Here is a 72,089-nt window from a genome sequence, read left to right as displayed (position 1 = left end):
TTCTATAACATTTTTACAAACTATTGTGGGAGTAAACTTTTATTGGTTTGCATCTGGGTCCATCACTTACATCGCATTTTTAGTTACTAATAACCACTCACCACATTAATAATTTGTAAAAAAAAGTTTGTAATTCTAGCATTTTCCTCCTTTTAAAGACTAGATCTAAAATCTAAAACAAAATGAATAAGCCCAAAAAAATTATTCAACAACAAAAATTACCAATAGTAAAGCTAAAAACAATTAAACTCAATCAACCAATTTTACCTAAAACAAACAACCTAACCATTAAAAAAAATTAAACAAAATAATTTTGTACATACCTGGATGCACACATAAAAAACACAAAAAAAAAAAAAAAAAAAAAAAACTCATTAGCTGTTAAGCAACTAAGCCAGAAGCTAGAGCCACCGCACGCAACTAACAGCAAAACTGCCCCCCTAACTTCAAGTTCTGGCTTCGTCCCTGCTATTGGCAATGGAATTCAATCCATGTTGAAGAGTTGTAATATGAGTTGTGAACAAAACAATAGGAATATAAGAAAACGTGAAAGCAAATTTAAACCAACACAGAGAACCCAACACGCACGAGGCATCCAAAATAGAGGTGATCAAAGATACTTACATTTTGGCTGTTGACTACACTTCAAGTCCAAATTTCAAATAGTCCATTGGAGTTGGAGGACAGAGCATACGAAAATCTTGAAAATCAACACCCTAGTGCACGTTCCTTGAAGAAATATGTGAAAGAAATTAAAGGTGAGATTGAAATATTTGATTTCTTTGTAGAATATAAGAAGTTGTTCATGAATTAAAAAACCAAAATAGAAAAAACCAATGTACATTGATATACACATACCGTTGAGTAGGAGCAAATTTGAGCAGAGCAAATAGAAAAAATGATGATAATGGTGAAAAGAAGATTAACAGAATTGAGAGAATTGGAGAATTGAAGAAGAAACAATTTCAATTTGAAAACCAACGTGAGTGTAGTGGGAGTGTGGTTCTATTTTGTAGATAGTATTTTACGTGGGAGTTAAAGGAGCACTTTTGCCAAATTTTGCCCCTACTTAAACATAGGCTGTAGGGGTATTTTGGAACAAAAGAAAAATCCGGTCCAAACAGGGGAAGCTCTTTAAATAGTAGTATAGATTAAAAAATGTCCGAATTCTAGTTTTTACCAGTTGAACTGTCAGTTTTTTTTTTTTTTAATGATTGAACTACTAGTTTTATGATTTTTACCAAACTATTTGAGGGTTCGATTCCCAGTTGAATTGACCAGTCTGATCCAGTTTTTAAAACCATATACAATTTAAATGTCCTTGTTGGTAGTGATTATTTACTAAGGAATGAAACTATAAGTAATTTTCACCATATAAAGTATAATTTTCGTATCTATTGATTCTTCTTTTTTTGGATTTGAGAAAAAAGATAGCGAATTCATTGATTTAAGGTCACCAAATCAGTTTGAATAACATGATGAATATCTAGTGCTACATCTTTATTAAATTGGGTGAAGTAATTGTCTTTCTAGCAAGAGAATGAGCTACATCATTCCCTTAACCACAAACATGGGAAAAACTTATACGAGAAAAGAGAGGAGAATGAATTTTCACATCCTAAATTAAGGGCCAAAATGGCCCATTAGCATTAATTTTTGAAATATTTAGCAACAGAGCACTGTTTCGAAAATAATTAGGGAAATACCACTTTTTCAGGTACTCGAGCGTGGTGAGCTCGAGTACAATCTTTTCATTGGTCAAACAACTTCTCAAAAAAAAAAAAAAAACGCCGCTATAGGGCCCGAAAACGTCACTATAGGGCTTAAAAACGCCACTATAGGGCCCCTTGAACCTGTTATGGGGTCTTATAAAAAAATTTTGCAGGAAAACGCCGCTATAGGGCCCAAAAACGTCACTATAGGGCTTAAAAACGCCACTATAGGGCCCCTTGAACCTGTTATGGGGACTTATAAAAAAAATTTTGCAGGAAAACGCCGCTATAGGGCCCGAAAACGTCACTATAGGGCCCCTTAACCTAGTGTGGGGGCTTAAAAACGCCGCTATAGGGCCCGAAAACGTCACTATAGGGCTTAAAAACGCCACTATAGGGCTCCTTGAATATATGGGCAACAGTGGATTAAAAAAACATGGTACTCGAGCTCACCAAGTTCGAGTACCAGAAAAAGTGGTATTTCCCTAATTATTTCCGAAACAGTGCTCTGTTGCTAAATATTTCAAAAATTAATGCTAATGGGCCATTTTGGCCCTAAATTAAGTGTCCATGTAAAGCTAAAGATGGTTCTTTGTTCATAAGATCATTAAAAATAATCTCATAATGCCCCGCAAAAATAGCACAGTTGATTCCCACCTCTAGAGCGAAATCTACTGCTTGTCTTGTTGCCAGCGCTGCAGCTTGAGCAACAGTACTGGCTATTCACTATTTTAACAATTTTTTGCCGTCAAAAGATATTTATTTTATTCAATTCTGCCCCTATAATAGAAAAATGTATATTATATTGCTGACCCCACATTGTGAGTAAAAAGTCCATTGGACTGTATCGTGCAGCTTCTATTTATATTTAATTTTATTTTATTACTGTTTATAAGTTTCATTGGACTTTTTAATGCTATTTGTAGTTTTTATTTTGTTATTTTAACTCATTTTTAACTTTATTTACTGTACTTTCAGTAAAAAAATTCAGTTTCAACTAAATAAATTCTTTCTAAACCTACTGTGGTTGCACGATTTTCCTGGCCCAACTTCTGTTGATCAGGCCTTGGCCCAAAGCACAACCCACAATAACTACTTGTAGAGAATGGGTTAAAGAGCTTGGCCTCAATGAAACTAGTAAGTCTAATGCATGTAGTGTACTGTTTGCAGAAAGGAAATAAGAGCGCAAAGAAGGATTCCTCAAGTCTGATTTTATTTCTTTTGTTCCTCTTACAATTCCGCCGCCCCTTCTTTGAGGGACTTCACTACATTATATATTTTTCTTCTTTTCATCCCAGCCTTACACCTGTTAATCATCCAGGCATCCACTTGAGCACCTGTCCCATCAGACGCTCTCATCAGGCCCTTTGTGAGTTGCAGAGGCCAAGGCGGTACTGTTCAGGAGTCTTTTCCTCATTAATGCGGCCAAGAGGGTGGTTGGGACGCAATTAATGTGGTGGTAGCCTTCCGTGAGATATTTTGAATTTAATTCGTTTTATATGTTGGGGAAGGTGAGCTGAAATGGCTGAGCAGAGTTTCTCGTCTGGGCTTCGTGATGTCCGAGGACGAATTACTTCTCGGACGGGTTTCCTTGGAGTTGCTGGGATTGGGTAATGCTGCATACGAGGCTCCTCCTCGGATAGTACGCTCCTCGGACGGGCCTGAGTTTGGAATAGCCCATCATTTTTGGGCCGGCCCCCACAATAGCCCCTCAAAACTGCGGTTTTAACCTCACTCCGAGGAGAAAAGCGGGGTTTTGATATTTGTGAGTGGAGGGAAATAAGAAGATCGTGGGGCGCGCGTGCGGACCGTTACTTTCAACGCGCTACAATTTACGAGACGTGGCCATTAACTTCTGGAGGCGTTATGTTCCCTTCATCCAACGGCTTGGCGTGGATCGAACGGCCATCGTTTCTTCCCGTATTTCTAGGCGAGGATGATCTTTTCTCTCTCCTCCCTGCTATATAAGACGTCAGAGGGGTTCAGTTTCTTTTTTCATCTGCATTTCTCAAACCCCAAAAGGCTCCAGAGAACTCCATCGAATCCTAGAGATATACGAACACCTGCGTCCGTTACGCCGCCGTAGCCGTTCTTGTGAAGCGCTTCGTCCAAGAGAGATTCCCAGGCGTCCCCTTGAGCGTTTTGTGAAGGTACCAGTACATTTCACCTTTCTCTCCGTTTCAATTCCTTCCTCGGACTCTACTTTTCTTTTCAGTCTTTACTTTCATTTCCTCAGTTCAGTTCAGATGGGTAGATTCGAAAAATTAGTAAAAACTCCTGCCGCTATGGAAGCCTTTAGGGCTAAATACCACATTCCCCCGAGGGTTGGGCTGCGGCACTGTCCTCTTGAAGGAGTATTGACCGATAGAGTTGAGGGAGAAGTCGTTATCCCCATGATTGCTTTCATAGAGGGAGGGATGACACTTCCCATGCGCAGGATCACAAGGGAATACCTGTTCAACCATAGGTTGACGCCGTATCAGTGTGCCCCAAATATGTTCAAGATACTAGGCTGTGTAGATGTCTTAAACGAGCGGATGAATCTAGGCCTCACTTGGCATGATGTGGCTTATTTGTACGAATGCCACCGCCTTGGGGATGATGGGTATTATCTTAAATCCTGGAACGAGGTCGTTAGGTTGATCTCTTGTCTTCCAGTTTCCAATAAGACCGTGAAGGATGACTTCCTCATTGCTTCTGGGGAGTGGTTCGACGGTATTCACTGTCCAACTCGGGCGGGAAACCCAGGTGCGGCGCTTTTAGGATAGATCCTTTTTGGGGGAAAGGATTTAGTGTTGAGGGGTTATTTTTTCTGGCTTTCTTTGTAATTGAAAAATTTCATGATCTGACCTCACTTTTCTTGGTTGTTTGCAGACAGAATTCACGTCGCTCCTCGGATAGACCTTACGAATGTGCCAGCGCTGAATTATCTTCTCAGGTCGGAGATTTACGTTACCGGGGACGGACAGTTGCGTGCGGCCCATCTGGTTTTGGGCTATCAACCTCTGAGCAGTGCTTTCCAAGCAATCGGTCACGCTATAAGGGCGGGCAGTCCGAGGTTAGCTAGGATTGACGTGTCCCGAAACGGGTTCCTAGCTCCGCACGATTTGCCGCCAGTAGTGCTGCCTGGGGTCAGGAATCCTTACTTAGCGGAGCAGCTTCCTCCGGTAAATGAGCCTGGCGCGGCTGCTCTGATTGAAGAAGAAACTGAATCTTCCCGTCTTTCTCTTGAGGCAGAAATAGACGAGTTTTACTTCGAGGAGGAAATTCAGCAAAATCCTTTAGGGGAGTCTTCCAATCCTGAAGCCGAGCAAGACCGACATTTTGCAGTTGGTGTTCCCTCAATCGTTATCTGCTCGGACGATACCTCAGACGAAGAGGCCGAGCCCATGGCAGGAAAAGGGAAGTCCTTGAAGGAGTTGATGTCCTCCAGGGGGAAAGGTCAGTCACCAAAGGGTCAATCTTCGAAGGGGCCAACTCCATCTCAGGCCAAGACCCTTCCCCCGGTGGTCCCCCAGGGTGTCTCGGACCCTGGCCTTAAGGTTAATCCGGACCTGAAGAAGAAGAGGCCGGTGGACACACCTGAGGAAGGCGAGGTGGCTGTCCAGCCGGCCAAGCAGCAGAAAACCACGCGGGCACCAAGGAGCAGAAGGGGCACTTCCTCGGACAGTAGGGATGAGGGGAACCTTGCTGAAGTGCGCACTGCCCCTCGTCCATGGGACCCAAAGTTGGAGCTGGATGGGCTCGCCATTCCTTACACAGCTTCGGTCCGAGAGTATAATCGCGGCCGGGCAGGGTACGTGGCAGAGGCCTTAGAGCAGCCCCTACTTCTTCCTCGGGACATGGAGGCCTACAGGCGGTGCACTCAGTCCGAGCTCTTCCTATCCCTTAAAAGGGATCTCGCGCTGGTAAGTAATCCTTTTACTGCTTTGTCCATTTACTTGCTCCTGTTAGATTATATACTTTTTTTTTTAAGGACGCTCTTGTTTTGTCCGCAGATTACTCAGCAGGTCTTTGTGGCTGAGGAGTTTTGCCGTAATAGCCGCAATCTGGCTGAGGCTGAGACCCAGGCTCGGACAGAGGTGGAGAAAGCCTTGGGGTCCCTCAGGCATGATCACACTAAACTCACGGCTGAGTTCAAGGATTCGGAGAACCGTCGTAAAAGTGCAGAGGCTGGCTTGAAGAGTGCTGAGGATCAGGCGGAGGACCAGCGCAAACAACTGTACACGGCTCAGCTTAACCTTAACACCGAAAGGCAGGCGGTGCAGGATCTCAGGACTGCCCTGCAAAAGGTAGAGGATGAGCTGAGGCTGGCAAGGGAGGAGGCCCAGCTGATCCGAGAGGCCACAGAGGCTGAGAAGAATGCTGCTCGCCAGCTTGGGGCCGAAGAGACTGAGGCCAGGCTGTCCGAGGAGATCCCTGAGGTGTGCAGGGAGTACTGCGACATTTCATGGGCTCATGCTCTCGACGCTGCAGGAGTTCCTGCGGATTCGGCCCTAAGGCTGCCCGAGAGCATCTTCTATCCTCCGGAGATCCGAGCTAGTCCTGACGAAGCCCCAGTCGCTTCGGAGCAAGACCTGGCGGTGCCTGATGCCGTCCTTGTGCCTGATGTGGCTAAGGATCCTGCCACAGACTCTACCATTGAGGTTCCTCCTCCTCAGCCCGAGCAGAAAGAAGATTCTCACGCTAAGGCTTAGCCCCTTTTTTTTTTTTTTTTTTTTTTTTTATGAGAGTTGTCTTGTTTTTTCATTCTTTTGTAAGGACCTCTCCTTTTAATGTACTCGGAATATTAATATAAAATGCTCGTTTTGCTTACTAAGAATGTATGTCAATAACGCTCTCTTTTTTTTTAAACATTTGCAACGAGCTAGATACAGGCAAACGGTGAGAATGAAAATGGGTTTTTGGGTTGCTCATTTGAGGGTCGTGATGGTGCTAGACTGTGCGCATGTATTAAAAGTGATTTCCTTTAAGTAACAATCTCTCAATCTATCACAAGTAATAATCTCCCCAAAAGTCTGTGGTCCGAGGAGCCAGGCAGGACTTAGGTTCTACTTAAAACTATGACTTGTCATGAGTAATAATTTCCCCTAGAGTTTGTGGTCCGAGGAGCCATGCAGGACTTAGGTTCTGTTTAAAACTATGAGCTGTCACGAGTAATAATTTCCCCTAGAGTCTGTGGTCCGAGGAGCCATACAGGACTTTGGTTATATTTAGAACTTATAAATAGTTGGCTTAAGTAACCATTTCCCCCAAGTCTGTGGTCCGAGGAGCCATGCAGGACTTGGGTTCTGTTTAAAACTTATAAACAATCGGCTTAAGTGTTAATTTTCCCCCAAGTCTGTGGTCCGAGGAGCCACGCAGGACTTGGGTTCTGTTTAAAACTTATAAATAATTGTAATGTAGACTGGCAAGCGACAAATAGTCATGAAAGAGAACATACGCTAAGCCCTTCTTATTAATAATAATACCTCCTGAGGTTATTTACATTCCATGGTCGAGGTACAGCTTTTTTATCCAAATCTTCTAGGTAGTAGGCGCCTATTCCGGCCACGGATGTGACACGGTATGGTCCCTCCCAATTGGGCCCCAACTTGCCCCAAGAGGGGTTCTTTGCGCTGCCAAGAATCTTCCTCATCACGAGATCACCTGGACCCAGAGGCCGCAGTCTGACGTTAGCATCATACCCTTGTCTTAACTTCTGGTGATAATAGGCCATGTGAATCGTGGCCTTTTCCCTTCTTTCCTCGGCTAGGTCCAGACTTCTCCCTAGCAACTCATCGTTATCACTTGGGGTAAACGAGCTAGACCTCAACGTGGGGAAATTGTTCTCGATCGGGAGTACAGCCTCAGCCCCGTAAGTCATTGAGAAGGGGGTCTCACCGGTGGAACGCCGCGGCGTTGTCCGATAGGTCCATAAGACGTGTGGTAGTTCTTCTACCCATCTCCCCTTTGACTCATCCAATCTTTTCTTCAATCCGTTCACTATGACCTTGTTCACGGCCTCGACTTGCCCATTTCCTTGGGGGTATGCGGGAGTGGAATATCGATTAATGATCCCAAACTCATGGCAATACTCCCTAAAATTCTTGCTGTCAAACTGAAGACCATTGTCGGAGATGAGTGTTCTCGGAGTTCCGAAGCGGGTGATAATGTTCTTCCAGATGAATTTCTGGGCGTCCACGTCCCTGATGTTGGCCAAAGGCTCAGCCTCCACCCATTTAGTGAAGTAATCGGTTCCGACTATTATGTATCGCTTGTTCCCCGCAACCCTGGGGAAAGGTTCGACAATATCAAGACCCCATTGCGCGAACGGCCATGGACTGGAGAGTGGGTTGAGAACCCCTCCGGGTTGGTGGATATTTGGGGCGAATCTTTGGCACTGATCGCACTTCTTAGCGTATTCCTGGGCTTGTCTCTGCATGTTCGGCCACCAGTATCCTTGGGTGAGTGCCCTGTGCGCCAGCGATCTTCCTCCGGTGTGACTTCCACATACTCCCTCATGCAACTCTTCGAGAAGAGACTCGGACTCTTCTGGATGTACGCAAAGCAGGTACGGTCCAGAGTATGAGCGCCGATAAAGTTTGCGGTCCTCTGATAGCCAAAAACGAGGAGCATTTCTACGTATCTTCTCGGCTTCTAGTCTTTCCTCAGGTAAGATCTCATCTTGGAGGAAATTCCTTAGGGGGTCCATCCAACTGGGGCTCTGTCTTATATGATGGACTTGGGTCGGGTTTCCACTGATGGGACTGGCCCTGACTAGATCTTCGACTAGGATTACTCGTGGCAAATTACGTGCCGAGGACGTGGCAAGAGTGGCCAGCGAGTCTGCATGAGTGTTTACGCTCCTGGAGATGTGCGTTAAACTGAAGGATTCAAAGCTTTCCTGTAGCCGTTTGACTTGTCCCAGATACTCTTGCATCCTAGTATCTCGAGCTTCCAGCTCTCCTATCACTTGTCCGACCACCAATCTGGAGTCCGAGAAGGCTTCTATTACTCTTCCACCCAGCCTTTGAATCATTGCCATTCCTTGAAGTAAGGCTTCGTATTCGTCTTCATTGTTCGTAGCCGAGAATCCGAGTCTTAATGACTTTTCAATGACAGCGCCGTCTGGCGATATTAAAACTATCCCAACTCCTGATCCTTTCTGGTTGGCCGCACCATCCACGTAGACCTTCCAATGCATGGTTTCCCGGCCGAAATCGCACCGACCAGTTTTCCGCACAGGTCTTTCTTCTCGGTCACCGTTTCTATAGAGGGCTCAGCGAACTCTGCTACCAAGTCCGCGAGGACCTGTCCTTTGACGGAGGGTCTGGGCATATATTTAATATCAAAAGCCCCTAGGAGAGCACTCCACATGGCGATCCTTCCTGTGTAGTCAGCACTTCGAAGCACGGCTCGAAGTGGAAGCTGAGTCAGGACGATGACCGTGTGCGCCTGAAAGTAATGAGGAAGCTTCCGGGTTGCATGTACTATCGCCAAAATTGCCTTCTCTAAGGGTAGGTACCGCACCTCGGCTTCATGTAGTGACTTGCTCACATAGTACACCGGTCGCTGCACCCTATTATCATCCCGTATTAATACCAGGCTTACGGCGTGGGGAGCTACGGCGATGTAGGCAAACAGCACCTCGTCTGCCTCCGGACTGGACATGATGGGTGGTCGGGACAGGTAGTCCTTAAGCTGCTGGAAAGCCTGAACGCAATCCTCCGACCATTTAAACTCTTTCCACTTGTTTATCAGGAGGTAAAAAGGCCGACATCGATCCGCCGATCGTGATATGAACCGGCTTAATGCCGCAATCATGTCAGTGAGCTTCTGCACTTCTTTCGGGTTCCGAGGAGTCTGTAGACTGTTAATGGCCTTGATTTGGTCTGGACTTACTTCTATCCCTCTATGGGTGACCATGTACCCTAGGAATTTCCCAGACCCGACCCCGAATGAACATTTGGAGGCATTCAGCCGTAACCGGTGCTTCCTTAAGATGGCGAAGACTGTTCCCAGGTCTTGCACGTGCTCGGACACCCTTTTACTCTTCACAACCATATCGTCTATATACACCTCAATAATCTTGCCCAGTTGCGGCTCGAACATCCGAGTCATCATCCTTTGGTAGGTTGAGCCCGCGTTCTTTAGCCCGAATGGCATCACCTTATAATGATAATTTCCGATGGGCGTCATGAAAGCCGTTTTCTCTTGGTCCTCCAGTGCAAGGGGTATCTGGTGATAGCCCTGGAAGGCGTCCAGGAAGCTCATTCGAGGGTGTCCCACGGTTGCATCGACCAATCGATCAATTTTAGGTAGGGGGAATGGGTCCTTGGGGCATGCCTTGTTCAGGTCTGTGAAGTCCACGCAGACCCTCCACTTCCCCGTCTTTTTCTTCACCACCACTGTGTTCGCCAACCATTCGGGATAAAAGACCTCTTTGATAGCCCCTGCTCTTTTCAACTTGGCCACTTCGTCTCTTACGGCACCAGCGTGCTCCTTTGAAGGGCGTCGGGGTGGTTGCTTCCTCGGAGTGGAGGAGGGGTTGACGTTCAGGTGGTGGCAGATGAGGTTGGGATCAACTCCAGGGGCATCGTAGGCGTCCCAAGCGAATACGTCGACATTTTCTCTGAGAAATCTGACCAGTTCCTCCTTTTCCTGAGAGGGCAATTCAGAGCCAACCTGAAAGAACTTCTCCGGGTCACTGCTGACAGTAACCTTATCTAAACCTTCACACCTTATCTCCTCGGCCAGCCCCTCGTCTTGCTTTGCCGAGGAGGTTGGTTGCTATAAGCTCTTTGGGGCCGAGGTCTCGATCAAGGGCCGATGTAAAATGGCGGCCACCACACACTTCCTGGCCACGGCCTGATCTCCTCGGATCTCTTCCACTCGTCCTCTGGATGGGTATTTCACTTTCTGGTGAAGTGTGGAGGTCACGGCCTCTAGGCTGTGGATCCACGGGTTTGCGACTATTGCGGTGTAGGGTGAATAAGCGTCGACCACGATGAAATTCACCTCCACCACTTCCGCCCCAGTCTGTATGGGCAGTCGGATTTGCCCCTTTGGCGTTACAAGCTTCCCCTCGAAGCTGAGGAGGGGGGAGTCATAAGCTGTCAAGTCTTCTGGCTTCAGATTCAGCCCCTTGTATAGGTCGGGGTACATTATCTCCACTGCACTTCCAGAGTCTACTAATACCCTTTTCACATCGAAACCCCCAATCCGCAAGGTGACCACCAAGGCGTCATCGTGAGGTTGAATTGTTCCTTCCTTATCCTCATCCGAGAATCCCAGTATCAAAGAACTTCCCTTTTTTATCCTTTTGGGTTCCCTTTGTCTGCCCTCGGAGGGAAGGTGGTCCACGGCCAATACCCTGGGGATGGGTGGCCCAGTTCTTCCTGGTGCAGCGAGGATGACATGTATTGTCCCGGTGGGGGGTCTTAAAGACACGTCCCTTCGAGGCTCTTGTGTCGCTTGGCCGGGATGGCCGCTCGATGGGTGCAGCAGGTGACGTAGCCTTCCTTCTTGGACCAATTGATCCAAGTGATTCCACAAATTCCTGCAATCTTCAGTAGTATGCCCGTGGTCCTGATGATATTGGCAATACAAGTTCTGATTACGATTGGCAGGGTTTCCAGCCATCTTTCCCGGCCATCTGAAATAGGGTTCATCCCTTACTTTCTCCAGTACTTGTTGTACCGGCTCTCTGAATACGGCATTCACTGTTTGTGGGGTGCTCTGCCCAGCCTGTCGCTGAAAATCTCTCCTCGGCTGACCAGGATTGTGACGTTCCGTCCTGAAATCATTTGCTTTAGGGGGGACAACCTTCTCCTTCCCCTTCCCTTGCAGCTGATCCTCCTCCACCCTTTTGTACTTGTCGATCCTGTCCATTAGCTGTTGGACGTCAGTAACTGGCTTTCCGGTGAGGGATTTCCTCAAGCCATGCCAGGTAGGGAGGCCGCTTTTAAACGTGCTGATAGCAACGTTATCATGGTTGTCGTCTAAATCGTTATACACTTCCCAATACCTATCCGAGTATGCTTTCAGAGTTTCTCCTTCGTGCATGGACAAGGACAGTAGCGAACTGAGCGGTCGAGGGACTCTGGTGTTTGTAATAAAACGGGAGCAAAAAGCTTGAGTGAGCTGCTTGTAGGAGCCTACTGAGTTTGTCCTCAGGCTGTTGAACCACCTCATTGCCATCGATCCCAAGCTGGATGGGAAGATCTTGCACATTAGGGCTTCGTTTTGCGAATAGATCGCCATTTTCTGGTTGAACTGACTCACGTGTTCTACCGGGTTTGTTCTGCCGGTATAGATGACGAATACCGGTTGGTTGAAGCGTCTTGGCAGCTTAGCCCCTTCGATTTTACTCGTGAAAGGTGACCTTGAGAGCTGATCCAACGCCTTCTTCATGGCATCACTCCCCGAGCCTTTGCTGGATGGGCTCTCATACTTCCGTACTGGGCGTGGTTCCTTTACGTAAGAAAAGGTCTCGCTTGGGGGGGTCCTTGACCTTCGTCTGTAACTCATGTCCTCCGCATTAGAAGACTCGCCTTAGTCAGAGGGAGATCGTCTTCGTTGTACACGTCGTAGCTTCCTTTTCAGGTCATCTATCTCTCGCTGCATGACCTGGTGACTATTTCGCCTCTGAGACACGTGGCTTCCTATCTCTGTGTGACTCTGACTCGTCCGGGTGGTATGCGCACTCCCCTCACGATTCCCCATGCCACCTGGGTTGGTTGGATTATTTTGCCTCAGGGACTCGGCGGGTTGTGTCCGGTGGGAGTTAGCTTGGTGAGGATCCTCCTGGTGTGGATCTAGTTCTTCCATGCTCGACTGTTGCACTAGTTGATGCCCTAGCTCTCCCCACAGACGGCGCCAATTGTGGTTGCACGATTTTCCTGGCCCAACTTCTGTTGATCAGGCCTTGGCCCAAAGCACAACCCACAATAACTACTTGTAGAGAATGGGTTAAAGAGCTTGGCCTCAATGAAACTAGTAAGTCTAATGCATGTAGTGTACTGTTTGCAGAAAGGAAATAAGAGCGCAAAGAAGGATTCCTCAAGTCTGATTTTATTTCTTTTGTTCCTCTTACAATTCCGCCGCCCCTTCTTTGAGGGACTTCACTACATTATATATTTTTCTTCTTTTCATCCCAGCCTTACACCTGTTAATCATCCAGGCATCCACTTGAGCACCTGTCCCATCAGACGCCCTCATCAGGCCCTTTGTGAGTTGCAGAGGCCAAGGCGGTACTGTTCAGGAGTCTTTTCCTCATTAATGCGGCCAAGAGGGTGGTTGGGGCGCAATTAATGTGGTGGTAGCCTTCCGTGAGATATTTTGAATTTAATTCGTTTTATATGTTGGGGAAGGTGAGCTGAAATGGCTGAGCAGAGTTTCTCGTCTGGGCTTCGTGATGTCCGAGGACGAATTCTTCTCGGACGGGTTTCCTTGGAGTTGCTGGGATTGGGTAATGCTGCATACGAGGCTCCTCCTCGGATAGTACGCTCCTCGGACGGGCCTGAGTTTGGAATAGCCCATCATTTTTGGGCCGGCCCCCACACCTACCTTACACATTCATCAAAATGGAAAATTAACATGAATTGTGAGTTGCATTATAAATTTAATTAGTATAATTCATAGTTATGTGAGATGGAGAATACGCATTTATGGTACTCCAAAACTACTCAATAATTACCCCATCAAAACATCATCCTGTATTTAATTCCTTGAGAATAAATTTTCATTTTCTTGTTTTGTTTACTTTTCCAAGATCTCTAATATGCTTTCTCACTGTTGGAAATACTGAATGATTGTATTGTATTTCTCAAGTAATAGAATATACACGAGTGCCTTTATATAGGAGATAGAGTGTGCAGTACAAGTAAGTGTGCTATACAAGTAAACAAGGTGGGCCTAAAGCTCACATACCCTAATACACGTTAACAGTCCCCTCAAACTCAAGGTGGATGTGAGACCAACTTGAGATTGTCAACCAAAGTACGAAGGCGTCCCTTAGGATGTGATTTGGTAAAAATATCTGTAAGTTGATCTTTAGAAGAGACTGAGATCAGTTTGAGAGCACCATGGACAAGATGATAACGGATAAAATGACAATCGATCTTGATGTGTTTGGTCTGTTCATGGAAGACATGATTATGAACAATATGAATGACACTCTAGTTATCACAATAAAAAGGAGTAGCAGAGGATGTGGACACACCTAAGTTTTTGAGAAGCCATCGTAGTCAAAGGAGTTCGGATGTGGTATTAGCAAGGACACGATATTCTGCTTCAGTATTGGAGCAGGCCACATGAGTTTGTTTCTTGCTTCGCCAAGAAATCAGAGAAGAACCAAGAAGAAAACAATAACCAGTGGTGGACCTGCGATTAATGGGATCTTCTGCCCATTCAGCATCAGAAAATGCACGGAGAATAAGAGGAGACTAAGTAGGGTAGAAAAGACCATGGAAGAGAGTGCCTTTTAGGTATCGAAGAATGCGCAGAACAGTAGCATAGTGAGTTGATCGTGGAGCAGATAGATATTGGCTCACCTGGTGAACAGTGTAGGAATTTCTGGACGAGTGACAATGAGATGAACTAGGTTGCCAACCAAGCATCTGTAAAGAGAGGGATTAGATAATGGTTCCCCCCCTAAGGAAGTCAGATGCGCATTAAGCTCAACTGGAATGTTAACAGTCTTGCTATCAGTGAACTCAGCTCGAGACAAGAGTTCAGAGGCATACTTGACTTGAGTAATATAAAGTCTATCTGTAGAATGAGTGATTTCAAAACCCAAGAAGTAGCTGAGATGTCCAAGATCTTTCATCTCAAACTGCTGACTAAGAAAATCCTTGAGTTCTTGAATACCACTGAGGTTATCACCAGTTATGATCATACCATCCACACACAGGAAAAGTAAAATAATGAATAAGGCAGAATCATAATGACTGGTCATGTAACCCAAGCAAGAGATAGTAGAGCTGAATTTGGAAAACCAAGCTCGTGGAGCTTGTTTAAGGCCATAAAGTGCACATCGAAGGTGACAAATCTTGTTTGATTTAATAGAGAGACCAGGAGAAGGTTGCATATAAACTTCTTCGCTTAAATCCCCATTAAGGAATGCATTTTTGACATCCATCTGAAAAATGTCTCATTCATTGGCAGGAGTAACAGCTAAAAGGGCACAAACAGATAAGATACGAGCAACCGGAGCAAAGATCTTTTCATAATCAATCCCATACTCCTGTGTAAAACCTTTTGCAATAAGACGAGTTTTGTAGCGCTCAATGGACCAGTCAGAGAGAGTCTTAATCTTGTAGATCCACTTACAACCAACCACAGATTTCTCAGAAGGGAGAGTCACCAAATCCTAAGTATGGTTTTTAGATAATGCATCAAGTTTCTCTTTCATTGCAATCTGTCATAAAGGGTCAGTGGAAGCCTCACGATAGGTGTGAGGCTCGTATAGTGTAGCAAGGGCAATGTAACAATGATAGTTAAGTAAATGTGCAGGAATGGATCTCACTCGAGTTGAGTGATGAGGTGGAATGTCTTGTGCAAAATCTTCAGGCTAAGCAGGAGTGGGGGACCCAAGCTTAAGGTTGGGTAGCTCGTTTTCTACTTGTTCATCTTCCACTTGTTCATTAAAGGGTGAACTAGGAAATGGATCAAAGATATCTGGTGGTTGGACAGAGAAGTCTATAGGAGAATCAGGAGCAACTACAAGAGGATCAGGAGCAGCTACAGAGGGAATATGTGCCTCATTTGGAAAAAGATCTAAGACAAAGGAGGAAGATAAGGAGGCACGAAAGTGAGAAAGCTCTATAAAGGAGCGATGTTCCTAAAAGACAACATTGCGGGAGATACGAAAACGATGAGAGACAGGATCATAACCACCGATACCCCTTTTGAGTTTCATTGTAGCCAAGAAAACAACAAAGTCTTGACCAAGGCTCAAGTTTGTTATGCTCATGTGGCTGAAGAAGAACGAAACAAGTAGAACTAAAGGAGCGAAGGTGGTGATAGTCTTGAGGTGGCCTAAAAAGGCGCTCATATGGAGTTTGATTTTGGATAAGAGGACTTGGAATGCGATTAATAGCATGAACAGTATGAAGAGCAGTTTCGCCCCAAAAAGGAATAAGAACTTTGGTAGAGAAAAGGAGAGCACGAATAGTGTCAAAAATATGATGAAGTTTTCGTTCGGCTCTACCATTTTACTAAGAGGTACCTGGACAAGTTAGTTGATGAACAGTGTCATAGGAATGTAAAACAGCTTGGAAAGCATATTGAAAATTTTTGATACATTTGGAAAATTGAGTTTCAACCATTTTTACAAAATTAGAATATACTTGCAATAATTCAGAACGATGTTTCATATGAAAAATCCAGTTATACCTGGAATAATCATCAACAAAGATAACAAAATATCGAGATCCACCAATACTAGAGACAGAGGAAGACACTTAGACATCAAAATGAATTAGGTCAAAGATATCAATGGACATTGATTCATTAGTATTGAAAGGCAAAGCTGGTTGTTTTCCTAACTGACATGAAACACAATTAAAATTTTATGTGAACACTGAACCTAACAAACCTCTAGAAGCCAAGTGTTGTACTTGAGAGGAAGATGCGTGACCAAGTCGGGCATGCCAAAGTGCAAGGGAAGGAATAGAAGAAACTACAGCAGCTGCAGCAATAGAAACAGGAGCAACAAGTGAAAGACGAAAGGTTATCCACGGGAAACATATGCCCAACTCTGAGATCGGTCCCAAGCTCTTGTCCCATCCTCGGATCCTGCACAATACACCCAGAATAATAAAAAATAATGCAATAACCCAACTCAGCTAATTGTCCCATAGAAAATAAATTGTAAGAAAGGTCAAGAACATTAAAGACCCCAAGAATCGAGAGGTTGGAGGTTAAAACGGAACCTATATTATGACCAGAAATTGTGGAACCATTTACTGTGCGAATATTAAAAGGGTGTAGCACAGGTTTAAGTTCAGAAAATAAAGACGAGTGAGGTGTCATGTGATTGCAACAAGCAGAATTCATAAGTCAAGAGGAAGGAGACATACTAGATAAAGCTGAAAGAGAAGAGGAATAAGATGCATTACCAACCATATTAATGACATTAGCAATGATATTTTTAAGGTCATCTGTGGACATGGTGAAATTGCGTCCTGAAGACTTAAACTGTGTAGAGACGGGAGCCATTGGTTGGCCACTCTCAGCATTAGCAACAGTAGCAGCATAAATTGAAATAGCTGATTTGTTGCGAAGATAGCAAGTCTCAATATTGTGACCAAAAGGTTTGCAAAGATTACAAAAACGTTTGCTGGATTGTCAGCAACGATTATTGCAACAAGAAGAAGATCTGTCCTTATTCTTTATTTTGAAGCAAAACATGCAAAAATTTACTGTAAAAATGAAATCTATGCAAAAAACTGGGTAAGGAGTACCTGGACTGCAAAAAGTCAACTCTGGCTAAAAGTCAACAGTCAAAGGCGACAGTCAATGGTCAATTAAGGCAGTAAAAAATCAACGGTGATGACGTCAACGGGATGACGTAAGCGCTGATTGGGTGAAATTGCTGACGTGTTGATGACATGTGCAATGATGAGATGGCTTGATGATGTCAGGGGACGGAGTTCTAGCGTGTGTAGGCGCGTGGAAGCGGGTGACAGCGCGTGGAGGCTCGTGAAAAAGATAGGCGGTGCGTGGAAGCGTGTGATTTTACGGCTGAGAATTGAGCAGCGCATGGCAGCATGTGAGTGGTCTGATGAAGATGATTTTTCACAAAAGAGTAGATTGGAGAGAGTACTTTCTGATGGTGCAATCTGTGGTCTGATCGGAGAAGGGGAAGCGGTGGTGGCAACAAGGCAGTGGTCTTTGATGTACTGGAGTCACGGTGGAGGTAGTGGTGCTGCTCACAACGATAGTCACAATAGATGACACCCAAGAAGACAAGATTGCTTAAAAGCGGCACACTAGAGGATTAGAGCAATGACTCTGATACCATGTTAGAAATACTGAATGATGGTATTGTATTTCTCAAGTAATAGAATATACATAAGTGCTTTTACATAGAAGGCAAAGTGTGCAGTACAAGTAAGTGTGCTATACAAGTAAACAAGGTGGGTCTAAAGCCCACATACCCTAATACATGTTAACACTCACAAAAAAAATAAAAAAATAAAAAAGATATAGGGAAGTTAGTTTAATGGACATATAGGGAAATGGACTTAGTTTAATGGATGTAAACTGGCATTTGGTTGCTACAGTATTCCTCTGTTCGCTCAAGTCTTCGTCAACTAAAAACTTTGGTAATTGATCATTATTATCAATGCATAACAATTCTCAACGCTACACTAAATAATCAAGTTGCTGAAAAATAATAGAGAAAGCAAGTTGCTGTAATTTCAAGAGCGAGTAGTTCTTATACATAAGCAGTAGTGTAGGTGTCTAATAATTTCTTCAAGTGATAGCTACCGCAGTGGCACTCAGAGGCAGCCGTTTTGGAAGACATAACCCTCAACTTCTGTAAGTAATTAGTTTATATTTGGATCACATTCTTCGTTTCCATGCATGGCACTGTGGTGAATTTTTTTTTGATGTTTTTATTTTTAAATGTCATCATTTGTTTTCAATAAAAAGTTATTTTTCACCACTGTTTTGTACACACGGATCAGAGTCATCAGACGCTAGTCGTGTTGAGGTTTTCTAAAGACACCATGAATATAAAGTATGCAGGGCGTAGTTAGGATTTTTTACATGGGGGGGCCGATTTTTGACGACGATGATTATAATCGTTGTATGGATATATATTTAGGTTGATATGGACCTTCTTTGTGATAAACTCGTCGGATTTCATCTTGTTTGTTGATATGAAATTCACATATTTGTTTACGTGATCCTGGATCACGATCTATCTCTTCAGATTGAATTCTTGAACATTTGGAGGGTTGTTTATTAGGCATTGAAGTATCAACATTTATTTCTACAGCCACATTTGTTTCTACAGCCATGGGTGTCCTAAATTTTGAATTGCTAACATCTTTTTTCTTTAAGAATGCATCAATTGTTTTTCGTTTGCTCATAATTCTTTTAGTTTTAAGAATATAACTCAAAAATTAACCTGAAAAGAACTTAAAAAATAAAATCTTAATTAGAAATTTTTACTTAATTATATGAATGTTATTCATACTCAAGAAAAAAATAAAATTTCCACTATAATTTAAACAGTCAACCCATCATCATTCCTATTATTCAAATTTTCCTGTATTTTAATTTTTTTTAATTAAGAATAACCCCTCAAACAAAAGCAAAAATTAAACACACAAGTACACAACATAAACCAAACAATTTAACAACACTCACTGTCACATGATATCTAACTAATCAAAAATAGTTAATAAATCAAAAAATAAAAAAAAAATTACCTTAGAAACTTTGTCTTCACAAAGGGCAAACTTTATCTTCCCTTCAAGACTCATCACAAACAACCTCCCCATGCCCATGCCTTCAACCATATATTTCTCTAAAAATCTATGAAAAATTAAAGAGTATGTGAATATTTAAGTGTAGATAGTTGAGAAAAAAAAAAAAAAAACACTAAAAAGAGATGAAGTGGAAACTAAAAACTCACCCTCTGGCTACGCCCCTGCTTTGAATGATTTATTTTAAGAAAGCAAAAAGAAAGAAAATAATGGTCAGTTTTTTTTTTTTGGGATCGTGAGGACTGAGTTTGAGAGGAGGGTTGAGCTGAGTAGTAAAAAGAGTCTAAAGAGATGAAGGTCTAGTGCTTAAATAAGAGAAGAAAACTCACCAGGCAGTCACCAAGTTCCAAATCCTGAAATTTGACAATAAAATATGCTGAGTGATTTGTTTTAGAAAGCAAGAAGAAAGAAAAAATTGGTTAGGATTTTTTTTTTTTTTTTGTTGGACTGGAGGATTGATGCTGAGTTTTGGGGGTTGGTAGGCAGTACCAGTGGGAAGTGTAAGTGTATCACAAAAGACCAAAAAAAAAAAAAAAGAAGTAAAGAGAATAGGGATTCTGTGGGTGGGTTTTTGAGATGGGGAAAGTGAAATTTTGTTGTTTTTGTGTTTGGATTTTGAGTATTTAAATGTAAGTGGGCTAGCTTTTTGTTTTATTTGGAGTATAAGAGGCCTAAAACTAAAGCTGGGGAGAATAGAGGCCTAAAACTAAAGGCTTTTCGCTGGGAGAATAGAGGCCTAAAACTAAAGCTAGGAGAATAGAGTCCTAAAACTAAAGGCTTTTCGCTGGGAGAATAGAGGCCTAAAACTAAAGCTAGGAGAATAGAGTCCTAAAACTAAAGGCTTTTCGCTGGGAGAATAGAGGCCTAAAACTAAAGCTGTGAGAATGGGGGGCCGGATGTCCAACATTGGGGGGGCCAATCAACTTTCTTACATACTCTAATGGATTTTTTTTTGGTGTGTGTGCAGGGGCCACGGCCCTCCCAAGGGACAACGTGGCTCCACCCTGATTAAGTATGTTAGTTAATTAGGAGAGAAAGAAGAAACGCTATTTTTATGGTTCCTTATAAAGAAGTTAAGACCATTAAAATATTCTAATCTCATTTTCACCAATAGTTTTTATTTTTGAAGAACCCCAATCAAAATACTGGAGTGGTGAGCTCTTTCAAAAAATGTATATGACTCATGTATTTTTCTTTCTTTATTTATTTTTTTGTTACAAGTCTCGTAGGTTGTTTATGCAGTGTATGGGCTTACAATTAACAAAAGCAGAAAGTAAATTTTAAGTAGTCTAAAATTCTAATAGTTTTTAAAATATTTTTTATTTATCAACATTTATATCACTGATTTGTAATTTATTTAATTTGTTGATAATGGAGTGAAAATTAAACTACTTATTATTAAGTAATGGTTAAGATTTTCAGTAGTATACAGTAGAGTTATGAAAGAATTTTATGATAGAGTTATCCTATGAATTTTAGGTGAGGATCTCAATCCCATGCCAAAACAATTTTTTGAGAACTATTACTAATCATGGAACTTTTGATGGTAGATACGACTTTAATATTGTCTCTTGAAACACATACACCAACAAAATCAATAATGTATTTCAACATTGTTAGAAATAACGAAAAAGAAAGACATTGATCTAAGTATGTACTCCCTTCCACTCATCTTCAATCGGAAATACATAATGGGAGGAAAAATGTTTTAAAAAGACAAAATATTTTTGTTTAGGACCTAATCCCATCCAATTTACTCTGTTTACGACCGAAGAGAAAATAATATTTATCAAAGTACAAAGAATAACAAATTAAAGTACTCGGAATGGTTAATGTATCATAGAGTTAACAAATCTCCTTTAGCAGAGCATACTCATGTATATATAAATTGTTCATCTAAAAAAGAGTATATATAAATTATCAGAATATTTACAAAGTTGATTGATAATGGAATTCCATTTTGTTTGAAGTTAGTTAAGATAGTGATTACTATCAAAAAAAAAAAAAAAAAAGTTAAGATAGTGATTGGACTCTAACGAATAACGATGCTATTAAAAAGAAAAGAAAATGAGTTATAAAAGGTTACGTTGTTTAGTGATGTGCTTTTTACACACTCACATGAAAGAGCCCCAGATTGTATCATATAGATGAAAAATCTATAAAATTCTTTATGAATTTGTTCATTTGTATTTTTTTTTTTTTTAATTTGTTCATTTGTATACCAAACACATGGGGTGGAATTTATATTTTACATGTATTAAGAAAATCATGAAATTTCTGATGGATTCTTTTTATGTCAAAATTATCTGTTTTTATTTGTTGAGATAGTCAAAGCTATGATTGTAAAGTTTTGATAACTATTTGTTGTGTGTAGCCAATAATAGTAAGTTTATGCAAAATAAAAATAAAATAAAAATTAAAAGAAACAATAACATTGGAAATACAAAGATTTAAGTTATTAGTCTCTAGGCTTTAAACTTATGTCTTCATGGCCGTCATTGCTAAGAAAATAAGAAGATTATAAAAGTGTCACAAAAGTACTCTTACAAGACCCAAGCTTCATTCACACCCAAAAAGCACTCTCTCTCCCTCACCATAAGTAACACACCACATGAATTCCTAATTCTCTAAAGTACTTAGTAAATTAAACCTTAAGGTTACTTAAACTAGCAGTAATGGTAGTATAAGTTGAATTATTCACTTCGTTCACACTACATAGTACGTGTATCAATCCCAATAATCTAGGGTAGCACATGCAAATAGGCCCTAGTACGATAAATCTTGAAACGTCCCAGCATTTTGAAAAAAAAGAAAAAGAAAAAGAAAAAGAAAGAGGAATGGTCAGATATTTTCGAGACACGTGCCCCACCACCCACTTTAATCCTCCACCACTCATTCTCATTATTTTATTCTCTCTTGGCCGACCATCTGATCACTTCTCTTTCATTTTCTTCTTTTTCATTTTGCTCTCAAACACTGTTGTTACTTCCTCACACTCTCCCACCGGTGCCACTCCATACCAACATTTTCACCATCTTTTTTCCGGTAAGATCACCGGAAAATCTTTAGGAACTTCTAAGCGCCTGCACATTTTTTATTTGAGGTAAAAATTTCTAATATTTTTGGTGGGTTTTATATGCTTTTGCTTGAGGTTATTTAGTATAAGTTTTGATAATGATATTCATGTGATTTATGAGCTTTAGAAGTAATATTTATGTGTTAAAATGTATGAGTTTTGTCTTGGTAGATTTATTTGATGAGTGGGTTTATGATTTTTACAATGGTGGTTATCTAAGTGGTGAAGATTTGAGAGTTTTGACTTTTTAATGTAAAATAAATGGTGAATATAATTTTTATTGATTAGTTGGAGCTAGTCAAAGATTTAAATTGTTTGTTTTGGAGGATATTATGATTTTTGGTATCATGAGTCTCTTGTTGATGTAGTGTAAATCTTATGGGAGCTACTTATTAAGTGTTGAAGTTTTGATGTTAGAGATAATATCTTGAATGATTTATGAGAATAAGTTAGAGTCTATGCCTTGTAAATTAATTGGTTGAGCAACTTTGGAAGTAGAAAATATTATTTGTGAGGATAAATACTTGGCTTGCCTAATTAATTGTTTATTTGGCAATCCCTAATTTGTAGCCAAATACAATTTCAAGTTTTATGCTTATTGTGATAGGTTTGCTTGATAATGTTTAGGTTCTAGTTAATCTCCTTTCGAGCTTGGAGAATTAAGCTTTTTGCGGGTTGCTAGGTAATTATCTTTTTAATGAGATTTTTAGAAAATAATCATGTTGCATAAACATTATTTTTGGGTCAAACACATTTTGAAAAATTATATATGGATATATGTTTTCTTAAAAGTGTTGTGTTGTGACCCTATTATATATTATTATATATGAAAAGTGCATCATATCTGGTATTGCATTTGGGGAAATGTATGAATTATTGACATGGAAAAATAAACATCTTTTATTTAATTTTGAATAAGAAAATCATGGATTTTATGGTATATTGGAAAATTTAAAGTTGCTTATCTTGTCTTGTTATTTGGGAAATTGATAGAAAATCTTTTTGACAAGAATGAAATTGAAAACCTTACAAACTTTGTGGAGGTTAGATTATTTAAGGTTTTTCTGAAATTACCTTGATATTAACTATGCATTTGAAAGCAAGGGAGTCAATACCGTACCGGAGGCCGTTTCAGTTTAGCTAAAAAAATGAAATATTTTGATACTGGTTAATACCGGTGTACCGTTTTGGGATTATCGCTAAATATATATATTCTCTTAAAATTTTTATATATTCTCTTAAAAATATAAAATGATTTAAAGTCTGACCAATAATAATAATTCCTTTAAATATTAATAATTATGATTGTAGTATAACTTTTTATTTTAAGAAGAGTTGTAGTTTAATAATAGTACTAAGTAAATGGTGTTCTAGAGAGATGGCTTATTTTGAGAGAGCACTCAAAAACTATACGTATGCTCATGCACTATAACTTTTAATCAATATCAGTTAGTTTAAATTTAAATTTACTTATCAGATAACCCATGTGGACGATCCATTGGGTCAAACTAGCCCAATTTCTAACTCTATTAAAGTAGTTATGACTGTTAGAGATATAAACATATGACTAAGGCCAATCCTACTTTGTGCACAATCCAACTTTTTTACTTGTACTAAAAGTCTATTCACCATATTTCGTGCATGGTTAGTTTAAGATTTAGCCTATTATATATACTTATGTTAGGTTCATTGTAACACATGATTTATACTAGACTCTCATATAATTAAGATTTAGCTACACAACTCTCGTGTTTTTGTATTCTATATTCTATGCTTCTACTTCTATATCTATTTTAGTATATTCAGCAAAGTATCCGAGTTAATATTCAACTTGGTATTAGAGCCAAACTTCTTTTGTGGTCTCTAGCAAATTATTTTTGCAGTTTTTAGTCTTCCACTATTTTGAACCTAATTTGTGTTGATCAAATATAATCTGATGCTAATTTATCTAGACAAACTAATTTCTAAACATTACAATTGTTCATGATTAAAAACCTAAAAATATGGTTCTAAGAGCATTTGCTTTGATTCATGCAAAAATTCATGTTTATTTTAGAATAAGAACTTACTTTTTAAAACAGCATATATTAGATTATCTACTTTACGCTTCATTTCATTAAAATATTAAATTTTCTTGATTTTTTATTTGTTTATCTTTCTTCGCACACAACAATAATTATACACTATTTTCCTTCATATTCAAGATATGTAAAGAAAAAAAAAACTATATGCAAAATGAATAGTGTTAGTGTAAATTTATACAGTTACCATAGCAATAATGCATATTTACACAATTTTGGCTTGATGTGGGTAGTTCTTATAAAAAAATGTGTAAACTTGACACATTTTCCATTATATACCCTCTAATGTGAGTGCTCTGACATCCTAAATCCTCTTGCTTTAATGGCAAGTGGATAAGTACAACACTACTTTATAGGTTGCTAGAGATTCTATTAAACAAAGTGAACTTTGTGTTAGGCTTTTGTTTTACTCACAAAAAAAAAAAAAAAAAAGAGGCAAATAATAAAGTTGCAAACTAGTTTACAAAAATTATGATAAATTGCTAATATGGTGAGTGTTTATTAGGATGTAAAAAGTGATGTCAATGATGGGTTCAACGGAGAATCAATAAGAATTTTCCTTATCAATAATTTGTAAAAAGGTTTGTGTTTATAGTATTACTTGAAGAAAAAAAAAAGCTCTTATTTCAATAAATTGCGTTAGGATTTTTTAAGCGACTTTACTTATCATCATTCAATTAAAATGCCTTTCCATTTTCCTTCTTTTAGCCATTAGGGCTTATGTGTGTACTTAGCATATTAGGAACCTAACCCTATATTAATCAGGAAAAATTAAAAAGTAGCAAATGATTAAGCATTACATTAGTCAGTAGCCTGTACTCCCTAAAGGTAGCTTAGGGTTGTCAATCAAGCAACTATCATTGAAGCAGAACAAATCTTCCTCTTATCAATGCTGTATGTATCTTCCTAATAGCAAGCGGATGTATTCACAGATTTAAACATGGCACCAAAGTCTGCCCCGACTGCACCTGTCAATACAATTCTTTGGGACCCAAACAATTATTTGGATTGGAGTCTTCAAGTGAAAACCAGATTGACAAATCAACAGCTCTGGGACATTGTGGAAGGAACCAATGAACCACCCAAAGCAGAAAATGATGAAATTGCTTTTAAGGCTTGGTCCGAAAAGAATGCCATGGCTTTACAGGTGATCCGGTATTCATGCGGATGGCCTTTTAATTCGGCGATTGGGAAGATTACTTCGGCCAAAAACGCTTGGGATACTTTGGCAGCAATATGTGCACTCTACAAAACCAGTTTCATAGGTATCTCTAGATCTCTCTCCAAAATGTACATACTCAAACATTTTTAACGTAAGACAGTTATATAATATGCCGTATAAAAAGTATATTATAGTATAAGGCTCCCAATGAAAAAAGATCCTTAAATTTTTATTAATAGATCTATCAATATGCCAATGAAAGAATTAATTCAGTACAAAATATTCAATAATAAATAAAAGTAATTATTTTGTCAAAGAAAAACTAAAAAAATAAATTTTTTTTCATTAGATGTTACAATTACTTTTTTTTTTTCTTAGTTTTTTAGTGTAGAACTTATTATTCTCCCACTAGTAAATAAATTTATTCTCAAATTTTATTTTGAGAAATTAAATATATAATTTTGTTAAAATTTTCAATCATAATTTTTTACTATTTGGTTGCTTCACTCATTAGATAATGCTTATTTTAGTTGTATATTGTCTTTGAATAATACTATTGATTCTTTTTAATTCGTATTTTTTTGTCTTAAAAAATAGATTTTAAATGAAAAAAGTCCAAAAGTTAAATAAATCTTTTATTAATATTCAAAATATAAGAATAGACCCCACTTTAAATAGTAGCCTTAAGCCCCACAATGACTTAAGTCGACCCTGCTTTGTAATAAAAATTACTTTCTATGTTACCTACTTAACTTTGAATCAAAAGAACTGGTTTTAATGACTTAATTAATTCTATTGGCATTTTTTTAATTCTCTTAACTTATAGTTATAAGTTTGATGTGTGGACATATAGAATTGTAGACATATTTTTTCTATATTTAAGTTTTCAATTGTTTGTTCATATTTGGTTGCGGATCAAAATACTAAATTAATTATAATTAATAATCAAAGGAATAACTAAATAAGTAATTTTTTATTATTATAAAGTTTCAACCTATGACGTATGCTTCTGATTATTGTGTTTTTTATCATCAGATTAAGACACCAATCAATTTTTGGTGTAGGCGGAGATTGAACTCTAAATCTCTTATTCAACCATAAAAAATCTTACTAGTTGAGTTAACTGAAACCCACTAAATAAGTCAAATTTAATGTTACAACTTACAACAAAATAGTATTGATATTTTAGTACATGTATATCCTCATTAGGATTTAATAAGATAATACACTTTCTTCAAAAAATTTATATTGAATATTATTTTTGCAATATATTTATAAGTTATGCAATGTCCAGAGTCTCGCAGCTCAACTAACAGTCCTGGTAATTCCAATAAAAACATTCACTTCTCTTCCTACCAACTATCGATATAAGTTATGTAATTATGTTTACAAGTTATATCCTATTCTAATTTTGATATTAAAAAATTAAGATATATTTCTTTTAATACATGCATGAGCGTGCATTTATGCATGTTTGTATATTTACGTGTGTTTTAAGTTTCTCTTAAGTGGTGTATCAACACCACATTTAGCCTTCTTTCAAAAATTCTGGCACCCTCTTCCCTCTTATTTTTTTCCTCTTTTTTCTTTGGGATTTTTACCCTTCCATTTCTAATATCTTATTGTCTCCTTCTTTAGCCATTCGGATTTAGGACAAATGTGTGTACTTGGTATATTAGGCTCCTAATCCTAGTATGTTCTCTCTGTTTTTTTTTTTTTCATGAGAAAATATTTTATTGATCTAGGAAAATTTTAAAAGTGGCGCATTACATTAGTTAGTAGTTTGCAAGTAGCTTAGGGAACTCAATCAAGCAACTGTCATTGATAAATTGATACATAACGAATCTTCCTTTTATCAATGCTGTATATATGCTCCTAACAGCAAGCGGATGTATTCACAGCTTTAAACATGGTATCAATGTCTACCCCGACTGCAGCTGGTTTTAAACGTCTTGAGGACATAGACAATTATATGGATTGGAGTATTCAAGTGAAAACCAAATTGACAGATCGACAGCTCTGGGACATTGTGGAAGGAACTGATGAACTTCTCAAAGCAGAAACAGATGAAGCTGCTTCTCAGGCTTGGTCCGAGAAGAATGCCATGGCTTTAGGAGTGATCCGGTATTCATGCGGTGGGCGTTTATGTTGGGCGATTGAGATGATTACTTCGGCCAAAATTGCTTGGCATACTTTGGCTGCAATTTGCAAACTCCCCATTAGTAGTTACAAAGGTATCTCCAGATCTCTTTCTAAAATGCACATGGCCGAACATTTTTAACTTAAGATATATATATATATATATATATATATATGCATATATATATATATTTATATATATCAAGCATGAAAGACCTAGGCCAACCTGCGGTCTAAACCAAGTAAAACAGCTGTAGTTATTACCAACCAAACAATAGAACCTCAATTATATATATATATATATATATATATACCAACCAATTACACCAACTATATTTTCTAGGATACCTACTTAACTCTGAATCAGTAGTACTGGTTTTAATGAATTAATTGATTCTATTGGCATTTTTTTAATCCATTTAATTAACACGTAACTTCATGCATATGCATAAGTACATTTTTAAATATGTAATTAGATGCATTTTATAAGTCATACACGTAAGCTTTATTATGTTCATTATAATATTTATTTTTTAATTCTTAAAAAATCTTGTGAAAATATTATTTAGTAGAAAATGCAAATTGTTCATGCTTGTGAATTTTATTCTTGGAAAAAGTTATTATCTTACTTCCTAACATAATTTTTTCTATTACAATGCAATAAATTACAGTTTAAATTTTTTAATTATATTTTTAGGAATATTTTATTCTTGAGTTATCTTAACTTTTTTTTTTTTTTTTGAGAAACAAACTAACTATTAACACACACACACACTTAATTACACTCTCTTACTAAGCTCAAACATATTACTTAACCCAAAGTACCACTACAAAAGGGCCTAACTCTTGTAGTAGTAGAGTGAGACTTTAAACAATGGAAAAGAGTTACACTCAAGCAATGTGGGACAACATCCACTTTATCTTACTTAATTCATATACAAAACAATATTCTCTCTTTCAAATAATAAGGTTCTTTTAAAAAGAATTTGTTGTCTATTGTCATAAAATAAATTAAACTTTTAAAACTAAAAGTTCAATATGCTATAGAATTATTATAATTAAAAAGGAAATGGTTCTTATTGAAAGTGATGCTACATTTAATATAAAACTAACAAAACTCTCAATTGTTGTAGTTCGTGATAAATACTTGTATTAAAATTAAAAAATTTATTTGACACTTGGTACAAAATTAGACTTTAATTTTAGAATCTAATTGAATTTTTTCTCAGTTTTGGCTATATATTTAGTTAATGATTGAATGAGTAACAAATTAGGTACATGGGGAATGGATTAAGTACAAGAGGCCCATGGGCTCAAAGGCCATAAGAATAAGATAAAAAAGGGGAAGCAATAGGTCCAGCCCGAGGCAGTTACAGAAGAAATGATCCAAGCATTGAAGGGACCTTAGTGGGTAATAAGGTCTGGTTTACTAAAAAACCCCTCTCTCTTTAGGCACATGGCTGAGGTGAATCTTATCCTCAGCTCGTGACCAAGAATATGATCTAACCAAGGGATAACCAAGAAGTACTTGAAAACCATCAGAGAAATACAGCTGATGAATTAGGGAAGGTAGCGCCTAACCTAGCAACCTTCACCTCTACATTAAATCACTACACCTACCAATCAGGAGGCATTTGATACTAAATGACTTGTCAGAATAGTGCCCTCCACCCATCCACCCAATTACTTTTTCATTAGAAGGGAGTATACCTCTAATGGGACACGTATTATCCTCCCCATTGCTCCACCGTACAAATGATAGGAGAGATAAGGTCCCAACATGTATAAATAGAGCCCTTCTACCATCATAAAAGGGGATAAAAATATTAGAGAGAGAAAAAGTGTGAATTGTAAATCCAAACTTGTAATAATTTTCATCTGCTAGGTCCAAAGGGAATATAATAGCATTCACATTAGTTTGTCTAAATTTTTCTATCTATTTTAGCATAAGAACCTACTTTTTCTATTTTACACAATTACTTTTACAAAATACCCACACCAGATTATCTATTATACACTCCATTTTATTTAAATAATTATTTTTTTATTCATTTTTTATCATTATTTTACTGAAGCTCACATGACCACCACAAAGGGGAACCTTCATGGCTAGACCTTCGTTTCCTTCTGCTGCTATTGTCACTGCCTTTTCTTCTTCTTGGCTGCATCTTTTTCTTTTTCTTTTCCTTCTTTGATGATTCACATGGGTTTTTACAAGGGATTGACGACTCATATGATTTTGTATATGAGTTTGATGTGTTTGAGATCTAGATTTAGGATGTGTTTGATGAACTTGATGATTTGTAGAGCATTTTATTGAGATTTAAAAGGAGATGGAGAAGGAAGAGAGTAGAGGAAGAGATTCAAGGGAGAAGAAAGAGAATTTGTTGCAAGTATTGAGAGAAAAAATTATTTAAAAAGTAAAATACAAAGCTAGAGTAACGTTGTAATTAGTGTAGCAAAAATGGAAACCCATAGTGTTTTATATAGATTGATATGGAGAGTTCTTGAAGAAAAATTTGTCAATTTGACACATTTTCTATTATACATCAACTGATGTAAATGCTCTAAGGATCTTTGCTATCAATACAATCTTATTAGTCTTGATTTAATCTCTTGCTTGGTTGTTCCACTATTAATTGCCTTCCCATACTTATAAATTAATTGTAGAGTTAATTTTACTTTTCTTTAGTATTTTGACCAATATATGTCGATTTAATGTAAAAAATTTAAAATAAAATAGTATCAAATTATTTTGTTTGCAATGTATTTATAAATTATGCAATGCCAAGAATTTTGCCACTCAACTAGAACATCTAACTATTTCTAAAGGATTCATCAAAAAAAAAAAAAAAAAAAAAAAAAAACTATTTCTAAAGGAGCTATTCAAGATTCAATTCCTCTCACTTCCAACTATCAATATAAGTTATGCAATATGTTTACAGGTTATAATCTACTCTAATTCCAATATTATAACCTATGCAGATGTTTTTAAAAATCTTGAGGATGTGGACAATTACTTGGATTGGAGTCTTCAAGTGAAAACCAAATTGGCAGATCAACAGCTCTGGGACATTGTGGAAGGAAACGATGAAGCTCCCAAAGCAGAAAGTGATGAAGCAGCTTTTAAGGCTTGGTCCGAAAAGAATGCCATGGCTTTAGGAGTGATCCGATATTCCAGCGAAGGCCCCTTAAAGTGGGCGATTTGGAAGATTACTTCTGCCAAAATTGCTTGGGATACTTTGGCAGCAATATGCACACTCCCCAAAAGTAGTTTCATAGGTATCTCTAGATCTCTCTCTGAAATGCACATGCTCATATATGTATATATATAAAAGTGATTAACTTTATTCTAATCGTTAGCATTTTAACGTTTTCATAAAAAAGAAAAACAACCCAAACACGCATCACTGCTGAGTCTGCTGTTACCAGCAGTCTGCTGTTACCCTTGGCAGTTAACAGTTAGTACACACCAAGGCCAAGGAGATGTCTAAACCAACCAAAACAACTGTTGTTATTAGTTATTTGGTTATTACCAAATAATCAAACAATAAAACCTCAAATATATGTACACACCAATCAGTAGTACGTACTGGTTTTAATGACTTAATTCATTCTATTGGCATTTTTTCTTTTTATTTACTTAACTTATGAGTTATAAATTTAATGTTTGGACATATATAATTGCACGACAATTTTTTCTTCATTTAAGATTTCAATTGTTTGTCCATATTTGATTGAGAATCAAAATATTAAATTAACTATAGCTAATGATCAAAGGAATATTAACTAAATAGGTAAGATTTAATGTTACAATAAAATAGTATTGAAATTGTTGTACATGCATGTCAATACTATTTATAAGTTATGTAATTATGTATCGAATAAAGTTGTTTGCAATATATATAAGTTATGTAATACTAAGAGTTTTGTAGTTCAATTCTCTCCATCCCCAACTATCAATGTAAGTACATATTAATAAGTTATGATCTATTCTAATATCAAAAAATTAAGATATATCTTTTTCTAATTTATATATATATATATATATATATACACATGCACATATGAACGATTGTATATTTTTTCTTTGGCGGTTGTCTTCTCAAGAGACCCAATACGCTCCTCAACTCCATCACCTTAAACTCGCGAAATTAATGTTACTAATTTATTTATAATATTAGGAGATATATATTAAAGCACCAACAAGGTAATCTATCAATTTATTCTCTAATTTATGGAAAAGACAACTTTAGCGAAACATCATATTATCTAAATTCTATGAATAATGAAATGCAATTTATAACATCTTCACAGAACCAGTTTCGTAACATAATATATTTAATTGCTGTTCTTCTACTTTTAGTTCCTGAGGAATATGATTATGTGGCTTGGAGCGTCCGGATGAAAGCCTATTTGAAGGCTTGCGATCTTTGGGACATCGTTGAAGCAGCCACCCAACCTCCGAAACCCGAAGATGATGAAATTGCCTTTAATGCTTGGAGCAAGAAGGATGCCATAGCTTTATATTTGATCAGGGAGTCGTCCTCTGCATTTTATAGCTCTCTGTTTTCTGCTGGAACTGCCCAAAATGCTTGGGATATCTTGGCAAAATTTTACAATTCAGAAGGTAGCTCCCTCTCTTTTAATTTGTTCTTGTACAGAATAGTAGCTATCTCTCTTTTATTTATTTATTTATTTATTTTTTGAGAAGAATCTCTCTTCATCTCTTGAAAATGAACGTGCTCAAACATTCTAAAATAGGCTTAATCCGCAAGACAATGACAAAGTTATATACACAGTGCAAATCCATGAAAGACAAAGATATAATTCACAATATTAAAAATTTTAATTTATTAATAAAATCATTTTTATTTGATTTTGTCAACAATAAAAACTACATCTTCACGTCAAGAATCTTATAACTCAATTAAAATCTCCTGATATTTCTAACAGTGATATTCAAAGTTCACATTCCCCCTCTTTCCAAGCCCCAACTATGGAAATTTTTAAAAAAAAAGTTATATCTTCACTTAATTTGCACTATATGTATTTTGGGTGGCGTTTAGGGTATAACCCTCGTGCAAATATGATTATTCTTTTAGTGCTATTTTTTTTTCTTGTTTTCTATAATTCGCTAGTTGGAGGATTGATCCGTAACTGTTTCTATTGAAATCATCAAGAGGTATGAGTTGAAATCTAGATCAAAAATCTTGTAATTGCTATTAGATACTCTAAATATTTTGTTAAAATCTTTGCAGGGAGAGAGAACAGTGAACTCCGTAAGTATGTATTATTTAAGCAGTATCTTCGTGACGGTAATTGGGCCGCAGCAAATCAGTTCATTACTTCCAATCCGGGGGCAGAGAGTGCAATAATTTCAAATACAAGAAGTACAGCTTTACACATTGCTATCATTGCTGGACATCTGCATATTGTGAAGGAGTTGGTAAACATGTTACCCAGAGACAAATTAAGAATGACGGATAAAGATGGTAATACGGTTCTTGGGTGTTGTGCTCTTGTTGGAAACACCGAGATGGCAAAATGCATAGTTGAGAAGTGTCCAATGCTACTTAGCATTGGAAACGGAAACAAATTTGCCAAACTCATTCCAGTCGTGATGGCTCTTACTTGTAACTCCAATTCAATAGCTACGGCTCGATATCTCTATTCTGTAACTCCTCCAGGAAGTCTAAGTCCTGGAAAGGGCAGTGTAAATGGTGCTACGTTTGTTACTCGATGCATTTATTCAAAAAATTTTGGTAAGAAGTTTAATTAGATTTGACTATACACTCGCTATTATTATTACTATTATTTGACAATAACTGATTATTTCTATGCTTTCAAATATTAGCTATGATTCCCTTTCAATTAGTTCCTTCTGTTTGCAACTCAATAGATATGGCTTTGGATGTGCTGGAAAAATTCCCTACCTTGGTGACTGCTTTAGATATCGAGAAGGAGTCCCCTGTGCTGGCATTAGCTAGCATGTCTTTTCCATATACGAGTGAAAATCAGCTCATATCTTGGAAACGATGGATCTATAACTGTGAGTCTTACTCTCTATTATCTACTGCCTATTAAATTATTTCGCTATTTTGCACACCTTGGATGGATTTATTTTTTTTATTTTTATTTTTTTGAAAAGGATGGATTTAATTTATAATATTAACTGCAGCACTAAACAATATTGCGAAGAGAACAAATTAGGATTTTATGTCATGCATAAAATTAAATAAAAAGAATAAAATATATCATTTAAAACTAAATTAACAAATTCAAATTCAAACTAACATATGTTCACTATATATTAAAAAAGTATAAATAATATAAAAATACAAAAAATAAATGTTCCTAATACAGTTCTATTTATTCTTTTTAAAATATGGAATTTGACATTTTTTAAATTCTGTAAATGATCTATAATTTATTTCACATTAAATTTTGCAGCAATTTTACTTTATCTATATAATATAATATTAATGAGTCTTATTAGAAAATTATCTTTCATTTTCCTTATAATTTTTGTTTTAATAATATTTATGACCGAAAGGTCATATGCTACATAGTTTATTTTTCCATAATCTACTAATTAAATAAATGATATACATTATCTCATTATATTTCCAATATTTACCTAACTAACCAAAAAATAATTTGTGTTGACAAATAAAAATTTAAAATATAATAGCCAAGCCTAAACTAAAATTTGAAATCGCTGATCCTCAACCCGCAATTGCTCAACATTATGTTTTACAACTAGTTTCTAACATGTACAATGCATAGGAAAGTTTAGCAATACATATTTCATTCATAAGTATTAAAATCATAATCTGTACATATTCGATTATATGTATATAAATATATGAAGTTAATTCTACTTACTCTGTTGCATATCAAAGTTCCAAGAAGTCTAAATTTCTATTAACATTATAATTTTGTTAAGTGTAACTTATTTTAATTATTTATCTTTTTTATTTTCATGTTTGACGAAATATTCAATTTTATACAATATGCTTCCATCATATAATTTAAAGTATGTTTTCATTTACCAAAAAAAAAAGGTACGTTTTCAATTGTTTTAATTGACTATTTTATTGTTCATTTTTTATGAAAATTTGTGAAACATTTTCTTTAATTTGCATATGAATTTTTAATAAACCCATACCTCACACATGGGCAAATAATGATAGTTATTTTCGTAGATTTGATAAAAATTTAACATATGAAGTTCACCTCATAATGATACTAATCAGTGTTTAGTATACTTAGGATTTGAACCTCAAATCTTTTGTTGTTATCAATACTGAAACCACAACGCAAAATGATAGTTTATACAATAAAAATTATGTCTTGTAATTTGCAATCACACCAAATGAATGGCCTTGCAAATCCTTTTACCCTTTATTTTATACATGTAAAAGTTCTTATCCTCACAAATAGAAGAGCTCTTGCCACATAGTAGACATATTAAAATTATTATGTGAATTGTTATGAATAAAGTTTAGCTACAAAACTTTTTGTGACCTAAGATTACAACTTTATTTAATAAAATAAATGTTACTACGTATTTTGAAGATCTAATCGTTAAATTTCATGTTCTACATGCTCTTAATACACATGTCAAATTTTGTGTCAATCAGATATTATTTACCATCTTATTTATAAGCTTATATATTATGCATAATTTTAAATTACAAAAACTTGCAATTTAAATAAGCTATTAATCTTAAATTTTAAAATTTTTTTGTAAGCATAGAGGATATAAAAAGAAGATGTAATCCAATGGTGGATTTCTCAAAATTCAGCTTCAATGATTAAGTTTGTAGCTTTAGACTACAAACCCATTTTGTACCTAAACTTTATCCAATTGTTATTTCGAAATGTGTTTCTGCTCAACACCGGTACTGGGTGAAAGTTTTCATTTAATGGGTAACAAAGGTGGCTAGTTTGTTGGGAAATATTAGTAAGGACAATATTGTAATTACCATGTGGAAGGGTAAAATGGACAATTTATTGAATTAGGATCATGTGTCTTGGACATGCAATTTTTAAAATATGGAGTGGTGATTGCTTTGCAAGTTTTAGTAGATTGGAGTGCAAAGTAGTGCAATGACCCCCATAATTTTAGGATGAATCAGTACAATTAATCCTAATTTAGAATATAGGGAAAAATACTATTTTGGTTCCTAAATTTTATAAAAAGTATGTTTTTGGTCCCTAAACTTTAAAAAGTTTTTTTTTTCATCCCTACATTTTGTAAAGAGTTTTTTCAATAGTTTACAAACAAAAATAGGGATGAAAAAAGAACTTTTTTAATAGTTTAGGGATGAAAAACAAACTTTTGGTAAAGTTGAAGGACGTGAATAAAACATTTTCAATAATGTAAGGATGAAAGATGAACTTTTCAATAGTTTAGGGACAAAAAAAGAACGTCTTAAATTTTAGGGATAAAAAACAAACTTTTAATAAAGTTTAGAGACTAAAATAGTATTTTACCATAGAATATATTTAGCAAATACAAAACCCAAATTATTCAAAATTTGTTTAATGTTAAGTTGCTTTAGTCTAGTGGATTTTAATTGTTTTCAACTAAAATATAACAGTTGATCGCTTCTTTATATATCTCTTTAATTTTTTTTTTAAAAATTAAAAATAAATATTATAATGCCGACAAGGTTAAGTAATAACATTGAAATGGTCATAAAATTAAAAATTAAAATTTTTTTACTTTTACTATTATTATATATATACTTTTTACTCAAGATTCATTGGTCAATTCTGCCGAAAGGTATCCGCATTCCCGGGGTTGATGACATCAATCAAATTCCTGTAAGCATCCAAAAGCCAGAAAAGGGAAAAAGTACTCAAGTAAGAAATATCGGATTAGGTATGTTCCCGTCTACACTCTCCTTTCTTAGGAATTTTATTTTGTCACAATGAAAGTCATATTTTTGTGCAACTTTATTTTTCTTGCCAAGAAAATTTAGAGACAACAAAATTTCAATATATTTTCATAATATTCTTATTTCATTTTATTAATTTGGACGTATGATGGTTTGACATATCATTTATTGTAAGAATATTGTGAGACATTGTAATGGCTATAAAATAACTTTTTTTATCTCACACGGTAAAGGTAAAATGATATTAAAATGTTTTTTGGTTGCTGGCAACAAACATGGAGAAACTAATTTGGTTTTTTATACATACTTGATTAATCTGTAGGACATTGTTTGAAAATAAGAGAAAAGAGAGAAGAAATAAAAAAAGAAAAAAGAAAAGGCATAGGCTAAGATGTTAAAAGAGGGAAAGGAAAAAAAAGAAACGAATTTGAACTACTTTTTTGGTGATATTTAGTATCTCCGGACAAATGTCTTGTTCAGAATTTATGTGATATTCTTATTTATTTTAAAATTTTCTTTTAGTAAGGACTTCTACTTACTAAATAATGAAACTAGGAATTACAAAAACGGAGTATAAAGCAAAAACGGGAAGATAAAATCTTGTACAATGTTGAGAAGAAAGTGGTAGAAAGCCACAAACTAGCAGAAGGACATATAAATATGCAAGTTGATGAGAAAACTTGACTTACTGATGAGTTGGTGGAGTTAGACTTTCTGGACGGATTTCATATTGGTTCAAACTGTGAGTTTAGTTATTTGTCTGTCTAGAAACAAAAAAAAAAAAAAAAAAAAAAAAAAAAAAAAAAAGACAAACTACTTGGTTAGGTTCTAAATATTTAGATATAAATGTTTAGGTTTTAAATACTTTGTATGTTGGCAAATTGAGAACAAAAACTTGTTTAGAATTAGATCTTAGGGTCTATAAAGTGTTTTAGACATTACTTAAGGTAATACAAATCAAGAATCAAGAATGTACAAGCTGCAGAAAGTTGAATTGAAAAAATGAAGAGCTTGATCGATTGAAGGAAAGGCTGGACCGATCGAGATGCGACTTTGTAGAATTTTAAATAAGGCCCAACAGCTCGCAAAACAATTAGGGTTTGAATCCAACTTTACTAGGTATATAAGGAAAATCCTAATACACGTTTTTCGATACTTGAGAGTAACTGTTGTGAGATCTGTAAAGTTATTGTACCTTCTAACTCTTTCAAGCACCTATTGAAGATCACACACATATTGCTAGTACTAGTGGAGTAAAGTTGTAGTCAAGTTTCAACTATCAAGCATACTGAAGATCAAGACATGAACTGGAGGTTCACGTTGGAGCAAGTTCTCATCAAAGAAGTTTGAGAGGTTCATAGCTCAATTTGGTAACTGTGTTAGCTTTACTATGAATTGGTATTCTTGAACTGTAAAACTCAATTTGATATAGTGGATTGTTCTCTTGGGAGAGTTCTCTCCAGGTTTTTACCTTAAAACTAGTTTGTTTCATTGGTTTTCCTGAGTCATCACATCTTGTGTTATTTAGATTTTTGCTCTGTATGTTGATTATGATGAACATTTAACCTAGATTTGGATAATTAATCTAAGTGAAAACTTGATTCAAAATAAATTACGTTAAACACTGTGTTTTTCCAGGGGTCTAAAACTAACACTACTTAAAAGAAGATAGCTTTTTTCTTTTAACATAAAGAACAGGATAGAAAAACTTCAACAAAGACCCATAAAACCAAAGGGGATAAAATACTTTTTAACTCTCTATCATCACCAGTATATATTTTGGGTTAGAGTCTTAAAGATATATTAATCATATAGGTCCAACCCCAATCCTATTTGTGTGCAAGTAAAGTCTCTTACTTTTACTACAGGTCTATTAACCGTAGTTAGTGTTTTATTAGTTTAGAATTTAGTCTACTATAAATATCCTTGTTGGGTTCATTATAATACCAGATTTGTACTTTTATAATAAATATGTAGCCTTTAAAGGTTTCTTTCATAGATGTAGGCTATTAAGCTGAACCACGTAACCTTGTGTTCTTGTGTTTATTTCATACTTTTTCTTTTGCATCTATTTTAGCATGTTGGGTTGTAAATTGAACTTGGTTAATTAATTCAATTATCAAAGATGATTAATTATTCAGATTTTATGCAAATAACGTGAAGGCACAAACAAATCACAAATCTAATCTAGAGTGTAGTAAAAACTAAATTTGACATAGTGGTTTGTTGACTAATGGTGAAAACCTTCAAAAGGCAAAAAACTCTACCAGATGAATTTCAGGTCATCACTCCCAAGAATCCATTAATAAAAAACAAGTGATTACAAATATAAGAAATCTTACTTTTACTTTGGCCTATATGAAAATACCAACCTACAGTTAAACCTTTGTTCCAATCCCCCAATTGGACTTGATCTTGTAGAAGACTTCTTCCCTTTGATCAGATCTTCAATATGTGACTAATTGTTTTGCACGAATCCTACTACGTGACTAACTCTACGCCAAACCTTTTGATTGTAGCAGATGATTTGCAATAGCTTCACAAAAAAATACCAATAAGATTTTCAATTTTTGATGTCATATACTTTGCTTTGCATAGAACCCAAGGTGCATAAGAGTCGCAGCAAGATCTCTTTATTCTTTTTTTTTTTCCTAAACTCATAAGTTCAAAAGGTGAAGGCTAGGGTTTTAAATAAGAAAACTTTATGAAGCATTAGGGTTTTGGTTTCCTTTTTCTACCACCTTATTGAAATAGGAGCTTAATGGGTCTTTTAATTGGGTTCTCATATTCCTATATTTTGAAATTTCGTTAGATTGATAGATCGAGACAGGTGTCGAATTTAAATCTCGATAGATCGAAGGTATTGAGCTAGGCATCGGGACTTGCAGATTCAACTTTTCTTGAGCAATTTCATGAGTATTCTTCATGTTTTCAGCAATACCACTTGCTATACTTCTTCAAGTACTTCATGATGATCTTAAACCCACTTAGATCCACACAATTACAAGAAAAGTGTGTTTTGTCATATAATATGCCAACTACATAAAACTATGACCCTAACATAGCATTTTTAACAATTTGTAAGAAAATGTAGGAGCACAACATACCTTATGAGGAATCAAAATAAAAGGAAGAAGCCATGCGAAAAATGGAGTGTTTGTGTGTGAGAGGAAGGAGAGCTACACCTCTTCCCTTGCTCCTCTCTGTCTTCTTCCATATTCGGCCAAAAGGCCCAAAACCACACACATTTGAGTCATGTCGAACACAAGACAATGGTGTATATATATGGGTCAAGAGAGTTGAAAGTTCAAATAGTGTAAAAACACCTTTGAATGTTTAGATCCCTAATTTACAAATTAACCAATTTAAGTTTTATGTCAAACAACTAGTGTGCGGAAAATGAACAAAAACTATAATATAGAATTGGAAAAACTATCTAAGCCAAATTAAAATCACAACCCACAGCAGATAATAAAAGGTAAAGATAAAAGGGAAGAAAGATGCAAACACAAAGACAACACGCGATGTGTTATCGAAGAGGAAACCGAAGCCCTCGGCGTAAAACCTCTCTGCCGCCTTCAAAGCAGTAAACAATCCATTAGAAAATGTAGTTGGGATACATGGACAGCAATAGACCCTCCAAGCCTAATCTACCCAGTGCACCTAAGCCCTCCAAGCTTTTTGCTCCAACGAGGTTGCGTCGAACCTTTTTCTTTTCTAACTTCCCGGATTCCGCTACTTGACCATAGCATCAACCAATGTAGATTGGTTCATTCATAACTGCTTCCCAGAACACCAAACAGCCCTCTCACAGTAATGAATATGGTGAGAACAAGGTTTTGGTAAAATGCCTCTCAAGGGTTTGACAATGGAGAGGAAGAGAGTTGAGGAACTTGAAGAGACTCTAATGTATAGATTGTAGGTGAATCAATCTTGTTTTACTCTAGGGTTTCTCTCTCAAAATTCTCTCTAGAAGCTCTCTTTCATATGTGGGTATAAGGGGTATTTATACTGGGGTGAGAGGAGAATGTGAAACGTCAGGTTTTTCAAAATAGGGGTGGCTCGCGGCTTGGCCTCGCGACTTGACTGAGTCTCGAGATCCAGTCGCGAGATAACCGTATGGCCAGTTGTTCTGTTTTGTCCTGTAGTGCTCCAGCTAGCATGATTGTTCACCTTCTGGCATGCTTGGCACGTGTGCTGCATTTGGCGGCTTGCAGCCGCGAGTCACCCGCGAGATCAAGCCGTGAGTCTCTGCTTTGTTGCACACTTTTGAGCAATCAACACTCTATCTCACTTACTACCCTTACAACAAAACCCATCTAAATACAGGGTTACTAAATGCTGAAATACAAGCAAATTTGGCACGGAATAAAGTCAACAAGATGGTTGATTAAATTCAACTTTACAAGAGTACAGAGTATATTGGTTTTAATGGGCTAAACTAATACTTCAACAAGTAGAGAATATGGACCTCTCCACCATGGGAACTAAAATTGCAAGCACACTCCATTAAAAGCTGACTATAATTTTTTTTTTTTTTTTTGAGAAACTTAAGCGGACTATAATTAAACAAAATAGATGATGATAATGCATTAAATGACCCAATATTATCAATATGTGGTGATCACTATTTACTATTGGGTCTTTTAATAAATGCTTACTAAAATACACTCGAACTAATCCTTAACGAGTGCCCTAAGGGCACTCGTTAAGAATCCATTTTAGGAAAGTTTTAACATCACTTTTATGGGAAATGAAAAAAGCTGTCAAAACATTAATTGTTTTTTTTTTTTTTCCCATAAAAACTTTCTTGAACTGGATTCTTAACGAGTGCCCTTAGGGCACTCGTTAGCATTTCCCTTTTATTTTTTTTTGATAAGTAATGAGGATTTATTGATATCAAAATAAGAGAGACACCCAAGTACACAGGAAGTATACAGGGGTGAACAAATTAAAAACGAAAATTACAAGAGTCAAGTAAATCCAAAATAGTAGAAAAAGGATGGTTTCTCCACACAGAGAGCCAGTCAAATAAGGATCGGAGAAAAAGAAGCTTGAGATTAGGCATGGAACGCTCAATGTCTTCAAAACACCTACTATTTCTCTCCTTCCAAATACACCACATCAAACAAAGAGGAACGGCCTTCCAGATATCTCCATTATGATGGCGACCAAAACGACCTTGCCAGTAAGCAAAGAGCCCAACAACAAACAAAGGCATGACCCAACTAACTCCAAATAAACCAAAAACCATATCCCATAGCTCCGAAGCAACCGGGCAATGAAGGAAAAGATGGTCAACACTTTCACTATTACACTTGCACATAAAACACCAATCCAAAATGCAAACCTTTCTTTTTCTTAAATTGTCAATTGTCAGACATTTCCCCAAGGTTGCGGTCCAGACAAAAAAAGCCACTCTAGAAGGGATCTTTTGCTTCCAAATGCTTTTCCAAGGGAAAAACTGCTTACTATGCCCAACAAGAAGATGGTAGTATGCACTAACCGTGAACCCCTTACTCTTACAAGGCAGCCAACATCTCTTATCCTCCTCGATTCCCCTAACAGGAGTGTTATAAATGGAATTGATGAAGTTCCTGAAAGCTTCCAATTCACGATTATGCACCTCCCTACAAAACTGAATCTCCCAATGGAGGACTCCATTGGAGTACCTCATTAGATCTACCACACTTGCCTCTTTACTACAGCTAATCCTATATAATTCAGGATAGCGGACTGCGATCGAAGAAGTCCCACACCAACGATCTAGCCAAAACTACACTTTTGATCCATCTCCAATTTCATACATAATAAACCAAGATAAAGAGTGCCACCCCCTTCTAATATTTTTCCACAAACTGACTCCATAAGGACCAAAGAAAGAGCTAGAACACCAACCACCCCAATCACAACCATACTTCACCTCTATCACTTGACGCCAAAGAGCATCCCTTTCTTGCCCAAATCTCCATAGCCATTTCCCTAAAAGAGCAACATTGAAAGTTCTCAGATTCTTAATCCCTAGTCCACTAGAGGAAAGCGATGTACACACCGTAGACCAATCAACCAGATGAAATTTGGGCTCATCTCCTAGGCCACCCCACAGAAAATCCCGCTGAAGTCTAGCAATACGGTTGGCCACAGAAGTAGGAATTGGGAATAGAGAGAGAAAATAAGTAGGAAGATTAGAGAGAGTGCTTTTAATTAAAGTGACTCTACCTCCCTTGGATAAATATAATTTTGTCCAACCTGCTAATTTTCTTTCCATCTTCTCAAGAATTGGGTTCCAAATAGACTTGTCCTTAAATTTTACCCCCAAGGGAAGACCCAAATATTTCATTGGGAGGGACCCTTGCTTGCAGCCTAAGACAGCCACCAAAAGATCCATGTTATGAACAGCCCCCACAGCCACCAGCTCAGACTTACCCCAATTGACCTTCAGACCAGACACAGCCTCAAACCAAATGAGCACTATACGGAGAATCAGTATCTAATCAATATTAGCATAAAAAAAAAAAATTAGAGTATCATCAGCAAAAAGGGGATGAGAAACCATCAAAGAACTACCAACAGAAGCACCTACATTAAAACCTGATAAACGACCTTCATGGACAGCTTTATCCAACATTCTACCGACGACTTCCATGACCAAAACAAATAACAAAGGGGACAAAGGATCACCTTGCCGCAACCCCCTTGAACTTTCAAAGAACCCATGAGGAGTACCATTAATGAGGATAAAAAAACGAACCGTGGATAAACAAAAAGAGATCCATTGCCTCCACTTATCAAAAAAACCACAACGCTCAAAGCAAGAGAGTAATAAATCCCCAGTTCACATGATCAAAGGCTTTCTCAATGTTCAATTTGCATAACAACCCTGGCTAACCAGACTTCAATCTACTATCAAGACATTCATTAGCAATGAGAACAGAATCAAGAATCTGCCTATTAAGAACAAAGGCATTCTGAGGAGCAGAGATGATCTCTCCTAAGACCATGCGAAGACGAGAGGCCAAAACTTTAGCAAGAATTTTATAAACCCCCCCAACAAGGCTAATAGGCCGAAAGTCCTTTATGTCCACTGCTGCAGCTTTTTTAGGAATGAGAGCAATGAAGGTTGCATTCAAGCTTTTTTCAAATTGACCAGTGACATGGAAGTGGTGGAACACAGCCATGATGCCTGATTTGAGAATCCCCCAACAAGCTTGAAAGAAAGCCATCGAAAAACCATCAGGCCCAGGAGATTTATCCCCATTAAACTCCTTGATGACTTCTAAAACCTCAGATTCCTCGAAAGGTTTCTCTAACCAATCCACAATATCCCCAGAAATCCTTGGAAAATCCAATACATCCGGGAAAGGATGCTGCACTTGTTGCTCAGAATATAGGTTCATAAAGAATTGTTCAACATGGTCAACGATCCTATCCTGGTTGGTAGTCACAGCCCCATCAATCATAAGGTTTTTAATACAATTATTTCTTCTATTAGAATTAGCCATCCTGTGAAAAAACCTCGTATTGGAATTGCCCTCCTTTAAAAACAATAAGAGCACTGTCCTCACCATAACCAGTGCGCCTTGAAGAAGTTGAACCATAATTGACAGAGCTAAATAAGCCCCTCAATTCCCTTATTCCTTTCCTCCCTAAGCTCTTGAGAAACAATAAGAGCCCTGTCCTTACCATAACCAGTGCGCCTTGAAGAAGTTGAACCATAATTGACAGAGCTAAATAAGCCCCTCAATTCCCTTATTCCTTTCCTCCTTGAGCTCTTCTTGGCTTTGTCAGTTTTTTCCTTAAAAGCCCTTTGTTGTATCTCAGCCTCAACAGCCAACAGGAATTTGGTTGCTGGCTCTTCCAAACCTTTAAGGGAAGTCCCAAGAAAGTCATCAAAGCCACTGAATTTATCCTGAAACCATTCCGAGTAAATGCCCTTACCCAGCAAGGTCTCGACATCCAGAGATGCTGGCTGATCAGAAATATCCATGGCACCCAAAGGCAGAGAGAAAGCCAGAGGATCAACATTGAGGGGTGGCGAAGAATCAGCAAACTGAGAGGCATCCTCGGAGCAAAAATCTGAAACCCAATCCTCCACAATAGCATCACTCCCTTTTTCTAGTTCTGAATTAAGCTCCTTAGATTCTGAAGCCACCCCCAGAACCATCGCTAACTGGTTTGAGTCGTCCACTCCGACATCGACAGCTCCCGGTGGCAAAGAAAATTGAATCGGGACTGCCACCCTCTTCCCATCTCATAATTTGAGAACCCACTGCTCGGAGTTCCCCCATTTCTTGATGACATTGTCTGTGTGCTGATGAATGATCTGTTGGATGTTACGTTGCACAGCCACATCACCATCGAAGCACAAGGACTCATCCACGGAAGCATCAGAGCACAAGGACTCATCCACGGAAGCATCGGAGGACATAGACTCAGTGACGGAGGCGTCGGAGTTGTCGGGGACTGAGAGAAGCTTCTCAGTGCACGTTGGTTCCATGTGGGTCAGAGTAGGCTCAGCGTCGCTACCCGTAATTGAAGATGTCGATGAGAAAAGGTGAGAGGGAAGGGCTTGCGAAGAGTGTGGGTGGGTCTGAAATTGAGTCAAAGAGGGCCGGTGGGATTTGGGCTTCCATTTATAAAGAGGTTTAAGATTGGGCTTTGGGTTAGAGGCTGGAAGGGCTTTGGGTTTTGTATTAGACAACTTGAAGGCACTAGTTTGAGAGGGCTTTGGGTTTGGGTTTGGGTTTGAGATGGGCTTTGGGTTTGAGGCTTAAAAGGGCTTTGGGTTTGAATATTGGCCTGTTGGAGGGGCGGGTTTGTGTTTGGGCTTAATGGAATCAATGGGCTTTGGGTTAGAGGATTGGCTAAATGAAGGGTCCACCTCAGTGACTTTTGACCAACTAACTTCCCACGAACTAAGAGGCCCACGAACCAACCTAATACATAGGTCTAAGTGCACCTCACCTTCAGTCCCATCAGAGAAGACAGGAGAGAGCAGCGCCCTGATCAGAGCATTCTCCTTCCCAAGGCAGTTCTCGCGAGGATCCTGGGTCTGAGAACCCGGATTTGCCATGTTAGGAATTCGAGAATCCAACATTAAATGTTTAGGATTTACTTTGTCGTCAGAATCTTGGGTCTGAGCAAGCTCCTCCACTGCCAGCCTGTGAGCTTTGGGTTCACTCCGATGGCCTTGCACCACCGCTGCCGCAAAGGATTTGGAGGCTTGAAATTCAGACCCAAGTAAAAGTTTTGGGGGCAGATTAATGGCAAGGTTCCCCAGAGCTAAAGCCTTCTTCAAGTGACAAACAAAACCTCTCCAACCACTGCCCAAATTTCCTTCCGGAACTACTATGAAGCCTTTCCGGCGACTGTGTAAAAGTTCAGAAATCATAAGAAAAGAGCCATGTGCGTTGGAACCTGATTGTAGAATAAACACCGTCTCGCCATCTCTAACAGTACGTGCAAAGTGTCTAGGGGACTCAGAGTAAATAAAATTCTCCATCATAGAAAACAGTCTCTTTGCACTCTCTTTGCCCAAGAACACTGATCGAAGAGAATCCCTGCCTCTCTCAAAGATACGTAATAGGAAAAAAGAACCCCCTTCTTCGATAGAAAATTCAAATGTCTTGGACTCGACAAAAAAGATGGAACCTCCCATGATAACAAAGAAGGAGAAAAAAAAACCAAAGAATTTTATGACTAATCCGAGGTAGCCAGGCCTCAAATTTTGATGCTACTGCCTAGGGACGTAAAACATAAAACAAGGAAGGAAACTCTCTACGAGACACTGATACTTACACTTGATGGCTAAAGGGTTAGTGAAAATACGAGTGCATTTCCCTTTTATTAAATACATAAAAGTAAACAATGACTATGCTAACTCACAACATAAAAAATGCCAACAAAACATTTGGTTCACAAGTAGACTGCATTTGAAGGTAGAATTTATTTTAGAAAACTTTTAAAATCCTCTTTTTTTATTTTTTTATTTTTATTTTTTTATTTAGAGCTTATAGAAAACTCTTAAATATCTTCCTATGGTGTATGGAATGAACACAAATCCTTGTGTTACATTTTGTGTTTCACTTTATATTCTACCAATCACAATTTGTTATAAGTTTTTTTTTTTTTTTTTTTTTTTTTTTTTCATTTTAAATTTTGGCTATTTTATAAGGAAAATTAAACAAATACGTAGCAAGTTATGATGAGTGGAACATAAAGTAGAACACAAAAAATAGTACAGCGGATTTGTATTCATATGGAATATTTTTTTTTTCTTTTTTTCTTTGGATAAGCCATATGGAATATGTAATTCATAGGAATTTGTTGGGTGTTGCTAACTATTACATATATACATTAATTCAATTTTCTTCTCTTTAAATAGAAACAAAAACCCTATGAGTAATTTTACAACTACAAACTGTTTTATAATATTTTTAGAAACTTTTGATGTAGTCAATTCTTACTAGTTCTCATCTTGTGCTTACCACCGACATCACTTTTTCACTTATTGATAACAACTCACAACATCAATAGTTTGCATTTCTAGTATTTTCGAAACGCAATTAGCCGCATACATTATTCCTTTGCCCACAAGTCTCATAGTCGCCAAACTACGCTAAAGACTTTTCGGAAAATTCATCATATATACTTATCTCTCTTCTCCTATGTTTTATTTCTTATTTTCTTTATGTTAGAATATTAGCTCAAGATTCGAGATCCACTTGGACTAAACCCTGTCGTACTTTGCACTAGTAAGTTAGGTAGTTAACCTAAGTTAAGAGCTTACACGAAGACGATTCCTGTACAGTCATTGACACAAAAAAGACGGGACTTTCACAATTTTCTAACTACTTTGAAATTTGGAAATGTAAAAATCTGATATTACATTTGTAGTAACCTCCCGCATCAAAAACTAGTGCAATGTGAAAGTTTAATATCAATGGATGGTTTACCAAATTTTGTGGTTAAAGATGGCTTCGAACATATATATTAAAGGTCTCATTAAGTATTGGCCTTCCCATCATCAAAGGTTGTGAAAGCTTCATGATTGATCTTGGAAAGATGATCTTGTTAAAGGTGTTTCCCATGGTTGATCTTAGATAGAGGAAGAAAGGTGTTTCTCACTGTTGATCTTAAATACTTTATTGTTTGTCTCTAATATAGATGATAATGCCAAAAATCTTCAGTTGGGTTACTCACCCAAATTTAGAGTTTTTGACGGTTTTTTAGGATTTGCAAGAAAAAGAAAGTTGGTCAAAGGGACTACTAAAGTATGCCCACTTCTGATGTTTAAGTTAGTGTTAATTAATTAATTTTGTATGTAGATAGTATTTTGTGGTTTTTTTACTCATACTTTAGCAAATTGAGATAGGCTATTCCTTTTATAGGTGGCCTAGGTTGTTAGAAATTAATCACAAAGAAGCTAGAAGAGAGGAAAGACAAGTAAGAAGAAACGACAGTAGTTTAAGTAGTCATTTCGATTAAGCTACAAGTAATTTTATTTATTTTGTGAAGTGTGCTGGTCACGTGGCTTAAAGTGTACAGCTGTAAATAAACAGAGTGCTGAATCTAATAAGATGAAATTATTTATTCCATCATTTCACACTTTTCTGTTGCAGATAGTTGTTATATTATAAGGTTTTTGAGTAACATAATTATTTAATAGTTTTTTTAGAGAGAGTTTCAACCGCCAATTATTTAATAGATTGAATGTGTTTAAACGGCTACATCTTTTATTTATTTATTTAAAATAACCTGCTAGTAACTCCTACTATGGTGGACTACCTAATGATTTTTCTATACTCATCAATAATAGTTCTCTTCTTTTTTTTTTTTTTGTTTTTATTTTTTATTTTTTTAAGTAAGCAAATTTTATTAATTAAATTATTATTATTTGTTTTTTTTTTCACTTTGAAGAACTTATTATTTGTTTCGAATCTCCTTCATGTTTCGAATCTCCTTCAACTTTTGGTTACAATATATTTAATCAATTAATTCCGTATATTTGATTATTGGTGATTGATTGTGTTAAAAAGTTTATTTTTACTTCATTTTTCTTCCTCATCTAGTTGACTGATCATTGTTTTTATTATTGACTCAGGAATCAGACAAACATATGATTATGAACCGAAGCACCAATACAAAAAACTTCTACTTCGCATGTGCCAAGAGTTACAGTGTTCAAGTGATAAACAACTAGAAAAGGGTCTTGTTTACGAGGCCATCTTCGAAGCAACCAAGAAGGGGATGGTTGAGTTTGTTACTGCTATTTGGAGCGCATGTCCTGAACTTGTGTCGGCCGAGGAAGAGTTCACAGGGAGAAACCCATTTATGTGCGCTGTTCTGTACCGTCAGTATGAAATATTTCGTCTTCTGTGCTGTTTTAGTTTAAAGGACTCAATATTAGCTGCAACAGATGACGAAGGAAATAACATATTACACATGGCGGCGATGACAGAACCTTCCGCCAGACGTAATACTATTCCAGGCGCAGCTTTTCATATGCAAAGAGACCTACAATGGTTTGAGGTAACATCTCTCGCTTTACATTATTAAAACCCTTATATCATTTAGGTATATACTTTCAGTGCAGAGTTTTTTTTTTGGGTGGTAAAATTTCAGTGCAGAGTTGTTTTCAGTTCTCCTCGACATTATGATTAATTAACTTACCTTTTTTTTAAGAGGGATATCGATAGCAAACCTGATAAATAATCAAGTTATACATTTGGGAACAGAAAATATGGACATTCTTCAAACTAATAAATAGTATTCTTTTTTTTTTTTAGCAACACTAACAAATGGTTGGACAGCTCTATTACAATTCATTGAGACACTAGGTAACAAAAGAAACTAAATGAAAATTTTTACAAATTTGATTAATATCTTCAAGTATTCAGGTAATCAAAGCATCAGATTCTTTGCCTACCCCAAATCATTAAAGAAACACCCAAAGTATACTTCATTCCCAGCTTCAACTTCATAAATTCAGCTCTTCGAGTAAACAAGTTTTGTAATTTCCGTAAGAAACATAATTTGGGGATCTAACTCCTTCACAAAACAGTGAATGTCTCTAACTGCTTGTGAGTTTCCAAGCCCATAATAGTTTAAACTAAGAATTTTCATGTTGGGTAATGAGGCTAGCTGAAAGATAGCTTCGCAGAGGAAATTAGAATAAAATCTTTTTCCGACCCCACTGCTCTTTTCTTCACCAAATTCACCTAATCATTGCTGTCACTTTGATAGATGATGAACAATTTTTTGAAATATGTACATCTACTCCCTCATCAAGCGAACAAGATATATCTTTAGCCTCTCCAGTAAGTCTTTTCCATGTTCTCAAACTTTTATCTGTAGGTACCTTTTCAAAGTTAGAATTTTTTGATATTTTTGAATCCTTAGCCTTATTACTTTTGGGATAAAATTTGGCTACAAACTAGATTGCATACTAAGGCTACAACTCCCCTCAATATCATTTTATTGGATGTGAATTTTAATAAGTCTATCATTTGATTGTTAATTTACCGATTGTTCCAATCGGTAATTTAACTTGATATCAGAGCAGTAAGTCCTAAGTTCGATCCTTATCTCCTCCACATTGCATCTTATTTAAAATCCTATATGCTGGGTTTCACCTATTAAAATGGAGTTTGAGCTCACACATAAGGAGAAATGTTAAAAGTATATGGTTAAATAAATAAATTATCATATCTTAATAGTTTAAGTTTTTGGAACAATTGCTAATTTAACATTGATTACATTTTCTTCTTACATCCTCCATACTTGCAAAATTTCTAGAAGATCAAAAACTAATAGTTACCATAGTCATGCAAACGAATCATCTTCATATATATATATATATATATATATGTGGTGAAGAATTGGTAGTGTTGGCGTCGCTAAGATTGTGTACGGTGCTGAACCCATGAGCCACACTTTGACTTGAGGTTAATATAATCTTACTTTAGATCTACTGTTGGAGTTCATTGATTCATTCCTTTTAAATGTCATAATGGTGTAGAGATGTTAGATTCCATCTGGAAAGCCTTCGTGAAAGGTGAAACAATATATGAAAGCGCGCAGATAAAGTACATGCAATGATCAAATTAATTAAAGCTTGTGTGGAAGATTTCATATCAACAATCAAACATGTGATTGGGTGCAAGCCGTTTCAATCTTAGTCAATGCAAAGAAGATTATACGTCCGGATTCATGTAGCCATGTTTTTCACGAGTGAGGCAAGATGAATAAGAAACGTGTTCATTTGTCTTGTGTTTTAGAAAATGATTAGATGGAAATTATTGATAGGGCTTCCAAAAGATCTATAGGAAAAATTGGCTTAAACTCGATGAAAAATTGTGGGTGGTTATTATTGGTCACTGTCTTTATAGAAGTTTAAGATCTTTGAGTAATGGTCATAATTTAATTAATGTGTTGAATATGCTTGAGTAGTTACATTTTTTTCTTTGATGACTTGCCAGTGCTTTAAGGTTGTCCATTAAATGACCTTACTGATTTTTTCATACTCATTATATAGTAACTAAGGAGGTGGAGGTGTCTTGAACCTATGTGAAGATATGGAAGTCCAGTATCAAGTCTTCTGTATTGAATTTTATCAAATTTATCTTTTAGTTGAGCTTAGCTCCCATTTCATCTATCTCCTTATCTTTAGGTGGTCCTAATTCTCCCTTGTTCCATCTTTCACCCGCGTCAATTATGACCATCAAGCAATGATAAAAATTTTACTCCTATAAATCTTTCATTCAAGTTATATTGAGCCATCGATATTGATTCTTTAAATTAGGATATGAAACCCACAAAATTACATGGTGTTCAATATTTTATTTATATATTAAACTATTTTGTGATGTGAGTTTTTTTTTAATAAACACAGGAAGTGAAGAGCATTGTCAGTCCTTCCTTAATAGAAGCTGAAAACTACGATGGTTTTACACCTCAAGATTTGTTTGTAGAGAACCATAAGGGCTTGGTTGATCAGACAAAAAATTGGATCAAGGAGACAACGTCTTCTTGCACAGTGCCAGCTATTTTAATTGTTATTACTATGTTTGCAGCAGCAATTACAGTTCGAGGTGGTAACAATCAAAATACAAGCTTGCCAGTGTACTTAAAGGATAAGGTGTTTATGCTCTTTATGCTATCCAATGCACTGTTCCTAGTTTCTGCCACAACATCATTATTGGTGTTTCATACCATCACATCACGTAATATAGAGGAAGATTTCCTTATATCCTTACCCCACAAAATGATAATAGGCCTTTCATCCCTTATCTTTTCCATAGCGCCCATGATGGTCTACTTTTGTACCTCACTTTCCATTATTCTAGACGGAAATTTATGGGTGGTCATTCCTATCATTTGTCTTGTTGCTGGTCCTGCCATCCTATTCGCATGGAAACAAGTTCACCTTCTTCTTGCCATGGTCGCTTCAACTTATAGACCAAGAATCTTCGACAGGAATGTGAAGCCTTGGATGTAAGCTATTTCGTTGTGCGTACCATGTATAACTGTTTCTTTAATAATTGGCTTAGGGCCAAAAATTACTCTCTTTTTTTCTTAGAAAGATAACTGATGAACTTTCAGTTTGTGATTGTTATCATGTGTTTTTCCTCCCAATTTAGACCTTTTGTCTTTAAATCAAATAAATCATGACTCCATTATATATTTTCAGTTTTTATTATCTAAATTCATTTTCGAATTCTGTTATTTGTTTTGAGCAAGGATAGTATAATGCCTAATCCACAAAACCTCATCTGTAATGTATATCTCTTTTTTGAGAAAAATTTGCAATGTATGTGTCGAATTTAGATCTTTACCTTTCGAAGCAAAAGAAGTCTAGTTAAGTCTGTATTTAAAAATAAAAATAAAAAATCTCTAGTTAAATCTGTTAAGATACTTTTCTATTCATGGATAATAAGAAAAGCTATTTGAGGACAAACTGTTCAATAATTTATAATTTATAAGCTATTGGTGACATTCAGCAATATATTGTCGTTTTTTTTTTAAAAAAAAAAAGAAGTTATATTAAAAAGGTAAAAATATATGTTTTTTTTTTTGTTCCATAAATTTTAGTACAGGTTTTATTTTTAGACCATAATTTTTTATTTTCTCTCAGAGGAAAACAGGAAAAAATAATTGAGGCCATAATACACTACTGGTTTCTAAAATGTCATTTATTTTATGTGTCTAACAAAATAATAATGTGTCAACTTTTTAATTAATGTTACAACCTTTTTATTATTAAAAAATCATACATCAAAGCCAAAGCACAATCTAAGTTATCAAACACTTACTGTCAAATTAAACTTAACCTAATCTCCGGACAATCCAAATTCCTTTATCCTAAGGAAAAGCGAAAGCCAATCTAAGAAAGTTCAAATCTTTTGGAACCATCGCAGTTGACAAATTAATTGCCAACAGAACAATTTTATTTTGTTTTTTAAATTCCATCAACAAAGACACGTGGCCTTAATTAGATAGCCACCAAGAAAACTAAAATCCCAGCCAAAAGTCCAACTAAACAACTTTTTGACAAATCAATTTTTTGGTAACTGTTTTTTTATTATCAGTTTTCTGTTTTCAAGGACTATTTTCTATTTTCAAGCACAAAAAACTTGATTGGTAAGCTCAAAATAACAGAAAAGAGAAAACAATTTTTGTTTCTAGTTTATAAAGAAAAATGAAAACAGTCATTGGGCTCTTTTTAGTTTTGTGTTTTTTTAGGCTTGTGAAAACATGGGAAAAAAATTATCATTCTACAACTTTAATGAACCAACTCTCAAGTTCGAACTGTGCAAATTTTTATTTTCTCTTAGCTGCTACTTTCGATCATTTTTTTTTTCTTCTCTTTGCTACTACTTTTTGCTAATATTTCCGCATAAATCCAGCTATATATTTCTTATTCTTTGTTGCACCTCCAGTTTATCTCAAAGAGGCTAAAGAGAACGAAACTAGATATAGGGTACCACGTACAGTTAAACCCATTCCCTCTCTCTCTCTCTCTCTCTCTTCCTAATTTCATATTTCTATTTCTCTATAAGCAAATTCACACAATCTTTCACAGCTTTCTCTTCCTAATTTAATTTTTCTACTTTTCTATTAGCAATTCACACAATCTTTCACAGCTTTTCATAATCTATCAGTCAAGGGTACACATCTAAAACAATATTTTATAATTTTTATAAATAAAACTTGCATTTACTTTGAATAAACTAATGTTACAAGACAAATAGTTTTACAGAATCCATCTTAGGGATTGATGTGATTTTATTTATTTATTTATTTATTTTATAATAGGGATTGAGGTGATAGAATAACACGTCTGGTCTATTCTATATACTATAGGTATATAGTAGTGATATATTTTATAGGATTTCTATTTTGTAGGTATATAAAGTGGAACAACAGTGTGGGATGTGCTTATTAATGGGGAACCTAGAGGGTTTATCAATCCATCACGGGATATAAAGCAAAGAGATCCATTATCTCTATATCTTTTCTTGCTTTGTGTCGAGGGCCTTCCAAATTTGCTTAGAAAAGCAAAGGAATCAGAGAACTTGCATGGTATCTTGTCATGTCCTAATGGGGTATGTATCTCTCATCTTCTCTTTGCTAATGATAACTTTATTTTCTGTCAAGCTACTATGGAGGAATGTCAACACCTCATTCATTTGCTTGGGTGTTATGAGGCAACTTCGAGCCAGGCAATCAATAGAAAGAAAAACATCCATCTTTTTTAGTAGAAACACAAGACAAGAAGTCAAAGTAGACTTCCAGGCATTAATGGGAGCGAGAGTTATGGAGAATTGTAAAAAATACCTTGGCCTTCCAATGGTGGGAAGTAAATCAAAGGTGAATACTTTTAAGGACCTGCAAGAGAAAATTACTAAGTGGGTGATGAGATGAAAAGAGAAATTCATCTCTAAATCAGGTAGGGAAATTCTTATTAAAACAGTTGTTTAAGCAATTCCTACTTACTCTATGGGTATCTTTCAAATCCCAAAGGCTTTATGTGATACTATCAACTCTACTTTGGCTAAATATGGGCGGGGCAGACAAAGGATGAGAATAAATCCATTTGATTAATTGGAAGAAACTGTGTGTTAAAGAAGAGTGGTGACATGGGCTTTCGGGATATTTAAGCTTTTAATATAGCCTTACTAGCTAAACAAGCTTGGAGATTGATACACAATACACACACGTTGTTCTATAGGGTCTATAAATCAAGGGATTTTCCTAATTGTTTCTTTTACGGTTGTAGTACTATGGATTTGGTGGATTTTGTTGGCAGTGAGGGATTTCATCACTGAAGGCTCTTCTTGGAGGGTGGGGGATGGTCGAAATATTGTAGTTTCAACTCACAAGTGGCTGCCACATAAACCTGTGTTCCTTGGAGAAGACCGGCCTAACTTGTATGTGACTGACTTCATTGATAGTACTACAATGAAATGGGATAGGGAAAAGATATTTGACCTCGTTGCTCATCAGAGTAGGATGGAAATACTAGCCATTCCTCTGTCCAGGACTACCTCTTGGGACACTTTGATATGGAAGGATAATTCGGCAAAGTTGTTTAAAGCGAAGACTGCATACCAAGTTGCTCTAAGGTTAAAGGAAAGAACTCAAGTCAAGCATTTGAGAGCAGGAACTGACCAGGCCATCTAGAAAAAAAAAAAAAAAATCTAGGATCTAAAATGTTCCATCTAAAGGTCGGAATTTTGTGTGGTGTGCTTGCTCCAATATTCTACCTACAAGGGAAAATTTGCACCGATGAAAAATTAAGGTTGATCCAAAGTGTGAAATATGTTGCCAGCAAACTGAGTCTACTGGTCATCTTCCATGGGAATGCCCATTAGCAACTAGCAAGGAATGTATGGGCGCTTTGCCGAGGAAAAATCTAGAAACACCCGAATGATGCATGGGAGTTCTTTGCACTTTTCTGGATGCTTGCAGATTGGCTATCACAGTTGGAGTTGGACAGATGGGCAACATATCATGGGTGCTATGGACTGCTAGAAACAAATTCTATTTTTAAAAGATCCAATAACATCCTAATGCTAATCTAGATGGGGCAATCGGCGTCTTGTTGGAGAATCAGAGATTAGTTGCAGCAATGATGAATTCTTAGTTTTGTCTTTAAAACTTGTTTTGACACTACAAAAAAATCGTCCTGTCCCAGCGTTTTTTTCCTAGTGTTTTTACAAACCGCCGTAATAGATAAGCCTGCACCAGCGCTTTTTGAAAACGCTGGTATAGGAAATCCTATTACGGCATTTTTCAAAAACGCTGGTATAGGAAGCCAAAAAACGCTGGGATAGGTATTTGTTATTGGAAAATATGAATTGTAGTTCATTACAGTTGCTATAAAATAGGTATTAGAAAATATGTTTTTTAGGTACATTACAGGTGCTAAAAAAATTTAAAATTTTTTTTTTTTAAAAAAAGGACCTATACCAGCGCTTTTGAAAGCGCTGGCATAGGTCCTTTTAAATTATATTGATTCAAGACCTATGCCAGCGCTTTCAAAAGCTCTGGTATAGGCCTTTTAGATTTTATTCGTTCAAGACCTATGCCAGCGCTAAGCGCTGGTATAGGTAGTAAAAAGCGCTAGCATAGGTAGTACCTATTCCAACGCTTTCAAAAGCGTTGGTATAGGCCTTTTAGATTTTATTCGTTCAAGATCTATGCCAGCGCTTTAAAAGCGCTGGTATAGGTGGTAGAAAGCGCTAGCATAGGTAGTACCTATTCCAGTGCTTTTAAAAGCACTAGTATAGGCCTTTTAAATTTTATTCGTTCAAGACCTATGCCAGCACTTCAAAAACGCTGGCATAGGTAGTACCTATTCCAACGATTTCAAAAGCGCTGATATAGGTTGTATTCACATTTTCGTAAAGGCTGTCCCGACACAAGTAAAAACGCCGGAACAAGGTCCGAAAAGTGCTGGGACCTGTCCCAGCGCTTTTAAAAAGCGTTGGTACAGGTCCGGCGACCTTATTCCGACATTCAAACCGCGGCGGTTTGAAGCGTCGGGAAAAAAAACGCTGGGATAGGAATTTTGACCCTATCCCAGCGCTTTTTGGGGCTATCCCAGCGCTTTTCAAAACGCTGGGATAGCCTTGTTTTTTTTGTAGTGTGAGTTGCTGCACGTTCAGTTTTTTGATGTATTTCTCTCCAACAGTTTTGGAGTTCTTAAGCCTGTACTGTTTTTGGCCATGGTGTTGTACCTACTTATAGTTCCTTATATTAATAAAATCTTCTATCTTTTGTCTAAAAAAAAAAAAAAAAAAAAAAAAAGGAGCTGTATGAAACACAAAATATTGCAGCTTAATTGTCACTTCAACTAAAAGAAATCGGTTGTTATTATGAATTATTTGCTATTTTTTTATTAAATTTTGTGTTGTTTTGATCTCTTTATTTCTGTGTGATAGTTGTTATTGTGAAGTATTTGCTTCTTTCTTTCTTTCTTTTCTTCTTCTTTTTTTTTTGGTTGTTGTTGTTGTTGAATTCTTTGATATCTTTTTGCGTTGTAATATAGTTCTAGTCCTGTATGATTAAAGTTTTAGGCTTGAATGTTATATACAAATCATTTGATTTCATAATTCCTCCAGGTGTATTGATTTTAAATACTTTGAAAAAAATGTATTATTGAATTAGAATGAATAGACAAAATGTTTTAAATTAACCAAACAAAACAAAATTTAACTTTTTCGAAACAATTACCAAACAAATTTCTTAAAATATTTTTTTTTGGAAATTGTTTTTTTTTTTCTTTTAACTAACCTAAAGTGTTTTTCATCTTGAAAAAAAAAAAGTTTTTCTTTTTTCTTTTTTCCTTAAAAACAAGAAAAATAAAATAGAAAATGAAAATAGTTACCAAACATGACCTCAATCTTTTAATGTTTACGAACTAAAATTGTGAGTTTTTTTTTTTTTTTTTTTTTGAGAAGACTAAAATTGTGAGTTGGTGTTGATGTTTAATTAATAACAAATTATCGCATCACTTTAAAAATTGAGATATCATCCGTTAAACACAGGGCAAAAATTTTTGGAAGTTGACCGATGGACCAATAGTGCAATTTTTTTTTTAAAGTTTAAGGATTATAAGGACTAAAACTTCAAGGACTACAAGGGCAGCAATACATTTTGACCATAATAGTTACTAATTAAAACCAAAAATGACTTGTGGGTGGGGGGCTATTCTATTTCTACCTCCAAATTACTGTAATTTTTACAATTAAAAGCTTTTTTATCAAGGAAAATATTAAAGGTATTAGAGGTTTTACATAAATTAAAACTTACAAATTGATGCGGTAATTAATATAACTAGTCGCATACCTGTGTGTTGCGCGTTATAATTTTTTTAGGATGGTCTCATTAAATATTTTATTAATACTATAATTTTAGTTATTAACCATTGGTTTTTCATTAGTTTTTAAGTTAATAAAAACCTTAAATATACATTTTTTTACCTTTACACACACACACACACACACACACATAGTGAATCTTTACACATACCTTTAAGAAAACTCTATATATTCCACTTTTATGGATGTGTAAAGTTATAGACTACTACTCCATAATGATAGTGGCTAATTTTATATATATATATATATATATATATAAACTTAGTTCGTTACCAAGGTACTTAAGGTGTTGGGTTTTGGCCCTAATAAGGTTAAGGGTCTTGGAGATGGAAACCTCTTGGAGACTGTTGATATTTTTAGGTTCAGGACTCCTAAGAAACTTAAACTTGACTGGTTGGCCAAAAGGGTGGGTAGTGATTCCTTCACTATCCGTGGTGAAAGGATATAACAGACACATGAATGGGTTTCCTAAGATAACCCTATCTGTCATATTTTTGACAAGAACGAAGGTGGTTTTGAAACACGTATTGTCTTGGCAAACATGGGCTTTTGGGATTTTAAATTCAATCTGCATTTTCCCACCACTTGCAGAGGTTAACCTTTCTCTGGTTTTCCGGAAGTATTTAGAGGGAATGATTCCTTCTTGAATGCAGTTGAGATTAGCGCCCGAGTCTATTAGGGCTACAACCTCGAATTGAAAATCCTTGCTGATGACAATCCTGACTTTGGAATGCCATTTTTGGGAGTTAATTTTACTGATGGATTGCAAGAACGATCCATTGGATGATTCTGGTTCCATATCTGCAGTAGGGTTAACTGTATCATCTACTTCGTCATCAAAAGGGTTTTGTAATGAGATTCTGTCCTCATTGCCTTGATGAGAAGTGTTCTCTAGGTTCTTAACCCTTTGATCCATGAGACCATGATCAACCTTGAGGATGATTAATTCTTGCCTAAGGGTTCTTACCTCAGACTTGGTTTCCTTAATCTCTTTCTGGAGATCTTGGGTAGTTATCTCTTTTTTGGACTTGGTAAACCTATTGTAGATTTTATTCAAGTCAACTTTGGGTTCCTGAATCCTAGGGTCGGATGTACTTGCTTCCTTGACTAGGGTCTTATGGAACTCGCTAAGTCTTCGAGATTTCTCTTCTGGGTCCTTGATCTGTTCTATGAGATCTAGGAGTAGCTCTTCTTGCTTAGAAAGAGTTTCGACAGTGTTGATCCTGCAACAGCTATCTTGACAAGGTATGGCTTCATCTGGACTACTAGAGGTGCTATCTGAAACTCTAGGGGAAGATGGAGACTGGTAAATCTGACAGATTTCTCGTCCAATAGAACTATTGGAAGACTCACTTTCTGGATGGTCAAGTTCTAGGACTTTAGAAATATCTTCAGATACTAAGGAATGGGTAGGGGATTTGCCTGGACATTCTTTTTTGAAATGTCCTTTCTTTCCACACCGAAAGCATTTTCCTTTTGCTTTAGGTTTGAGGGTTTCAATAGGATTGGGATTCCTCTTGTTATAGAAGCCTCTGGCTAACAGCTTTTGTCTTCTATATTCTCTGGAAACTATTCTTTCCCTGTGAAAATCTTTGAAGGCTGGGTTTCCTCTAAACTTGGATTTCCATTTCTTAGGAGGAAGTAGGGGTGAATCATACAGCTGATCATCTAGATATTCCTTCTCCTTTTCACTTTCTGAGGAGGGTTCATTGGAACTGCTAGAAGATATGTGGGCTTCCAAGACATTTACTTCTGGTGAAGGAGAGATTGGTTTCTCTACTTTCTGTGTTGAATGTCTAGCCTTTGCTGGTGGAATGGGTTTTGTTGGAAGTTTGGTTTTGACACAGTTCTTTTTATGCCAATGGAAATGTTTCTCAAAGTATTCAAAGAAAGGATAATCTGCTTTTACCTCTTTCATGAATATCTTCCATTTCTCCAAAACTTCAACCTTTTGTTCTTTGGTATGGTTGGCTCGATAGGCTTCTCTTTTAACTCTGTTCTGTTCAGAATTAAATTCCTTTTCAAGCATGTCCATATCAGGAATGAATTCTCTTGTCAACACTAGGAGCTGATGGTCGTATTCAGTTTCCTGCTGAATAGGATTCTTAAAATCAGATCTTGATGGTGAAGGGGGCTTAAGACTTTCTTGACTAGTGCTGTCTTCTTCTTGATTAGCAACTGAGTCTTGTTTGGCTGTGTAACAAGGGGTACTAACTTGGGAGTAGTCTTTGACACCTTGAAACTGTGGACCTAAGTCTCTTCTAGAGGTAGGAGCTCGTGTTCTAGACGAACTACTATACTGGGATGCAGGTTATCTTTCAGGAGGATAGTTGGCTGCCTAAAGGGTTGGCGTAGATCTACGGATCTAGACCTATGATGTAGATCTGTGGGAGATTTGGGTATTTCTTCATCATAATCTAAGGGTGACCTAAATCTAGACTGATCAAAGCTTAGTCTAACCGTTCCATCGGCTAGCTGCTGGACATAATCTAGATCTGGATTCTTAACAGGATTCTGGATCTGTAGAGGATAGTTTTCATTCTCTAAAGACCACTGTTCTGGGAATGTTATTTCAGACCATTTCAGGGTTCTTGGTACCTGAACGGTGGATCTAACATTTGGTGTTTGGATAAGAGTGGTTTCACCTGCCTTTCTCTTATCGAAAGCTTGGATGGACATGTTCGTCCTCATACACTTATAATACACACGGTATATAAGAGCAAGCTGCTTGGTTCCATGTAACACAAGGTTTCCATGGGTCTTGATGTTGAGAGTGAGGACCTTTAGGATGTGAGGGTCGTCAATCGCAACTGTGAGGTTTGGAAAACAGTCGAAATGAATTGGACCGTTACTCAAACTGGATTCTATGGTTCCTAGAAGACTGTCTCTAAATCTGATAAGACGGGTGTCTCTAAGTGCCATAAGGATCGAGTTGTTCAAACCTTCTCTGATCAATGGTTTTACTCCAACTTGGACAAGTCCTATGTGGAGGAATCTATGACCACTTTCCCTGTGAGCTTTCATGGCTGCAGGGGACAACAAATAACAAGTTTCATATTCCTTGTTAATGCTGTAAACTTGTTCTATAGTCCTGACATGGTAGTCCGTTCTGAAAGACTTTTTCAAGGACCATGATGAAGACTTATAGACTTGGGTTGTGGGAACTTTGGGTATGTTCCAATCTCCTAACTTCTGATCTAGATCTGAAAGCTGGTACGACTCTGAGTTGATTGTTCCATCTTCTTATGGAATATCAGGAGGGTTTGTACTGCTAGATCTAATGGAAGTGGAAGAGTCACTCCTTCTAAACATCCTATTTATCATTCTGGATTAAAAGCCTAAGAAATCAATTACAACCTAGACTACCTTTATCTTCCGTTTTCTGGATCTATCCTTAGATCTGAAACAGGGAGTGTATGACTACCTTCCTATGATATGCTACCACTTATGGCTGTTTCCGGATGCCTTCTGTGTCTTTTGTTGCCACTGACCACCGCTGTACCTAGCTATTGGTGTATATGAACTTTCCCTTACACGTTCCCTCAAACGCCTAACGCTCTCCTGGCTAACGGCTAACGGGGCTTGTTTCTCGGTCTTCAGTTCACACCAACCTTCGGGATTAGATTTACCGGACAGCAAAACCAACACAGAACTGGACTTCTACCTAGACTTATCGGGCAACATTTCTTCATAGAAACTAGTTTAGTACACATCTGTGACAAATTGTGGGGAAAGAAACAAAGACAAGAAGAAAAAGGTAACTGGGAAGCAAAGGATTAGCTTAAACAGGTAATCACAAGATAATAAACAGTTTGAATGAACGGGAGGCTCAGCCTACCACCAAAAGAAATAACAGATACTACAAACTGATATGAAGTAGTAGATGAAAAATGCAACATGTGGGAGTGGAAGTGCTATCAGAAGATAGATGTAAAACAAAATAATGTTTGTTAGAGATAACATACTTCAAAGTAATGTATAACCACAAAATAATGGATAACTATGGCGGTATCACCGGCCAACTTGATTGAAAAATCAAAATAATTAGAATGCAAATTACTGTAACTTACAAAATCATCAAAAATTCTAGGTCACCATGGTCTTGTCCAGCCTTTTATGTCCAGAAAAACGCTGAGATTGAGAGAGGTGTTCCTCGACTTGTCATCAATTACAAGCCCCTTAACAAAGTCTTAGAATGGATTAGATACCCTATCCCCAACAAAAGAGACTTAGTTAACAGGCTTAGTAAAGCAGTGGTTTTCAGTAAGTTTGACATGAAGAGTGGTTTTTGGCAAATACAAATCAGAGAACCTGATAGGTACAAGACAGCCTTTACCACACCCTTTGGTCATTACGAATGGAATGTAATGCCCTTTGGGCTCAAGAATGCACCTTCTGAATTCCAGAACATCATGAATGAGATTGTTAATCCATTCTCCAGTCATACCATTGTATACATTGATGATGTACTCATCTTCTCTGAATCCCTAGACAAACATTGGAAGCATCTCAGAACATTCTTCCAAACCATCAAAAGTAATGGTCTTGTTGTCTCGGCCCCGAAGATTAAGCTTTTCCAAACAAGTGTTAGGTTCTTAGGTTTTGATATAAGACATGGAGTCATCAAACCCATAGATAGAGCCATCCAGTTTGCAGAAAAGTTTCCTGATGAGATCCTAGATAAGACCCAGCTTCAAAGGTTCTTAGGATCCCTCAATTATATTTCTGATTTCTATCAAAACCTTAGGCAACAGTGCAAGCCTCTCTTTGATAGACTCCGAACCAAACCTCCTCCTTGGACACCCACTCACACACTGGTTGTTCAACAGGTCAAAAAGTATGTCAAGACACTCCCTTGCCTTGGAATCCCCTCTGAAAATTCCTTCAAGGTAGTCCAGACAGATGCCTCTAACATTGGTTATGGTGGCATTCTCCTCCAGCGTGTTAGTCCCACTTCCCCTGAACAGATTGTCTGTTTTCATTCAGGAATTTGGACTCCCACTCAGCTTAATTATAGTACTATTAAAAAAAAGATTTTATCTATAGTACTATGCATTTCAAAATTTCAAAGTGATCTTTTAAACCAAAAGTTCTTAATAAGAATTGATTGTAAATCTGCAAAACATGTTTTAGAAAAAGATGTTCAAAACATTGCATCAAAACAGATTTTTGCACGTTGGCAAGCTATTCTTTCAGTTTTCGATTTTGACATTGAATTCATAGCAGGAGCTCAGAATAGTATCCCTGACTTCCTAACCCGTGAATTTTTGCAGAATCCAGAACAAAATGTCCGGGAAGAAACCCGTACAACCCCTACCCCCCAATTTGCCTAAACAGCAAACCACTAGGAGTACCAGTCAGGCACAGAACCCTGGCCCTTTAGTACCCTATTCCAGTTCACCAAAAGCCTCACCTGTGTCACCCTCCGTTGTAGCCAATCGTTATTTGGTCTCCACAATTCCCAAACCAAATTACCAAAGGCCCCAAGGACAACACAGTTACAGTTCTGCTTTAGCCACACTTCCTCCCAAAGCAATTTTACCTCCATACAAAGTTGAAGAACCCTTTGGTCCGATCGTGTCTAAGCAATCTTCATATACTCTCCCTCCTAGAACAGGTAGAGCTTCTTACATTAAGAAACCCTTTGTTCAGCATATCTCTTATATTGAGCCACACTTGACCCATATAACGGATCCACTAGCATTAGCAATGGAAGTATTGCCTCCTGAATGGCATTTCCTTCCCAAAAGCCCAGAAAAGAGCATCAAATTCTATAAAGGCATTCTCACACAAGAAAAGTCTGCCAGAATAGAAGACATCAGAGATAGGAATAATCCCTCAATTGTCCTGTACCATAAATTCATAATACAGAGTTTTGTAAGCAGCAAAGCTTGGGGACACCCCTCCACGCTCAAGACACTTACAGTACTCAAGGGCTCAGAACCCCTGTACAACTATTATGACTATATGGATGCATTTGAAAAGGTATTATTCTTCCAGAATGAGAGCTATGATCACTCATGGTTCATACAGTTTGACAGGAATTTCAAAGGACAGATACCTTCGTGGTTCCTCAAGTGGTGGGAAATGTTTGGTTCAACTCCACAGAACCTCCCAGAACCCCTACAGGATGCACTAAGATATTTTGGTTCCAGATTCCAGGTGGATAAGCATTCTTCGCAGTTTCCAGCCATCTTGCATATGACAATCCAATACAAGATCCACTGGATAAGTATGTGGAACTATGCTATCAACCAAAACATACTCGATAGGGAGTTCTTTACAAAATGGTTGGATAAATTCAGACCAACTGATGCTATCTTCAAAATGTATAAAGACTTCCCTCTTCCAGTACAGAAACCTATAGCTCATTGCACAAGATCACAATCAAGCCTGGATTCCGTACAGATCTCCGGAAAGTCCAGTAAAGAACTCAAGGATCTTGCCCAACAGCTACTCCTTCAATCTGCACATTTAGAGTCAGCAGAAAAGAACTCTCCTGCCTCTTCAGAAGCCTCGTGCAACCGTGTCCCAATAGACCCATTCCAGGATTCTCAAGATCCTTATGATGGTTATAATTTGGACAGTGATTGATATTCCCGGATGCTCCAGAACAGCCTCCAGAAGATCAGAATCCACCTCTGCAAAGAACCGGTTACTATTCAGAACAGTATCCGCATGCAGACAAAGCACTATTCACTGCACAGTCCAGAACACTATGCAGAATTACTATTCCAGAAAAGCAAGGGGACAAGATACTGTTCATAAAACAGTGACCAGTTACTGTTCACTCTACAGTACCCCAGACAGAATCATTGAGTTGCTGTTTGCTTTCGGTGGAAATGAATCTACCTTGAGTAAAAGCAAATTACTCTCCGTGATTTTAGCAGTCTCCTGACCTTATCCAAAGCTCTCCTCAGCTATAAAAGGGACCTTTGGCTTCAGTCTTCATCAGGCTTCATACACCTCACTCTTCAGAGCTCTTTTACTTAGTACTCAGAAATACTTTGTAATCAGAATGGCTCTCTTCTCCTCTCCCCTAGTTTACACTTGTACTAGAACTACACTTGTAACCTATTTATGCTTCCGCCCCCAGTATTATAAATAAGGCTAAATGAAATGTCAAAAAATGGATTTTTAAATTTTCTAACTTTATTTCTTATGTAATTTCTACTACTATCAGAGAATATCTCTTTTTTAGTTATGATTAATATGGTTTCCATAATTAGAGTTTGATTATTTTTAAATTTAAATTTAGTACTATGATTGTATTTAATTGTTGATTGTTGATTTAATTTTTTAAGTGAATTTAACGGTTTATGTAACTATACTGTAAAGTTTTTAATGTTCTCCACACGTTAATCTCTATTTTATTTTTAATTCACGTTTGATACACTGTAATGATTATTACATGGGAATAAGAATAAATATTACAAGGAATACATTAAGTTGGAATGTAATAAGTATTACTATTAATTAGTTTGGTGACTATTTAGAAATAGAATCCTAATATGCATCCACAATTTAGTAGAGTATGAAAAGAATGTGTAATTAAATCATTTTTAAGTCAAATTTCCTAAAATACACTTATTTTAGGGTGTTCAAAATAGAGCTAATAATTAACAGCATAAAAAATTTATTTTCTTTCATTTTGAAGATGTGACAACTAATAGTTTTTTAGGAAATTTTTTTAAAAAGTTATTACATAAGGTGAAGGAATAGATATTCAGTACTTTTGATAAGGAATAGTTATTCCTCATTTTGAAGAATAGCTATTTATAAGGAATAACTATTCATTGTAATAAAAATATAACCAAACAACCGAATATTTATGCCATAAGAATATCTATTACATTACAGTGTCTATTACAGTCTACCAAATGTGCCCTTAGTGTTTCTAACTTGATTTGTTTTGTATTTCATTCTTCCTTTGATGCATTGGGTGTGAAAATGAGTGTTTCCCTAACATTACTCCACTTAATGTGGACAATTTTATTTATTTAATTTAGGCAAAATATTATATTTAAAAATTTTTAAAATAAAAAATGAGTGGAAATATAAATAATTTAATGATATATATGGGGGATGTGGCTGAATCTAAATGTTAAATAAAATGATATGAGAAAAAAATAAAAATAAAATACATAACAATAAACACTAATTTATCCAAATAATTCTATGTAATATAATAATAGTACATTCTTATATACTATTTTTAATTATTTATAATGCAATATGATAATATTTAACAATCAAAGTCATAAAAAAATTTAAAATTAAAATTGAAAATTAAAACACAAAACTAAATCCCATCAACCAAAATAGAATTCTAAAGAATACAAAACTTTATCAAGCTAAAATAGAGATGCATGAAAAATAAAAATAAAAATCCACCAAAAAATTGAGGGAGAAAGAGTGGGAAATAACCACTTTTTTGTGAGAGAAAATTATGTAAAGAATGGAAGAGTGAATGGCAAATTTATACTAAGAGGATGATAATAAAAAGAAACAAAATAAAGGAATATAAAAGGAAAGAGAAAGAGTGATATCAATATAGAATGTTTTGGAGATGAAAAGGTAAAGAGAATGAGAAAGGTTGGAGAAAGTGTAAATGTTAACAAAAATGAGTACAATTTGATGAGCACAATTTTATTTTATTTGAATTTAAGTAAAATATTACATTTTTTATTTTTAAAACAAAAAGAGAGAGAGAAAACATAAATAATTTAATGATAAGGAGGAAGTGGTTGAATTTCAATATTGAATAAAATAGAAGAGAAGAAAAAAATAAGAAAAATTAAAAGATATAACGATAAACACTAAATTATCCAAATTATGCTATGTAATGGAACACTATTTTATTTTTATCTACTATCTTTAATTTTTTATAATGTGATCAGATAAAATTTAACAATTAAAGAGCAAAATAATAATACTAATAATAATAATAATAATAATAATAATAATAATAATAATAATAATAACTTAAAACACAAAACTAAATCATATCAACCTAAATTAGAGTTCTTAAAAACACAAAAATTTATCAACCTAAAGCAGAGATGCAATAAAAAATAAAAATCCACCAAAACATTGAGAGAGAGAGAGAGAGAGAGAGAGAGAGAGAGAGAGAGAGAGAGAGAGAGAGAGAGAGAGAAACAACCTTTTGGTGAGAGAAAACTATGCAAAGAATGGAAAAGAATGACAAATTTATAGTAAAAGAAAAGGGATAAGAAGAGACAAATAAAAGAAGATGAATAGCAATATTAAAGTAGAGAGTAGTGGGAAAATGAAAAAGTAAGAGAAGAAAAAAGGTTGAAGAAAGTGTAAATATTTAAAAAAATAAGTGAATGTAAAAAAAATTATAGGAAAATTGGAAATAAAAAAGAAATATATATAAATGTTAAAACTAATAAAGATGAATATTGAAAGTCAATAATCTATTTTTATATTTTTTTTGTAAAAAAAATAGGAATAAATAATAAATAATAATTATGTGGCGAATGACATGACGATGAGATGGCGCAACAGGAGTTCAGCAGCAATAAATATCACGTTTCAACTTTTAGTAATATATAGATATAGATTGGTAAATTTTAACAATCTCCTAAACGAACATATGAATAGCCTTATTAGCTACACATCAATATGGTAAAATTTGAAATACACGTAGCACTATTGGTTGGTTCTCTCTCTTTCAGAGATTTCATTTTTATATCAAAACACGAATCACCAGAGAGAAAGAGCTCTTCTTTCGGAGTGAGTTGTAAAGCTTGAATTTAAGGTATGTAAAGGGAATTTTCTGTTTATTAGAGTCTTCTATTTCCAAGCTGTAAAGCGTACCTTTTTTTTTTTGTTTTTTGGAGAAAGGTAAAGCGTACCTGTCAAGGCTTTTTGATTGCAAATTTGCTTTAAAATAAATATACAAAAACAAAAAAAAAAATGTAAATGGCCTAACATAAATAAATGAGGCAATGAAGTTCGTGTGCTGGGCTTTTTTTTTTTTTTTTGATTGATTAATTTGAAGTTGTGCAAATTATTCTTTGAATAACGCTTGTGTTACATAAAATAGCACAATTCGCCAGTTATGAGTGGTAAAGAGGTGATGGTAAATCCATGTGGGGTCACCTTTCTACCACTGCAAGTTGTGACACAAATTGTGCTACTTTATGTGGCACTAGCACAACTCTTATTCTTTTGGTTTGGTTATTTTTTGAACTTTTAAAAATATTAATAGAAAATCTTGGGTGTACTGGGTATTGGGTTTTTAATTGCAAGTTCTAAAGGAGTGGTTGAATTTGAAGAACCATTGATCACCAAGTTTAAGTTGTATACATAATTATATATTATACAGTTCCTAAACTTCCTTCAACCCAATATCAGGGTAAAGGCCAGGAATCTAGCGTTTTTACTGCATGATCTTTATTAGTAAATCATGAATCTACAAACACTTCCTCATCCAACAATTAATTTTTTAAAATTTCAATCTAGTAAAAAATAATTAACTAGTATAACATAGCTTAGAGCTGATTGAAGAAAAGTCTAAGTACATAACAAAAATTTGCATCCAATAAATGATAAAAATAGTATAGCCAAATAAAAGAAAGTCTTTTATTTGGCTATACATAACAAAAATCTCACAATATTTTTCTAACACTTGGGGGGAAAAAATAAAAGAAAAAAGGGACATATCATCACCGAATGCTTCAGTTCTTACCTTTAATAACCGATTTTCCTACCTTCTATTTTTATATTAAAAAAAATGTTATGTTCATAATATTTTCACAACAAATCTTAAGGGTCCGTTTGGTTGGAGGAGTAGAAAAGTTGGAGGAAAGAAAATGGGAAGATGATAGAAAAGTTTTTAATTTTCCCTCATGGTGTTTAGTTTGAGAGTATTAAAGTAGAGAGATAGAAAATATAGTTTATATAAATTTACTTTCATGCTCCTAATAGATAAAAAAAAATAACCAATAAGAAAAAAAAAATACAGATGAACAAAAAAAATAAAAGCACCAAAAGTGTACAGAGAAGGAAAAAAAAAAAAAGCTAAAGAAGGAAATTTATTATAAAATAAAAAAAGGCAAACGACAAAAAAAAAAAAAATAGAAGGAGATTAAAAAAAAAGGAAAAGGACAAAAAAACTAATTTATATAAAAAAAATTAAAAAAAAGAAGGAAACAGCTAACACGTGTGTGTATATATATATATATATATATTAAAAAAACGTGTAAAAAATATTTTGACAAAACGGAAAAGAAAGCAGAAAACTTTTTAGTTGGCCGGAGAGAAACCATCCGACCCCATCATTTATTTTCTTTTTTCTTCATCCAATCAAACACATTTAAAAAAAAAATTTCCTTCTTATTTTCTCTCCAAAATTTTCCACCTTATTTCACCTCCAAATAAAAACACCCTAAGTGATAGATAGTTATTGGCTATTACTGGTGAGTAAAAAAGTAATTTAAATTGTGGTTTCAAATTAAAATCAATAATAATTTACTACTTATAATTTGTTGTGAAAATATTATAAAAATGTTATAAATTTAATACTTTTTTTTTTATACCTTTTCTGTTAACTACCTATAATCTGTGCTAGTGTTGAAGGTATGTCACCGCGATAAAAGCATCCACACCAGCTCGGCTAAAATTTTCGTCTATTTTACACTAAAAACCTACTTTTTTTATTTTACACTATCACATTTCCAAAACACCCACATCAGTTTATCTATTTTACAAATCTATTCTAATTAAATAATATTATTTATTGTTTTTTTTATTATTAGTTATTAAAACCGTTTCTTTCTCTCTTTCCCTACCCGTTTCTCTCTTTCCTCACCCGTTCTCTCTTTCAGCTCACTCACCCGTTTCTCTCTTTCCCTCACTCACTCCCAGCTCGTTGACCCAGCCAATCTAGCTCACTCCTACCTTGCCGATCCAGCTCGCCGCCGCCGCCATCAGTCGATTCGGCCTCCCTTTCTCTTTCGCCCTCCCTCTCTCCTTCGCCCCTCCCACTCTCCTCCACAACTGACCCTTCGCCTCCTACCCCCAACCGACGACAGCAATGGAAGATCCGGCGGCAGCAATGGAAGACCCGACGGCAGCAGTGGTAGCAGATCGGGTGGCAGATCCGGCTCCGTTGGGCTGGGTTTTCCGGTGGGTGTGGACTGTTTTTGGGTTGGGTTTCCCGGTGAGTTTTAATTGATTTTGAGTTGGGTTGATTTTTGAGTTTTTGTTGATTTTGGGTTGGGTTGATTTTTGAGTTTCTATTGATTTTGGGATATTTTTTTGTGCTAGGTTGCGGTGTTTGGTGGTGGCGTTGGGTTTGGTGGTTGGGTTTGTTGTAGTTTGGTGGTGGCGCTTGGATATTCTTCTTCCTTGCCGCGTTAGTTTGTTGTAGTTTGATAGAGGAGAGAGAAAAAAAGAATTAAAAAATCATTTGCACGGTGAACAGTAACCGTGTATATATGCACGGTTACTGTTCATTTTTAAGAGCATGGTGTATATTTAGAAGATTATACACGAGTTGGTGTAGGGGGTTTTTGGGTTAAAATGTGCAAAATTGAGCACTTTTTGTATTTTAGAAGACTATACATGAGCTGATGTAAATGCTCTAACATGGATAAGTAAGAGGAACTAAACCAGCTAATTAGTCAAGCAGAAGGGCTGCGATGCGTAGATTAATATTTGGAGCTAGAAACAGATAGTAGTGGTAAAGGCAAGATTCTGTTAGGCAAAAGCTATAGTAGAAACCGTCGAAGAAAATATTGCTGAAAGCTTGTAATCTGATGCTTGGCATCTAAGTCACGTTAATCGAAACAGTCGTCAGTTTCAAACTTGAGATAAAACAAGATGATAGTGTATGAGCGTAGGCCATTGTCTATTGTCGATTGTCTTTTGTCGGTGAAATGCTAATATGATAGAATTTAGACCATTAAATCATTAAATAATGATTAAGATTGAAGAAAATTTATTTGATAGAGTACCCTAGAAAATCTAGAGGATCTGAATCCTTTTGCAACAGGTACCAACTAGCGGTTAGTAAATGTCTTTTTGTGTGTGTTTTTGGTAAAACTACAGCCCACAATGGCCAGGGAGGGTTTCAACTTTCAAGTAAAAGCACAAGTACAAGTACAACTAATTAATGAACAGAACATTACAAGTTGAGCGTAAACCAACTTCATGCAACTGAAACCCCTGTGAGGTTGCTCAAGTTTTTGGGTTAAAGAAACGATATTTTATCTTTAAAAACTAGCACTAATTACAACATTACATATAAACAATAGTAATCGCATGAGAACAATGAAAGATATAATTTATATTTTTGTAATATTATTAAAAGAACAATTCAAAAAGTGAACTCTATATTGTAATGAATAATTTATGTTCGAAAAATAGTTACAACATGTTATAAAAAAAAGTGAGGTGTCCCAAACCTTACCAAACCTAAAAGAAAATAACGAAATAAAATTTAAATCAAATAATCATTCATATGAACAACTGCAAACAACCATACATGACAATTTCATAACTGCAATTAATTTGGTCATTCCCTAGTTCTTCTTCTTCTTCTTCTTCTTTTTTTTTTCTTTTTTTTTTTTTTTTTTTTTTTTTTTTTTTTGGCACACATAGCTCTCATACATTGGCTTCCACTATCATGAACTACCCCCCAAATCATACCATATTCTGTTTTAAAATTTCCTTTTTTTGATAGGCATTATTCTGCAATTCCATGACAGCCAAATTTACCTTAAATAGCCACTCTTGTCTAATTATTTTTCTAAGCTTCCATAAATTTCATAGCAAGATTAGAGGTTGTCTGCATCAAATTCACTGCTATCTTCAGAGAATTTCACCCACCCACCTTTGGTTCGAATTGTACCATAACAGCCAGACTATATTTAGCATGACCTCCACCTCCATGACATGCCCATTTTTACTAAAGTGTACATTTATGTAAGGTTTTATTTTTAAATCACATAATGAGGAAACCTGTAGAGATGTAAAAGATGATATCAAATATGCATACCTGATATTCAATGAAAGACAAAAGGGAAGCGTGAGAGAAAGATTTGTATGTAGTGTTTCAAATAAAGGGGAGGAATTGGTACTTCAATAGATGGATTAACAATTCGCTT

General features: G+C 36.2%; 1 protein-coding gene across 1 annotated transcript; it reads left to right on the top strand.

Annotated features, from left to right (window-relative positions):
* The first annotated feature begins 22,125 nt into the window (after positions 1–22,125).
* Positions 22,126–52,249, top strand: LOC126722752 (uncharacterized). Its single transcript, XM_050425903.1, has 10 exons — positions 22,126–22,243; positions 25,288–25,620; positions 27,419–27,751; positions 30,642–30,938; positions 32,023–32,286; positions 32,918–33,421; positions 33,559–33,708; positions 36,451–36,549; positions 48,669–49,096; positions 51,459–52,249. The coding sequence occupies exons 2-10, from the start codon at positions 25,296–25,298 to the stop codon at positions 52,062–52,064; spliced, it is 3,006 nt and encodes a 1,001-aa protein (XP_050281860.1). The 5' UTR covers positions 22,126–22,243; positions 25,288–25,295; the 3' UTR covers positions 52,065–52,249.
* Positions 52,250–72,089: the final 19,840 nt, after the last annotated feature.

Source organism: Quercus robur, chromosome 4 (assembly GCF_932294415.1).
Source record: "Quercus robur chromosome 4, dhQueRobu3.1, whole genome shotgun sequence".
NCBI lineage: Eukaryota > Viridiplantae > Streptophyta > Magnoliopsida > Fagales > Fagaceae > Quercus > Quercus robur.
Note: the sequence above shows the minus strand (reverse complement) of the source record. Positions and strands in the feature narration are given on the sequence as shown.

Coding starts and splice junctions, on each gene's coding strand:
- LOC126722752 (XM_050425903.1), top strand. CDS start 25,296: ATGGCACCAAAGTCTGCCCCGACTGCACCTGTCAATACAATTCTTTGG. Junction 27,752..30,641: donor CCCCATTAGTAGTTACAAAG/GTATCTCCAGAT, acceptor TAACCTATGCAG/ATGTTTTTAAAAATCTTGAG. Junction 36,550..48,668: donor AGTAAGAAATATCGGATTAG/GTATGTTCCCGT, acceptor TTATTGACTCAG/GAATCAGACAAACATATGAT.